The sequence below is a fragment of the Muscardinus avellanarius genome (assembly GCF_963383645.1).
Source record: "Muscardinus avellanarius genome assembly, chromosome: 8".
In the NCBI taxonomy this organism is placed as follows: domain Eukaryota; kingdom Metazoa; phylum Chordata; class Mammalia; order Rodentia; family Gliridae; genus Muscardinus; species Muscardinus avellanarius.
Genome location: NC_137794.1, coordinates 5492569 through 5564657, shown reverse-complemented (window position 1 = coordinate 5564657; position 72089 = coordinate 5492569). Strand labels below are relative to the sequence as shown.

General features: G+C 43.6%; 2 protein-coding genes across 2 annotated transcripts; one reads left to right on the top strand and one right to left on the bottom strand.

The window, feature by feature from the left end:
- Positions 1 to 43187: 43187 nt before the first annotated feature.
- ENPP5 (ectonucleotide pyrophosphatase/phosphodiesterase family member 5) lies at positions 43188 to 48490 on the top strand (the record flags this gene model as incomplete). The annotated part of the gene is made up of 3 exons (XM_080700502.1): positions 43188 to 43965; positions 45401 to 45577; positions 48066 to 48490. The coding sequence occupies exons 1-3, from the start codon at positions 43299 to 43301 to the stop codon at positions 48488 to 48490; spliced, it is 1269 nt and encodes a 422-aa protein (XP_080556628.1). The 5' UTR covers positions 43188 to 43298.
- An 8273-nt stretch (positions 48491 to 56763) lies between these two features.
- Positions 56764 to 60669, bottom strand: ENPP4 (ectonucleotide pyrophosphatase/phosphodiesterase 4; the record flags this gene model as incomplete). Its single annotated transcript, XM_080700411.1, has 3 exons — positions 56764 to 57128; positions 59122 to 59292; positions 59844 to 60669. The coding sequence occupies 3 exons, from the start codon at positions 60667 to 60669 to the stop codon at positions 56764 to 56766; spliced, it is 1362 nt and encodes a 453-aa protein (XP_080556537.1).
- Positions 60670 to 72089: the final 11420 nt, after the last annotated feature.

Below are 72089 nucleotides of genomic sequence, written 5' to 3'. Positions count from 1 at the left end.
CAACCCCAACCCCCAAAAGAAACACACATTATCTGACCCTGGGTTTTCAGTTGTGAAGAAAGTGACGATTGTCCCTGTTGTTTCTGGGAGTATGTAGTAGGCAAAGAAATAATACCAGATTCTGAGCATTGAGTACGGTGAAGAAAATCAAGAGTGCCCTGTTAGAGTGGAGAATCTAAGTGGAGGAGCATGATTAGCAGGGCCTAACAGAAGAGAGCCGGCCACAGAAGCGCTGGAGAAGACCATCAGGGTGGCCGGGATGAAGGGCATGGGTTTAGAAAAGTGGTCATGTTGGAGAACTTTCAGTACAATGAGGGGTTTCCGCAGAAGTGTGTGCTGGGGGGGTCTCATTACTCGATTAATCTTAAGAATCCTCACATGGCTGGAACAAGCTTCCTTCTCAAAGCCAGAGTAAGAAATCCCAGATACTCCCTAGAGTGGAGCTTAGCTCCTCCTGCCCACATCGACCTTCAGATGCTGTTCCACCTACCAAGAGAAGTCTCAGTCTCCAGTGTCAATATACAGCATCTTATTGCGGTCCTAGAAAAAGGTCCCCCCCTCCCCTTCTCAAGTCATTTAGAAGGCTTTGGTAAAGGAAAGGGGTGGGGAGCAGGTGATAGAAGATGAGAAGTCCATAATTCAGGAAAACATTCATTTAGCTGCTGGTACAGAGCGTCCCTGCCAAAAGCCACCATGCAGAGCACCGCTGAACACTTGGCAGACGCCCCTGGAGTTGATGCAATCTGAGAAAGGGGAAAATTTCAAGCAAAAATTTCTGTCAGATGCATTCATCTGCTCCTTTCAAAGATAGCCAGGGGTCATGTTACTGGAATTGACGTAGGAGCTTTTTATGTCTCTAGAAGGAGTGAAAACCCAAGGTTAAGTGTGTGTGTGTGTGTGTGTGTGTGTGTGTGTGTGTGTGCCCACCAGCATAGGCTGAAATGTTTGAAAGACTTTATGCTAAAAATGTTATACATAATGCCGGGTGTGGTGGCACATGCTTGTAATCCCCGCACATGGGAGGCAGAGATAGGAGGATTGCACTGGTTAAAAGCCAGCCTTGCTGGCTTAAGAGACCCTGTTTCCAAATCTAATATATATGATGTCTGGGAGTGTAGCCCAGAGGTAGAAGGGTTTCCAGGAACCCCAATAGCACCAAAAAATAATGTTATACATAATCCCTTTGGCCATTTTGCTTTATATTCTATTCTCCTCCAACAATTGAGTTAGAAAGCTTTAAGAGGTGGGCAGGACTATGGGGCTTCCTGGACTAGTTGCAATCATTGGTAAAAACCATTATTTCCAAACAGTCTTGGAATTTGCCCAAGAACTAGTTCGTCTTTTTGTGCTCTCTTATTGGTACATTGCAACTTGACATCATGGTGAGGTTCAACGTGACACAGACGCGCATGCGCACAGCTCCTGGTGAGCCTCCCTGTGCACCCCACCCCACACGCTAGCCAAATCGGTGACAGAGACGCGCATGCGCACAGCTCCTGGTGAGCCTCCCTCTGCACCCCACCCCGCACGCCAGCCAAATCGGTAGCAGCACATTTCTATTTTGCCAAAGCATTGCTTGAATGACTTCTATCCTCAACCCTACTTTTCCTCCTCTCCAACTCCTTTTCCCATCCACTATCCTTCCCCCTTCCACGATTCTAACTGGTCTCTCTCTACATTTATTCAAAATTTCTTATGCTACCTGCTTTTCTCTCTAGTTTTCACATATAAAAGAAAACACACAACTCTTTTTTAATTTTTTTACTTATTTTTGTTTATTTATTTATTTATTTTGGTGCTACTGGGGGTGGAACCCAAGGGCTTTCTACCTCTGGGCTATACTCCCAGACCTATTTTATATTTTATTTGGAAACAGGGTCTAAGTTGCTGAAAGCCTCACTAGGTAGCTGAGGCTGGCTTCGAACCTGCGTGATCCTCCTGTCTCGGCCTCCCAAGGGCGGAGATTACAAGCGTGCGCCCCCGTACATATATACAACTCTTGATTTTTCCGAGCCTGGCTATAAAATTAGAGTACTATATGTACCACACGCAGACCAGTGTTTATATAAGCACAGTCTACCACAGCCAAATAATGAAACGCAAACAATAGATGTAAGCCTAAAATAGGGCTGGGGTGTAGCTTGGAGATAGAATTCCCTGCGCTCTATCCCGAGTGAAAGATCATTTGTCTGTAGCTGTGCAGATTTGTGTCTGTATCTCCTGCGTCTATGAATGTTTTTATGCCAATGCCATCTCGTTTTTATTAATTTATTTCTGCAGCATAATTTTAATCACGTATTTTAACTTCTCCAGCACGGTTCTTACTGCTCAGAATTCCTTTGGTTATTCTGGGCCTTTGTCCTTCCATATGAATGGACTGATTTTTAGATCTTTACGTCTTTTTTTTCTGTTTTTATCTCTGTTATTTTTTTTTCTAATTGGGGTTTGGATCCTTCCTTCCTTCCTTCCTTTTTTCTTTCCTCTTTTCCTCTCTTTCATCCTATGGTACTGGGGATTAAACTTGGGGCTCACACAAGCTAGGCAAACACTGAGCTATACCATGAGCTTTTTAATTTTATTTTGAGACAGTTGCCCAAGTTGATCTCAAACTTGTGATTTTCCTGCTTCAGCCTCTTGAGTAGCTAAGATGACAGGCTTGTTCATGCCTTTCTGAATCCTTGAGATGTATTGCTGGGTTGCTTATTTGAAATATTTTATATTTTTTGACATAAATCCTTATTGCCAAAAACTTTTCTCTTTATTCTGCTTTTCTTGTATCCCACAAGATTAGCATGTTGTGTTTCCGTTTTGTTTGTTTTGAGAAAGTTTTTATTTTTTTCCTTTTGATTTGATGATTGACTGCTTGTTCAAAATGTGTTACTCAGTCTCCATGTATTTATATAATTTCTAAAATCTTTTGTGTTGTTTCAAAGTAAAGAATAAAAAATAAGGCAGGGGGTGTACCTCAGAGGTCAAATGCCCCTGAGGCTGTCTGGGACACCCAGGCAAGCAGGGAAGATTCTAGAACCCCCTTGTGGTTCTCAGGCCAATTTGGAAAGATCAGGATGGAAGAATTCTAAGAACATGGGGACCCACACCACCTTTCCTGCTACTGGACACAGGTTGCCTGACATTCCCTACAGGGACCTTCTCCTTTTGCCTGCCCGCCTCTCTCCCTGCCATACAGTTTTGGAGATGAAATTTAAGCCTCTTTGTGCTGCAGTAGGGAGGCTTGGCCAAGACGAGAGCCCATCACTAAACTTGCTTCAGTTGGCTTCGTCCCACTAGAGGTTCTCAGTGATGATTCAGAGGGTCCCGTGAGCCTCCCTGACAATTCTACCAGTCCACACAGAAATCTCTGCCTTTTACCTAGCGGGCATCTCTTCTGTTTGATTTGGGACTGCATTCTCTTACTGGTCCTTCGGGAAGCACATATGATCTTTGCAATGATTCTTTTATATGTCTTAGGACCCGTGGCTACGTAATGGCTTCCTACACTGACCATGGCCCTCGGCCAACATATGGCAAGTGCTTTGAGAACGAGGACGGTGCCTCATCCTTCTTAGCTTAACTGAGAGCACCTGACCCTGCGCTGAGCACTGGGGTGATCCAGAAGCCTTTGATGAGGGTGAATAAATTAAGTGATCTGGAATAGTAGCATGTATATATCTTAAAGCTGCAAAGAGAACTTTGTACAACCTTGGCAGTGTATAAATGTATTAATACCATTTTCATTGCATGCATAGGGAGGGAGGGAGGAAGGCGTGGCGTGTGGAGATTGGAAGAACACCAAGAGCTGTGTGTACGTATGTTTGTATTATATGAAGCCTCACTGTGCACTAATAAATTATATATATATATAAATTATAAATTGCAATGCACTAATAAAAATATAAACAAAGTAACTTTCTACAAGAGTGCATGAAAACCATATACCTTTTATTTAGTAAAAATAAAAGAATATCTGGTTTACTGACCTCACGACTTCCTCAATCTCAGAGTCTGAGTCTCAGAGAGAAGGCCTTCATTCATTCATTCATTCATTCACTCATTTATTCACTCAACAAACATTTGAGGACTTCCTCTATGCCCCATACTGTAAGTCTTGATAAAAGGGATAACCAGAGTTCTTGTCCTAACTGAGCTCACTTTTTGTAGACATTTAGGAGCTGGAAAGCGTTATGCGCTTAAGTCCCCCCCCCAAAAAAAATCCGTATGTTGAAGCCATAACCACCATTGCGAGGGTATTTGGAGAGAAAGCCCTTAGGTGGTGATTAGTGTTAAATGAGGTTATAGCTGGGCGTGGTGGGCACGCTTGTAATCCCCGCGCTTGGGAGGCGGAGACAGGAGGATCGCGCAGGTTCGAAGCCAGCCTCGCTGGCTTAAGAGACCCTGTTTCCAAATAAAAATATTAAAAAAATAGGTCTGGGAGTGTAGCCCAGAGGTAGAAAGGTTTCCAGGAACCCCAGAACCACCAAAAAAGGAAAAATGAGGTCCTAATGTGGGACCCTAGCCTTATAGAAGAGGACAAGACACCAGAGACCCCTCCCCCTCCACTTGAACTCAGAGGAAAGAGCGGGGGGAAAAGAGGTCGCTCCAGAATCCAACACTGACGATAGCTGATCCACCCCTCCCAGGCTCCAGACCGTGAAAGAACACATTCCTACTGTTACCCTGGCCATGGGGCTTTGCTAAGGAAGCCCAAGCAGACCAACGCAGAAAGCAAAAAATGGCTGGTGTAAGAAGACAGGAGAGGAGACAGGAACTAGCTTAGAGAACAAGGGTGCCTAATGGTCTTAGCCGCCAATTGAAATTATTTTATTTATTTATTTATTTATTTATATTTTTTGCAATAATGGGGATGAAACCCAGGGGCATTCTACCTCCGAGCTACACCCCCTGCCCTATATTGTATTCTTTATTTTGAAACGGGTTCTCACTGAGAACAGCTAAGGCTGTCCCTGAACCGCGATCCTCCTGTCTCAGCCTCTCAAATGCCGGAATTCAAGCGCGCGCCACCACGCCTGGCGCTAATGGAATTATTTTCACTTATCCCACAAGATCAGTTTTCCTGCATTTCAGAGTCGGACAATCGATAACTTCCCTTGACATGCGACCAAGTTACTTGACTTTCTCAGCAAACATTTGAGGACTTACCGTCTAAAGACCTGGGCCATGTTTAGGGCCAAACAAGACTCTGGTTATGTTCAGGGTCCATCTTCCCCCAGCTCGGCCACTTCTCCCACAGCAAGCCTCGGCCTAGATCACATACCAGATGCTGATGCTGACTGAGCATCTGGTCTAAATATAGCCGCATCCTCCCGGGTACTCTCACATCTCCAGCGAGCCAAATGATTTGAACCCCAGTTCTGGTTTTAACTGGCTAGTCGGGTCATTTATTTCCATACATAAGCAGTCTTCCAAAGGCAGATGCCCTCTGGAAATCAAGCGAGCACATATCCTAGCTTTTGCCGCAGGGTCAGGCTCTGTTCCCTCGGCTCACTCTGGGCGTTAGTGTCTGTTATCTATTGCCACTTAATAACACAAAAGTAATGATGTAAACCACACACACACACTTATTATTTCCCCGTTGGTAGGTCTGGAATCCAGGTCAGCAGAGCCACTCTACTTCAGGGTTTCTTACAGGCTACACCAAGTTGTTGACTGGGGCTGGGGTCTTATCTGAAAGCCCGACTGGAGAAGGACCTGCTTCTGAGCTCATCTGGGTCATTATCTGTTCCTCAAGAGCGACTGGACTAAGTAAGGGCCTCCGTTCCCGCTGGCAGTTGGCCGGTGTGCGCATGATACTCGGTGCGCATGGGCCTCTTCTTGCCGCGTGGAATTCTCCAACATGTCTACTTCCTTCCAGGGCACGAAAGCCAAAGAAATAGGGCTGGGGATGTAGCTCAGTTGTAGATGCTTAGCATGATCAAGGCTCTGGGTTTATTCTCCAGCGCTGCAAAAAGAAAGAAAGAAGAAAGGAAAGAAAGAGAAAGAGAGAGAGAAGGAAGAAAAGAAAGAAAAAGAGAAGAAAGAGAAAGAAAGGAAGGAAGAAAGAAAGGAAGGCAGAAAGAGAGAGAGATCAGCAATCAGCAACAGGTTCGAGGCCAGCTTCAACAACTTAGTGAGACTTTGTTTGAAAATAAAAATTGAAATAGGGCTGGGGGTGTAGCTCAGAAGTAGAATACTCCCGGGTTTAATCCCTAGTACAAGAAAGAAAAGAAAGGAAAAAAAAGAAGGAAGGAAGAAGAGAGGGAAAGAGAGAGTCTGCTAAGAAGACAAGGGTTAGATTAGGTATAATTCAATCACAGAATGACATTCCATCATCTCTGCTGTTATTCTGTTAATCAGGAGCAAGTCTCTAGGTGCAGACCACTGAGGGGGATGTGGTCTTGAGCTGACTACACAGGGCACACGCATCCTGAGGGCCATCTCAGAAGCTCCCTCCCCAGTGTCCCTGCGCAGCAAAGCAGCCACTCTGACCTGTAAGCCTTCTCTATCTTTCTTCTGAGTTCCAGGAAGAACTCTTGTCTTGGGATTTTTGATCTCTTATCAGCCATGCTACTCCATGACATCTCTCTGCACCCCGGACACCTACTCCCATCAGCCACTCGGATGACTGACAGGTAGCACCCACTGAACCCACCCAAAATAGGACTTACATAACGTCTGACAGATGCTGCTCACTTCTCCCCTGCTATCTTAAGTTCTCAAGTCAGAATAGGAGGTTACCCCTGGAGCCTCCTTCTGCCTCAGGCTTCCTTCATGGAATAAAAACACCCAGCAAATGGGTCACAAAAAGTACGGTAAGAGAAGCCACATGGCCCTAGGGGTAGTGATTTGGTCGGTGCTGATGGAGATGGGGCCAAACCTCAAGGGAATTCCCGTGTGACTTGGGTAAAGTAATTGACTTCAGGTCCAGTTTTCCCAATTGAGAGAGAAGGGATAACGACAAAAGCCATCCGTACCCCCATAGAGTGGCTTCTGCAAAACACTTAGCATATCTTACATCCTGCAAGCCACAACGTATATCAGCGAAGACACGATTCCATACCACATTGTAATTGTAATCATTTGCTCGCCAACGAGACAGACGGGCTCTTCTCTCTTACAATCTCTACCATAGAGACTAAGAGGCCAGAGCTACGCTTTCCCAGCTCCTCTTGCAGCCCGGGATGCCCAGGAGGGGCAGTTCTTGGAAAGCTTTTGTTTGTCTGATAAGAACTTCCTTCCTTGGACAAAGTTTCAGTGCCTGCAATGCCTGCAGCCACCTGTGCCCACCAGGCAGCATGCATTTGGTTGAACACAACACAGCCAGGGTGGTGCGGTGGAGAGAGGCTGTGTCTGCGATAGCATTATCAAACCGCGAACCAACGTCCACGTTCAGCTACCCCTAGGCTTCTTGTCCTTTAAGAAAGAGAAACCTCACCGGGCGTGGTAGCGCACGCTTGTAATCCCCGCACTTGGGAGGCTGAGACAGGAGGATCACACAGGTTCAAAGCCAGCCTCAGCTGGCTTAAGAGACCCTGTTTCCAAATAAAAAATATAAAATAGGTCTGGGAGTGTAGCCTGGAGGTAAAAGGACCCTGGGTTCCATCCCCAGTACCACAGAAAGAAGGAAAGAAGAAAGAAAGAAAGAAAGAAAGAAAGAAAGAAAGAAAGAAAGAAAGAAAGAAAGAAAAGAAAAGAAAAGAAGCCTCACCAGGTGTGGTGGCACATCCTTGTAATCCCTCTGCTTGGGAGGCTGAGACAGGAGGATCACACAGGTTCGAAGCCAGCCTCAGCTACTTAGTAAGGCTCTCAGCAGCTTAGTGAGACCCTGTTTCCAAGTAAAATATATTTTTTAAAAGGTCTGGGAGTATAGCCCAGAGGTAGAAAGCCTCTGGGTTCCACCACTAGTACCACAAAAAAAAGGAAGAAAGAAGAAAGAAAGAAAGAAAGAAAGAAAGAAAGAAAGAAAGAAAGACCTCTACATATTTAAGCTCCCATTTATCAGGTGTTCTGTGTTTTGTAGCTGCAAACACTCCTGACAGATACAGGGTTGGAAAGCCTAGAAGCCACATTTCTGGCTTTAGGCCAGAGATTTGGGCCAACGACACAACCTCTATTAACCTAAGATCTAAAATTCTTTTTCCGCCAGGCATGGTGGCGCACGCTTGTAATCCCCGCGCTTGGGAGGCTGAGACAGGAGGATTGCACAGGTTCGAAGCCAGCCTCAGCTACTTAGTGAGGCTCTCAGCATCTTAGTGAGACCCTTTTTCCAAGTAAAGTATAAAATAGGTTTGGGAATATAGCCTGGAGGTAGAAGAGCCCCTGGGTTCCACCCCCAGTACCACAAAAATAAAAATAAATAAATAAATAAATATTCTTTTTCTATGCTGGATAACTTCTTTATAGATGCTGTAAATGCAAGAAAATTATGTGACCTTTCTTTATCTGTTCTTCTTAATTACATTTACTGTAGGACTTTATTCCTGATAGTGAAAAGAATTCTTCACATTTAAGGCTTCAGTAGAATGCCAAAGAATCAACAGGAGACGTGGGGGAACGTGAGCACTAAAGAGGCAGAATGAGTCGGGCGTGGTGGCGCACGCTTGTAACCCCAGTACTTGGGAGGCTGGGACAGGAGGATCTCGGGTTCATGGCTAGCCTCAGCTACTTAGTGAGGCTCTCTACAGCTGTTTCAAAATAAAGAATAAAAACAGGGCTGTGTGTGTAGCTTGGAGGTAGAATACCCCTGGGTTACATTCCAGAAGGAGGAGGAGGAGAAGGAGGAGAAGAAGGAGGAGGAGAAAGAGAAGGAGGAGGAGGAGGAGGAGGAGGGGAGGAGGAGGAGGAAGAGGAGGAGGAGGAGAGGAGGAGGAGGGGAGGAGGAGGAGGAGGAGGAGGAGGAGAGGAGGAGGAGGAGGAGGAAGAGGAGGAGGAGGAGGAGGAGGAGGAGGAGAAGGGGAGGAGGAGGAGGAGGAAGAGGAGGAGGAAGAGGAGGAGGAGGAGGAGGAGGGGAGGAGGAGGAGGAGGGGAGGAGGAGGAGGAGGGGAGGAGGAGGAGGAGGGGAGGAGGAGGAGGGGAGGAGGAGGAGGGGAGGAGGAGGAGGAACAAAAACAACAACAACAACCACCAATCTCTAAGAGAGACAAATAAAAGACAAGGAGAAAGAAACAACGGTATAACCACAGAGGACATCATCCCTCACTTCCAAAAGTCTTTCTAGGATTGAAATTAAACTTTGCTCATAGGAGTAAATTTATTTTGTGACTTTTTCCCCACATCCTGTCTTTTCCTAGAAATTCTCAGGAGCGATATTTCAGGATAATATTTATCATATAAATACATATATGTTCAGTATAATATATATGTTATGTGCATACATACATCAGACAGGCAAGATACAAAGTAGACACCTGCCCATGTGATGTAAATTAAGGATCCAGTACGGACTCAATCTGCTGCAGAGAATTTGGTTTACAGACCTTCCTAGACCTGCCAGTGTCTGATACACCTGGCTGGGAACCCTGTCTTCAGAATTACTGAAAGGCAAGTTATAATACCACAGGGTGACTTTCCAATTGCCATGGCCACTATTAGTACCCGTGGCTTTTGAACACTCCAAGGTGGCCAGCGCCATGGGTTGGAACTATGTGTTGTCTCTCTTGGGCTAAATGTATTCTCAAAAGTGATTTCACTTGTTTCTTTTCATTCAGATATGGCTACTAGAAAATGCTTTAAAGTATTCAAAGTGGTTCTCCCTGGTTTTTTTTTTTTTTTGCTGTTTTTGTTTTGCTTGATTTTGATTTGATTTTAATTAGGTATCGTCCTAGAGTATCATCAATGGCACAGGAGTCCAACTCATTTACCAGAATGACAGAACAGACCTCTCAGCAGACCAAACATGTTTCCAACAGGAAGGACAGAAAGGTCAGAAAGGATGGGTCTAAGCAAGAGAGACAGTTGGTTCCAAAATCACCTTTAGGCTCCAGTAGGACCCAGCTGGAGCCCATTCCATCCTCCTGCTTGGGTTGTTTCTCTTCTGCTCTTTGTCTACACCCCAATGACCTCTGGAATTTTTGCTCTGCCTGAGCTGGTATTTTACTTGGCTGTTTCTTTCAGTCCCTTCCATGTCTCCTGGTGCGTGTGAAAAAGGATTTTAATGCCCTGGTTCCGGCGCTATGGAGTTGTAATTTCAAGTTGAATGAACGGAAGCGGAGAGATAGATGTTTTTCTGCACGGCAGAGATCTAGGCAGTTGGCTCAGGCGCAGGACCACTGAACTTCTCTGAAATGAGCTCTATCACCCATCTTCTGCTTCGAGCCCTCAAAGCTACATGTCCCTGTGATATTCTGTCATTTTCCATTAAAAGTCTAGAATTCTTTAGCTTTTTGGAAAATGCTGGCATTGCTGGAGAAACTCATTAAATGAACGAGTCTGCAGTGCTTAAATAAACAATCCGATTAATAGCCCCATAGGAGAGTTACAATTCCATAAATAACAGATTTTAAACACCATTAGCCTCTCATTGTGGGTCAGCAAAAGCTAATGTTTTTGGGCAACGAGCCATTACATTACCTGGTGGTCTCCGTGTGGATTCTTTTAAATTTAGTCATGTCTGAGAGAGGAAAAAGGCATTTTCCAAATGGTAAGACTTTGTGTTGTAGGAAGTTCTGCAAGCCAAACCCCAAACCTTTCACGTTCTTTAATGAAGCAAAAGGAAGACAGTATCAACTTGGAGATGAAGCTCCTAGTTAGATTGGAAGGCTGTCCCACGTCCACAAATGCCCTGGATTTGGAATTGCAGCAGAAACTGAGCAATTCCAGGGCCTGCAGGTCTCCAGCTAGCTCAGTCAATTTGAAAGAATCAAATAGTCACACACACACTAAACTCTCACAAACCAGAAAGCCTCCCCCAAATCCATGAGTCAGTGGCCACCGGAAAGGCCATCTACATCATATAGATGACTCTCTATGAACTGGAAACCTGGCTTTTTTTTCTTTGCAGTGGGGTATTGGTATGTTGTCCAGGCTGGAGCAGAATTCCTGGACTCAGTGATCTTTCTGCCTCAACCTTCCGAGTAGCTGAGCCTACAGATGTGCACCAGCACATGTGGCTCCAGCCACTGGGATGCAGAAAAGTTATCCACAGAAAACTGAAGCTGAGAGCGGCAGCAAGACTGCCCTGTGTGCTTTTAGGAATTATGCCACTCTCCTTATTGGGAGGCTTATGTCCACACCTCTCTTGCATGTGGACAGCATCCTGGAAGACAGAGCAGAGAGCTAGAAGATGGAGGGTCATGGCTGAAAAATGCTAAGGAAGCTCACCCCCTCAGGAAGTAAGGTGCCCTTCATGAGTGCTTGCTTGGGAAGGTCAGCCAAGCCACCATGAGGTAAGAACTCATCCCTGGAAAGGGGCACATCTCCTTGACTTTCTGTCCATCTACTTTCTCCCAGAAAAGCAAGGAGTTCATTCACTCACATTGTAACAAAGAGTGTGATGCCTTGGTATCTGGGAAATGTTGAACTACTGTAGAGTGCAGTCAACTCTTTTTTTTTTTTTTTACTAAGGATCAAACCCAGGGACATTCTACCTCTGAACTATATACTCCCAGCCCTTTTAAATTTGTTTAATGGGTTTCACCAAGTTGCTGAGGCACCTTGAACCAGTGATCTTCCTGTCTCAGCATCCCAACACTAGGATTACAGGCATGCGCCATGACGCCTGGCTCACAGTCAACTCCTGAATTTGTCCAGTACCTGCACTCAACTTTGGCACTTGACTGGTGCAGTATGCTTCAGTTCCATCTTTCTTTCTTCCTTCCTTCTTTCCTTCCTTCCTTCCTTCCCTCCCTCCCTCCTTTTTTCTTTCTTTCCTTCTTTCTTTCCTTCTTTCTTTCTTTCTTTCTTTCTTTTTTTCCTTCCTTCTTTCTTTCTCTTTCTTTTTTGTGGTACTACGGATGGAACCCAGGGGCATTCTACCTCCAAGCTACACCCCCAGCCTTATTTTTTATTCTTTATTTTGAAACAGGGTCTCACTGAGTTGCAAAGGGCCTCACTAAGTAGCTGAGGTTGTCTGAGAACCGCTATCCTCCTGTCTCAGCCTCCCAACTGCTGGGATGACAAGCATGTGCCACCACGCCTGGCTCAGTTCCATCACATTTTCTACTGTCTATAAATTTAACACTTTCCTGACCCTACTGGTTGCTTTTCTCAGAACTATCACACCATACTTTTTTTTTCCCCCTGCTGGTAGAGCTTTATAGAAGCTAAAATTGCCAGGTATTATTTACTAAGCAACCTTAAAACTAGAATTTAATTAATAGGATCTGTGGGAAAGCTACAGTCAGGTTTTCTGGGAGTTTTTTTCTTTAAAATGAAACATTTAAAGCTGGGCGTGGTGGCACACGCTTGTAATCCCCGCGCTTGGAAGGCTGAGACATGTTCGAAGCCAGCCTCAGCTACCTAGTGAGGCTCTCAGCAACTTAGTGAGATCCTGTTTCCAAATAAAATATAAAATAGATCTGTGAGTATAGCCTGGAGGTAGGAAAGCCCCTGGGTTCCACCCCCAGTACCACAAAAAAAAGCATTAAAAGGTAATATTTAAAAAGATATGTCTCCTTTTACATTTTCTATTAGTTTCCAGTGAGTTCTATAACAAATTATCACATACCTGATAGCCTAAAACAACAGAAACTTATTCTCTCACTGTTCTGGAGGACAGAGGTCCAAGGTCACTCTCTATGGTAGAATTTTTTTCCTTGACTTTCCCAGCTCTGGCAGCTGTCAGCATCCTTTAGTTTGAGTCTTATCACCTCCAATTTCTGTCCTTCTGGTCCCACCTTCAACTTTCTATAATCAAATCTCCCTTGGCTTCTGTATAAGGACACTCATTATTACATTCAGAACTCCCCCCTGCGTATCCAAGATGATCTCCCCATCTTTAATCCTCACTTCAGTCACAGCTATGAGTCCTTTTTCTGCCATGTAAAGTAACATTCACAGCTTCTGGGAATTAGGATGCAGATGTCTTTGGGGTACCGTTATTCAGCATATCATACTCCCTGTAGAAGTAGACGAAAGGTGAGCTGTATGGAGCTGTGGCAGCCAACAGAGAGCTGCAAGAGTGTAAGCCTGGGGGTGACAGAAGAGAAAGAGGGATGCTGCTGGATCCTGGATGGTTCGTGAGGCTCCTAAAATAATTAAATCTCGAATCACCTTCCCTGGGCTTATTTTTTAATTGTTTAGGGTCCCTTGAGTGTGGTATTATTTACATCTTAATACTTTGTAAGGAATACCACGATTGATTTTTTTTAACCTGATAAGGAAAACACCATAACCTAACAACAGATAGTTCACTCTTGCCTCTGTCCTTATAAAAAGTTTTTCTGATTCACAAAGTTTAATTTTTAATTATTTTCCCCTTTGTATCACTCTAGAATTGATTTCTACATATGTGCGATTATCATAATAAATTACAGGATTCTCTAGGAGACCAGGAATGTCTTTCATACAAGACACTGCTAGTTCAAAGGGGATAATAAGAAAGTGCCAGCTACTTGATCACTCTGATTATTAAAATCCCTAAGTAAAATATATTCATTGTCTCTGCATCTTTCAAATGCAAATCACGATGTCGTTTTCTACAAGAATAACTATACTGAGCTTACAATCTCACACAGAATATAATTGCTAATTCTCACCCATGCTGCCTCCCACCAGTTTCTGTAAGATGATCCAGGATCGAGCTCAAAAGATGTATGGAAAATGAATTTAGTAAAAGGAAAATAAAAATTAAATAAGATGTCAGTTGAGTTGGTCACCTTACCCCTAAATTACAGTCTAGATAATATAAAAAGGTAGTGAAGATGACTATCGAAAGAACAGAGGAAATCTGAGGACAGGAAAATAAATAGGAAGGTGGTCACAGACCCTTGGAGACCCGCGTCTTTAATATGAGAACCATGGCCATGGAAACCATGACCACCCACTTTGGTGAAAATCACTATTTTCCATCTGCAATAATTGACTGTAACTAAACACCCAACAGTCGCCAACATTTCGTAACTAAGGCTGGTTTTGCCATATAAAATCACCACAGAAATGTCCGTTGCCCAAGAGTGCCCAATTGCCATCCAAGACAGAGGAGAATAATATAATCCTTCAGGATGAGGTTGCAGAGGATGGCAGGAGACAAAGAAAAGGTTGTATATCACATCCATTCCATCGTAAGCCCTGCCTGTTGAAAATGCTGGCTGTACACACAAATGTGCCCGTAGTTATATATTATACGTCATATGTAATTATATACAACTAAATATGTATACCCCAAGATATATTAATTGATAAAGAGCAATCAGAAGAACAGTATATAAATATAAACACCACGGTGTTTAAAAGGCACTCGGGAATATTTCATCATGGCTGTCCAAGAATGTTGGGAAATGTTTGAATTCTAACAGAGTTTGACAACCTAATCTCAATTGCCAGTATTCTTTTCCCCCTCACATTTTTCCACCATGAAGTTTTAAAAGCTAGTAGTATCTGCTAGCACATAATTAATGACTAACAAAAACACCAGACAGGATGGAAATTAACTTTCAAACACATCTGAAGAATTTATGGCCAGAACTCCTGACGGCCCCAGTAAGCTCCCAGTGATGAAATAAACACTTCATCAGTCAATATGCTTATATAATTGTCCCAGAAAATGAGCACCAGAAAAAAAGGCTCTAACAAATCATGAATAGGATTGCTTGTGTCAGTTTTTGAAAATATACTTTTCTGAACAAAGAAATGGAGAGAGATTCCTTTGCTTTTCTCCATTTATGGAGAAGCAGTTCTTTTATTAAGATAATAAGCTGCTTACCTGGTAACCCGATCTTTAACCAAATAATAGTTTGCCTACCAAGACTCATTGCATGACCCAGGCTTTCTTGAACCCACCAATCCCAAATCTATGATGTCATAAACTCTGCCCATTCTCAATCACTTCTGTGCCTTGAAAGACCCATCTTAGGCTACTGAGTCCCAAACGTCAAAACCACTCACCTATGGACCAACTCCCGGGCCGCTCTGAGAAGTATATTCTCCTTCACCAAGTGGGTCTGTAACCCTGGCTTATCTTGGCTTGATAAAATGTTTTCTGGTAGTCTTTTTGGAAGTCAACACCTCTCTAGTTTATGAGATCTGTTTCCTTAAACAAGATTCATCCAGCCCCACACTCTGGCCTGGACCATGAGGAGACCCCATAGCAGGGGAGAGCTCGCAAATGGTGCCTTGCTCTCGTGAGGCCCCTTCCCACTTGCCCTCCAAGAGGAGGCCTTTCCACTGTGCAGACAGCAGTTGCCTGGAAGTGAGGGCTGCCCACCGAGCAGCCATTCCAAGAGTCTTTGTATCTCGTATCCTGGTACCTGGATTTTTTTTCCATCATCTCAAAACTGCATCTAGCCAGGTGTGGTGGCGCACGCTTGTAATCCCAGCATTCAGGAGGCGGAGACAGGAAGATCACAGACAGGAGGATCACGGTTTGCGGCCAGCCTCAGCTACTCAGTAAGGACCTTTTGCAACACAGTGAGACTCTGTTTCAAAATAAAGAAAAAGAATAGGACTGGGGGTGTCACTTGGAGGTAGAATGGCCTTGGGTTCCGTCGCCCATACTGCAAAAGAAAAAGAAACTGCATCTAAGACCTCAATTCTGAGAGTAACTGGGAGAGGCACTCCTAAATTCCAAATCAAGGTTCTAGAAATGTGCCTAGTCGTATTTAACTGTAAGACATCAAAACTAGGCCTGTACCTTCTATCCTATCACTCACCAGGATCCTATAAAAGAAGAAACTGTCCAACTGGAAGTGAGGGCAGAGAGTGCCATCTGGTAGAGGGCTGCTGGTCTAATAAGGGCATCTTTAGCCTTTTCTCCTCTGTCCCTCTCTGATCTTTTATAATTTGTGTATATTGAAAGCCATAACTGGAAATGCATTTTATATTTAGACTCAATGCACAAATACCTGTAAGTTGTGCGTTTGTGAGGTAGGGGGTGCACAGGGGTGAGTGTGAACTGCAACAAAGATGTGTGTGTGTGTGTGTGTGTGTGTGTGTGTGTTCCTGAGGATGGAACCCAGGCACATTCTACCTCTGAGCTACACCCCAGCCCTATTTTTTACTCTTTATTTTGAAACAGCGTCTCACTAAGTTGCAAAGGGGCTCACTAAGTAGCTGAGGCTGGCTGTGAACCGCGCTCCTCTGGTGTCAGCCTCCCAAATGCTGGGATTACAAGCGTGCACCACCACATCTGACTGAAACAAAAATTTTATAAAAATAATACCTCTCCTTGCAACACTGATGTACTCTGATATTTTCTTTCCTTTTGTGGTACTGGGGATGGATCTCAGGGGCATTCTACCTTCAGCTATACCCCCAGCCCTATTTTTTTATTCTTTATTTTGTAAAAGGGTCTCATTAAGTTGTGGAGGGCCTCACTAAGTAGCTGAGGCTGGCTGAGAACTATGATCCACCTGTCTCAGCCTCCCAGGTACTGGGATTACAAGCGTGTGCTACCATGACCGGCTTGCTCTGTTATTTTCTATTCTGATCCATCGTATTTTTTCATTTCTTTTAAAACACAGTTGACAAACCACTAAATAAATTTAACAAACAATGAACCAGAACTTCCAGGTTGAAAAACACTCTCAGAGAGAGGCCTATGGAAATTGGGGCATCTAATGAATTGGCAGTCACCATCTTAGTCTAGGTGGACTGTTTAGAATCTCAGCTCTGGCTCTGGAATCCCAGTCCAGAAAAACTACAGGACCCAAGTAAATCAGGTGAAACTGATTTCAGGACTGGCTATTGGGCCACATCCCACAGAATAAAGACAACTAGTAAAACCCAGGTTCAATCCTTTGGATGGCTGGCTTCCAGATAGTGCTGAGGGAGACGAGGGCCAGCGAAGCTCTTCCTGGCAGAGCCAGTTTGTCCTGTGAACGATATTCACAGTGCGCCCCTCTTTCCTTGACCCTCTTGATGAGTCTAAAACCCAGGAGGTGCAGATACACAGCACAGTAATTTGTTCAAGTCTCCCGGTAACAGGAGAGGAAAGAGCTCTGTCAGTTCCCACTTGAGGACAGTGCAGAGAACGGGAAGAGAGTGACGCGGTTCCAGAGTGGCTGCCGGGCTGGCTAGACACCGTGTGCCAGACTGCCCTGCGTGTGCACATGTGCGTGAAAGCCAACACCATCAGGAAGAAGGACCATTCTGCATAGCTCCTGGGAAACCACAATGGAGGGGATTTTTTTTAAAGATTCTAGAAATCATAATAGCCCAAGTTGAGCAATGCTGTGAGTATAATATGACTTCTGTTGTAAAAAAAAAAAAAAAAAAAAAAAAAAAAAAAAACTTGCCGGGCATGGTGGCGCACGCTTGTAATCCCCGCGCTTGGGAGGCTGAGACAGGAGGATCGCGCAGGTTCGAAGCCAGACTCAGCTACTTAGTGAGGATCTCAGCAACTTAGTGAGACCCTGTTTCCAAATAAAATGTAAAATAGGTCTGGGAGTATAGCCCGGAGGTAGAAAGCCTCTGGGTTCCACCCCCAGTACCACACAAAAAAAAGAAAAAAAAAACCCCACTTTTCTATTGCACATATGAATTCAGAAGAACAACTTTCACAATTCCAGCATGGATAGAGTTCATTGCTCACGTCTTCAGACTCTTAGAGCCTATCTCCCAGCCTGCTCTAACTCGCTCCACCCCAGACTGTCAGAGTCAGACATGAGCAGCCACGACAAGACCTCCTTTTATATAGCCAAATAGATCTCTAGTTCTTGCCAAATGATGTGAGCCAGAGAGCAGAGACAGGATCAAAGGAATGTGGTGACTGTCCTCAGGTATGACGGAAACGCTTGCCCACAGAAGTGACAACGCAGAATCAGGCTCACGGTGGAGAAAGAGGACCCACAGAGCACGGGGCTAATGCACCCCGAGGGCATACTCTGCACCACACGGTCCACGCCATCACAGCAAGGATGGCCGTATCACATGGTATAATGGTGGAAGCACTGTGTGTGTGTGTGTGTGTGTGTGTGTGTGTGTGTGTGTGTGTGAGAGAGAGAGAGAGAGAGAGAGAGAGAGAGAGAGAGAGAGAATATGAACTCCATCAATCCTTTCCAGGGTAAATGTATGTCCCAAAGACCTAGACACCTCTCATTAGGCCCCACCTACCCTGGGGACCAAGTTTCCAACACAAGAACCCTTGGGGGACATGCTTGAGTCAGTCATCATCAGTGACGTGCACTACAGAAGCACGGGGAAGGGAACTTGACCCTCCTTGGCAGAGGATGACCAGGAAAGGTTTCCTGGGCACAGAGTACTGTACTAAGGAGCCGTGGCTTCCAGCAGGGGCCAGTTTTTGCCCTTCCCCAGGGGCCATTTGTCAATCTCTGCAGACATTGTGGTTGGCACAGCTGGAGAGTGGATGTTACTGACATCTAGTGGGGAGAGGCCAGGGCTACTGTCAACAGGCTGTGATACCCAAGAGGGTCCTCCTACAAAGAACTGACCTGCTCCACAGGTGAACAGGGCCAAGGCTGAGAAACCCCGCTTTAGCGCAGGGATCCTTGGTAGACAGAATGCCAGGATTTTAGCCCTGGCTTTCTTGCCTACAGCTTTGTGACCTTAGGCAAGTTCCTGAATTTTTCTATGCCTCCCTTGAGCTCATTTTTAAATGAAGAAAATAAGAAAACACACTAAATGAATGAATGCTGATAAACACCTAGAACATTATAAGCATAACACTGCACTTACATAAATGCCAATGTCCAAATCCTAAGTGATATTTTTCCCTAAAAGCAGGAGTAATGGCCTGTTTAAATCAGCTTCTTTCTACACCCGAGGCATAGTTCCCAGGAAGATCTATCTCGATTCCATAGAGTTATAGTAGTTACATTCTTTGGGCTATATGGCTTTAGCTCAGTCTCACCTGGCTTTCTTGGGATCAATCAATTAGTCCAGTGTGCTTTAAAATTTACATGTAAGAAGTGTAAAATTGAAGCATAGTCTGCTCTGGGATGCTGCTCGGGACCAGGAGGATGGGCAGGCAAGGGGGCGGGCAAGAGGCAGGGGTCACTGAGAAGAACCAGAGGGCTGGCATTCTCTTGTGCAAATTCTGCTTTTATTATTCTTTTGATATCTCCTTCCTATTCAAAAATTATATCTTTTTTTTTTTTTTTTTTGGTGTGGTACTAGGGATGGAACCCAGGGGCATTCTACCTCTGAGCTATACCCCCAGCCCTATTTTTTATTCTTTATTTTGCAACAGGGTTCCACTAAGTTGCAGAGGACCTCAAAACATATATATTTAACATCCCCCAAGATAATCCTCTGCCTTTTTTTCAAGAGCTATTATGATAAAGCCTTATAGCTTCCTACTGCTATAATGTATTTAAAAGTAATAATCTATGCTTGAATAGCTTCTGAAGTCCCTACCTCTTCTCTAGTAAAAAGGCTACTTCAATCTGCTACATCTGATGTTGCCTTTTTAAAGGTTCAAATGCAAGACTTGGATTTCTCCCCCCGCCCCCCCTGAACTGAGCCCACCAGATCACTGGTGTTTTTACACCAACATGCAAGCCATTTGCTGAAAAGAAAAACTAAAATTGCCACTTTCTATGACCAGTCAATTTAGAATGCACAGTTGTTCTAAGCAGGGTGATTTTATTTGCCTTGGGATATTTCTCCTCCACTCTCTTTTTCCACGTTTCTTGTGATAATCACAGTCTACTTTTCAGGGTGTTGGCATTCAAACATTTTATTCGTGCTCCTTTCAGGATATTTGGAACTTAGATAAGAATCCGGGAAGGGACTTGAAACCAGTGTTAATTCAGGGGCACCCTCCCCTTTACCCCTGGAAAGATGGATGTTTGGGGAGGGCTTCTTCCAAACCATCCCACTATCTTAGGCCTCATTTGTTTCAGCCCTTAGACCAGAAAACTCCCAAGAATCAGCGCCATCCTAAAGGGGACCAAAATTTAGAAATTATAGATCGTTCAGAACGGGTTGAGGGGAAGGGTTGGTTCCACAATACATAAAAGACACAACATGGAGTTGAAAACTTGTTCTCTTGAAACAGCTGGATCACAACAATGTTAACAGCAAAAATTCCTTTCCTTTTCTCTTGCAAGAGCTGAGGGGAACCCACTATTTAAAAAAACAATGGATCAAAGGGGAAAATGTGCTTTTTTCCTCTCTTCTTATGAAGCGAGCTATGAAATTAGACTTGACTATTGGGCCAGAAACATTTTGTAGTTCACTTTCACTCAGAGCTGATTTTATGAAAGAAGCTAAAACATCTCATTAGAAAAGATTTCTGCTGGGCAAGGTGGTGCACACCTGCCTGTAATTCCAGTACTTGGGAATCTGAGACAGGAGGATTGAAGGTTGGTTAGTGGCCAGCCTCAGCAATTTAGCAAGGCCCACAGCAACTTAGTGAGACCCTGTTTCAAAATAAAAAATAAAAAATGGGGCTGGGGCTATAGTTCAGATGTAGCGTGCCCCTGGATGTAACCCCCCACTAACAACAACAATTATTGTGCAAATATATTTCATGATTCTGTAAAATGGGATTGTTTAGGTACTATCAGATGAACAAGAATACTTATTTCTAGATCAAAATTCCAAACAAGACAAAAATTACTGCTTTTCTTTTGGGTATTGAGAATTGAACCCAGGGGCATTCTACCTTTGAGCAACACCTCCAGCCTCCAGCCCATTTTTTATTCTTGTTTTGAAACAGGGTCTTAATAGGTTGCTAAGAATCTTGCTATGTTGCTGAGGCTGGCCTTGAACCTTCAGTTCCTCCTGGATCAGCAAACAAGTATCGAGATTACAGATCGCACCACCATAATTGTCTTTTTTTTTTTTTTTTTTTTTGCAGTACTAGGAATGGAATCCAGGGGCACTCTACCTCTGAGCTACACCCCCAGTCCTATATTTTAGTCTTTTTATTTTTTTGAAACAGGGTCTCACTGAGTTGTGAAAGGCCTCCCTAAGTAAGTAGGCAATGCTGTCTGAGATCCCTCTACCCCAGTCTCAGGTCTCAGCCTCCAGAATGCTGGGATTACAAGCCTGCACCACCACGCCCAGCACATAATTGTCTTTTTTTTTCTTTTTGCGTGTCTGGGGATGGAACCCAGGGGCATTTGACCTCCGAGCTACACCCCCTTGACATATTTTTTATTCTTTATTTTGAAACCGGGTCTCACTGAGTTGCAGAGGGCCTCACTAAGTAGCTGAGGCTGTCCGCGTACCGCGATCCTCCAGGTCTCAGCCCCCGGAATGCTGGGATGACAAGCGTGCGCCACCACGCCCGGCTCATAGTTGTCTTTTAAATGTCTTCTCCCACTGCTTCCCCACATCAGACTCAATACGGGATCAACTGGCCTATTTATTTTAATCCAAACATATGTTGTTCTTTTTTAAAATTCATTCAGTTAAGCATGTCAATCTCTCATCCTGGAGACACTCCCAATAGTTCCACTAAAAATAAATAAAACGAGTTGGTAGAAAGCTCTTGTGAATATGTGGCTGCCAGATGTGGCCAAGGATTTATACATAAGCCCTATTTAACTTGATGACAGTTTCATCCTCAAATACTAAAGAGCAGAGAATTCAGAATGTTAAGTAAGTTTAATGTGCTAGGTCTGGTGCTATAAAGGAAGCTTAATCCTTGTCCTCAAATGACACCAAAGTTAAGGATCCAACAAGGTCACTTAACTTTGGATATTTCAGTACTCCTCATTCATTCATTCATCCATCCATCCGTCCATCTTTTCATCCAGTAAAATTTACTGAGCAGCTACTGAGTATGTATGAGTCAACAGGCCCCATCTTGGCACATCCCCCCAAAACTTCAGTGTAAGACCAATAAATAATGTCCACAGGGCATTATGGGAGCACCGGGGAGTCACATGGCCCAGGAGGGATGGCTGGAGGAAAGTGCTCCTAAGGTTGGTCCTTACAAATTTGAAAAAAACAAAAACAAAAACAAAAACGAGGCAGAGAGTCAACGGGGGAGTGTCTAGATAAGATTCCTCACCGAGGCTATTTCATCTCTAACTGTAACTATCATTGCTTTCTAAAAACAATACACTTATCCAAGAATAAGCAGAATGACATAGAAGAGACTGAAGCTGTATTTCTTGATTTTCTTCACTAGACTGAACAGCTTGATTTCAGTGAGGGTATCTTAATAAACCTTGCTCTCTTTTTTTTTTTTTTTTTTTTTTGCATTTTCAGTCTTTTGCCATAAGTGATAAACCCAAGTAAAATATTCAACAGTGGGATTGTAACATTTCCAAATCACCCACCTCATGGTGTTCTCACATTGAGAACAAGTCATTTCAAGAAAAAAGAGAAACAAATGCAACTGTAAGTAGACATAAAGGGAATGTCATAGCGGTGGCTGTACATGCAAGCTAATGAATTGCTTTTAAGTGTTTCTTACAGGACACGTTGGCATACACCTGTAATCCCAGTACTTCAGAGTCTGAGACAGGAGGATCACAGGTTCCTGGCAAATCTCAGCTACTTAGGCCTTGCACAACTTAGTGAGACCCTGTTTCAAAGTAAAAAATAAAATAGGACAGGGGTGTAGCTCAGAGGTACAATGTCCCTGGGTTCAATCCCCAGTACAATAAAATTTAAAATAAATAAATAAAGACAAAATGGCTGGGAGTATAGCTTGGAGGTTGAATGCCTTTGAGTTAATTCTGCAGTACAAAAAACAATAGCAACAAAAATATTTCTTTGTGCTATTAGTGCTACGGGATATATTGAGGATAGGCAATAGTTTGAAAAGGTATACTAGAGCAAATTTTCTAGGTTCAAATCCCAGCTCTGATATCTCCCAGCTCTGTGAAATGGCTAAACTATTTGACATCCCAGGCCCAGTTTCATCATGCACAAAATGGAGAATGGTGTTTGTACCCACCTCACTGGATCATCATAAGAACTAAGTAAATGAAAACCGATAGTATCAGTGTTTGATACAGACTTCCTACCATGAAATCAATGAACAGCTTCCTCCAGTGCCAAGTCGCACAGCAAGTTATCCCTTCCAGTTTGTGGAATGCTTTCAGGGTAGAGGGGTAGGAGTGGATACCATCACATCCAGGTAGATTCCATCCGGGTGATTCTGGGCATCCAACATGGCCCCATTAGTGAGTGTGCACTGCAGTGGTGTTTTTATTTACAACAGACACTTTTACAATCTGGCTGACCAAGAGCTGCTGATGCAGTAGGGAAGATACAGCCGTAATTCCTATTCTCCACACTGTGTCCAGTTCAGACGGCCACGATCCTTGTTACCGGTTCCTTTCCTTACTCCTTGTCTGACAATGCCCACGGGTTGTCCCTCGACTACTCAAGATGACACCCCTCTTCTTATGTGTGGGGCCCTGCTTCCTCTTTGATTTCATTTCTGCCTCCCTCCAACCACCGCTTCCCTCGCTCCCTCACTCTGGCATCATGAGGATTAAGACAGTAAATGTAACATTCAGCTCCTTGAAAATTTCTCAGGACAATGACAAGGGAATGAATAGAAAATAGGAGAATCCCAAGATAAGGTTAGTCCTGGTTGGTTTTCTGTCTTTTTTTTTTTTTTTTTTTTGGTGATACTGGGGTTCCTGAAAATCCTTCTACCTCTGGGCTACACTCCCAGACCCATTTTTATACTTTTTTATTTGGAAACAGGGTCTCTTAAGCCAACGTAGCTGGCTTCGAACCTGCGTGATCCTCCTGTCTCCGCCTCCCAAGCGCGGGGATTACAAGCGTGCGCCACCACGCCCGGCTAAAACTTTTAAAATTTAAAAAAATAAAATAAGACTGGGGGGGGGGTATAGCTCGGCAGTAAAATACCTTGGGTTTGATCTCCTGTATCACCATTTTTAAAAATGATAAATCTTAGCCAGGCATGGTGGCACACGCTTGTAATCCCAGTACTTGTGAGGCTGAGACAGGAGGATCGTGCAAGTTCAAAGCCAGCCTCAGCTACTTAGTGAGACCCTGTTTCCAAATAAAGTATAAAATAGATCTGAGAGTGAAGCCCCAAGTTAGAAAGTCCCTGGGTTCAATCCCCAGTACCAAAATAAATAAATAAATAAATAAATCTTAAAAGATATTTATCAAGCTATTAGCAATAGTAAGAATAAGAAACCATTTGCCGGGCGTGGTAGTGCACGCTTGTAATCCCTGTGCTTAACTTAGAAATATATAACATACTAGCTGAAAAGAACTACAAAAAAGGTGAGATACACAACTAGACAGATACAGATGAAGAATGAATTAGTGAGTTGAAATCAGATATAGAAAAAAATTGATACCAGAAAAATAGAGAGATAGAAAACAGAAAAGTTAAGCATATTCCGCCGTGCCTCCATTATATGGCAGCAACCTTCTCCCTTAAGACGGGCAGGCCCAGTTATCCCCATTTGACTCCCACTGCCTTCAGCTCCACTGGCATGAGATGGCAGGAGGGAGGCATCAATTCAGATTCAGGACTTACCTGGTCTGCTGCTGGACATATATTCCTTTTGGGACTAGGATGCCACTAAGTCATCTGAGCTTATAAAATAAAAACTAATTCTAGCCGGGCGTGGTGGCGCACGCTTGTAATCCCAGCATTCGGGAGTCTGAGACCGGAGGATCGCGGTTCGCAGACAGTCTCAGCTACTTAGTGAGGCCTTCCGCAACTCAGTGAGACCCGGTTTCAAAATAAAGAATAAAAAATATGGCAGAGGGTGTAGCTCAGAGGTCGAATACCCCTGGGCTCCATCCCTAAATCCGCAAAAAAAAAAAAAAAAAAAAAAAAAACTAATTCTACAAATGGTTTCCTGGGGCATGATGGTCTACAGATGTTCCAATGCTCTTGGTTCTAAGGTCCTGGACCTAGGAACCCTAACTATTGGGGATATAGGACCAAAAATAAGCCCTTGATTCAGTGCACATACTCCAAGATGAAGAGCTAGGCTCTAACTTTCAAGGAGTGTTCTCTGAGAAGGTCACAGAGCACAGCCCTTGGTCCATGGCCCTGTTCACCTAGACCAGCTCCTCCTAGGTGATGGGCTACATAGTGAATCCTGTGGCCACTGCAGTATCTCCTCTGCATCAGAACTGGTTCTTTGTTTGAGGGCTACTCCATTCATAAAGCGGGCTGGAGCATAGATAGTAGAGTGTGCCTCTGAAGCCTTCTATGAAAGTGTTAACTCATAACCTTGTTTAGATAGTTCTAGTAAGGACTGTTTCCTGGTGGTAACGTTCAGCAGAGACTAGAGAAACCTCGGTGAGCTGAATCTTATTCTGCTAGATGCCCGCCTCTGTCTTACCTTCATGACTGCTCATGGGCTCCTGAGGACCGCAGTCACCAAGAAGAAACTTTGACTGACACCTGCAGGTTTAATCATCTTGTCTACCTGGTGGTCTAGTTCCCTCTGTAAAAGAGCCTCGGTGAGCATCACCTCAAGACAGAGCTGCATCGATGGCGCCCACACCCACTGGTCCCACGTCTCTCTTACCCCCACCTTCTGTTCCTCATTCCTTCGATTTGTTTCCATTCAGGGACCTGTCAAATCAGCCGAGTGATTCCCGGCTAAGCCTTTCCCACCCGGGTCCACCCGTTCTTCCATACAAAATAGACAGTCAAGTGCGGGACCAACTTAATGTTGAATCAGACGAAATTTTGTATTGTTTACAATGATTTCATCTTCTTTCATGGGATTTAAGTAGCATTGTATGCCTTTGAAAGAGAGAAGTAGCTAGCTACTCTAGCTGATGGTTTTAAATTGACTGACCCCCGACTGAGGCCGCTGGGGTTTCTCACTCTCAATTCCGCCGTGATTGCCTTGTGCTGATTACCGATGCCTGTATCTCCTCCTAGCAACTACCTATCAAGGTTTTTCAGACCACGGTTCACACATCTTGTTTTTATTTCAACACAGAGGAGCCATCCTCAACACAATGCCATTTCAATTTCAAGGTCCACATCCTCCCCTGGGTGCCCTTCTCTGGATGACCACTGCCATCCTGTCTGCTTGCCTCCCTCTCACACAGTTTCTGTGCTGGCTGTTGCAGGAAAACAATGCTAGACCCCCACCCCCACCCCGACAGCATCTGCTGAAGGAACAAAGTTATTCAACAAGCTGCAAAAACATCAGATAGAGACAGGTGTAGTAGATTACACTCTTGTAATCCCAGTATTTGGGAGGCTGAGACAGGAGGATGGTGGCACAGCCAGCCTCAGCTACTTAGTGAGGCCCTCCGCAACTTAGTGAAACCCTATTTAAAAAATAAAGAAAAAAAAAATAGAGCTGGGGCATAGCTCGGAGGTAGAATGTCACTGGGTTCAACCCCCAGTACCACAAAATAAATAAATAAATAAATAAACCTTTTGTGGATCCAGGACTAGACTTAAGCATCCCTCTATTATTCTATCACTCAGGTTCACACCGTTACGGTTTGGGGTGAAGGCCACCATTTGGGGAAACTGTCACCGAGGACCCTAATTAGGCCCCCAGAAGTTATTTCCCATAACCGCGGGTTCTTGTCCCGACTCAGGACAGATGTACACTAGTCAGGACTCTTGCTGAAGATTTAAAGGATCTTCTATCTATTAAAAAGATAGAAATACAGAAGACAGGTACAGCCTCATGCTACCCAGGGATAGCACGAGGGGGTGCCCCGAACGAAGTCACCGACCCACAAAACCCGGAACAGCTTTCAGAGACACAACATCCTCCATCTTGTTCTACGGAATTCTGTGACATAGGTAAGGTCCCCTTAATTTCCCAGCCTAACTGGTGGTTTAAGCCCAGGTTTCTCCAAAGGTCGATTCCCTCCTCCCATCCTCTTAACTGGATATCAGTTATTATGTAAACCTGTCCTTAGAATCTGAAGGCTCTAGCTCTGACTCCCTATAAACTTGCTAATTACTTTTAGCTAGGGTAATTTGCATTTTATCAGCTGCCCGATTCCTGGCAGCAACCAAGTCCTGACTTGCCCTTCCCCCTTACAACTCTGAGCTTCTTCTGTGACCCCATTTTTGAAATGTATTGATTAATAAGCAGAGCTTTCTCAAATCTTCCTAGGCCATTCCCAATCCTGGTGCAACACCACCCGGGACCTCCAGGCCTAGGAGGAGAGCCAGAATCGCGAACTCCAACAGGAAGTCTGTGAACTGGTCAGTCAACCCATGGTCTCCGTTTCAACAAAGTCACAGTCATGTCAATCTGAAGATAAGTCTCTTCCCAGAATGTCACTCCAGGGCCTTTCTGAGATGCGCTGACAGTCTGGTTCTGCCACGTCCTACTTGAGTGATAGTTACTCAGTCTCTCTTGCGAGTCTCTTTCCTGAGCTGGCATAGGAAAAGATCCATTTGCACTTTACTGGGTTGTGGTGAGAACTGGTGCACAGGCATGCCTGTGGGTTGGCACAGGGCCTGGTCTCTGGCTGCCATTAAGCAGTGAGCATTGTTATTATTATAATTCCATGAATGCTATTTATCCTGTTGCACTTTGCCGCCCATGCAGGCCATCCCTGCAGCTCCGTAGATGTTCCCTGTCCACCTCTCCCGGCCATGTTCCTCCGACTCCTGCCTACAGCTGCATAGTAGCTTTGCTTTGTTACTTCTTGCAGTGAGGTTATAGTACTCGGGCTGGCAAGTTTTAAAATGCCCCTCCAGCTGGGCCTGGTGGCACACGCTGGTAATCCCAGCATCTGGGAGGCTAAGACAGGAGGATTGCATTTCGAGGACAGCCTCACTACTTAGTGAGGCCCTTTGCAACTCAGTGAAACCCTGCTTCAAAATAAAGAATAAAATATAACACTGGGAGTGTAGCTTGGAGGTAGAATGATCCTGGGTTCCATCCCCAGCACCGCAAAAAGAAAGAAGAAAGAAAGAAAGAAAAGAAAGAAAGGAAGAAAGAAAGAAAGAAAGAAAGAAAGAAAGAAAGAAAGAAAGGAAGGAAGGAAGGAAGGAAGGAAAGTAAGCAGGGCTGGAGGTAGAGCTTGGAGGTGGCATGCCCCTGGGTTCCATCCCCAGTACTGCAAAGTAAAATAAAATAAAATACCCCTCCAATTTTTCTCTTTGAATGCCATGCCATCCTTTTTGCTATTGGCTTGGTGATTTTTAAAAAATTGCAAACGAACTTCCAGCATATGACCTTTTCCAGCAAAACCCCTGACATAAGACACCCACCCCCCTTACAGGACTAGAAAACCAGCATCCATTCATACTGACTTGCCTGTGTGTTCTCACCAATTGAAGGAGCGTTTCCTGTCCCCAAATTGGGATGGCACAGAAAGCACATAACCTGACAACAGGCGCCACACTGCGCAGATGGACGGCCTAGGAATGGGTTGGCCTCTCTTGCTAGCAACAACAACAAAAAATGCATTCCACCTCTCAGTGTGCACTAAACTTTTACATTTCAGAACAGGTTTCATAAGAATGAGCTAGCCTGGCAGTTCCTGCCAGTGGGTTCAAGAGGCAATTTTGATTTCATGTCAATTAAACATTGATACTAATTAAAATTTCAAGGGGTTGGACTATTAAAAAACCTGGCACCAAGGGTGATTCAAAAGTTATCTTCAAGCCGGGCATGGTGGCGCACGCTTGTGATCCCAGCATTTGGGAGGCTCAGACAGGAGGATGGAGGTTCACGGACAGCCTCGGCTACTGCCTAGTGAGGCCCTTTGCAATTCAGTGAGACCCCATTTCAACATAAAGAATAAAAACAATATAGGGCTGGAGGTATAGCACAGAGGTAGAATGCCCCTGGGCTCCATCCCCAGTACTGAAAAAAACAAAGTTATCTTCAGGGCTCAAATCAGGACATACTTACTCTCCCAACCCCCTGTTCCTGGAAATCTTCAGCTGACTCTGCTGCCCCAGGAACTGGCTACAAGTTCCTTGACCAGTTTCCAAGACCCTCCAGGACGAAAGTAACTTGAACGATGGTAAAGCTCTCAAGGATTTTATATTTCCTATGAATCTCTAGATCCAGAGCTACTGACAATTGAACAAAGGACAAACCTGGAGTGCTGTGCGAGCCGTATGCTCTGTTGCTATGACTCCAGGCCTCCCAGTAGCGGCCAGTGCTTAATGAGGCCAAAGAACAGAACTAGCCTGGAGCGACCATGGGAGGGCCCTGGCCCTGGGCTGGCTCCTCCGGCGTTCTTTTTCTGTTTTCACTTTCCTTCCCAAAGGACCTTTAAGTAACCACGGAAGTGAATCAGACAGACTCAGGCAGGGCTCAAAGAGGCGGATGTGGTGTGGCTCCGGGGAGAAGGCCTTAAGGCTGAGGTGCATTTTGTGTGTGTGTGTGTGTTGGGGGGGGGGATGTTCTGGGGATGGAACCCAGGGGCATTCGACCTCCAAGCTACACCCCCTGCCCTGTTTTTTAGTCTTTGTTTTTTTTTTTTTTTTTTTTTTTTTTTTTGACATTTTCTTTTTTTTTAAAATTAGTATATATATATTTTTTATTGGTGCACTGTAATCATACATCATAGTGGGATACAAACTTTTGTAGACAAACATGCACACATCGCCCAGTCAGCCCCCACCCGATCCCCACCCCATTCTCTCCCTATCCCTCCCTCCCATGCTTGGCTTAGTGATTGACATCTAGTATTATAGCAATTTATCAAAAATTAAAAATGATAATCTCACATAACAGTTTCATTTGTCTGATACCAAGCTTTTGATGACTTAAAGATAACATTTCAATATTTCTTTTTGCTTTCTTTCTTACCAGAGAAGCTTTTTTTTTTTCTATTTTTTAGGTGGAACTATCATATATTTATATATTTATTTTTCAGGAAAAAAAATTTATCCTAATATGGAATATGGACTCTAGGTACCCACAACAATCTTGAAAAAGAACAAAGCTAGAAGATATATATTTTCTGATTTCAAACCATATAAAGCTACAATAATTGAAACAGTGTAGTACTATTCTAAAGGCAGATATATAAACCATTGGTGTTAAATAAAAGCCTAGAGCTAAATTCTTCCCTATATTGCCAAGTTATTTTTGACAAGGTTTCCACGAACATTTGGTGGTAGAAATAATAATCTTTTGACTAAATATTGTTGAAAAATAATAATTACATGGAAAAGAATAAAATTGGACCCTTACCTAATCCCATATACAAATATTAACTCAAAATAGATAAAAGACCTAAATATAAATCTTAAGACTATAAACTTTTAGGAGAAAATCTGGGTCATAAAACCTCACAACATTGAAATTGGCAGTGATTTTTTGGTTATGATTTCAATGGCACAGGCAACAGAAGAGTATACAAACTCCCTAAAAAATAAAAAAAAATATTGTATATCCAAAGACAATGTAAACAGAGTTAAAAGTTACTAATAGAATGGGATAAAATATTTCCAAATGCTATATCTGAAGGTATATTAATATTCCAACTAGGAATCCTAAAAATTAACAACAATAAAGGCAAACAGTACAATTTAGAGATAGGTAAAAGACTAACATAAATAATGAATTTCCACAGGTAACCAATCTTAGTTGTCTGTTGGACGGAAAATCTTGTTTCTCTAGTTCTGATGTGTGTTACCTATTTCTTCTTTGTAGTTAATCTCTTTGAGTATTTTCTCTAGCGCTGGTTTTGAAGACATAAATTAGTTCAGTTTCTGTTTGTCATGGAAGTTTCTTATTTTTCCATCTAATTTGATAGAAAGTTTTGCTGGGTAGGAAATTTTTGGCTGGAAGTTGTTTTCTTTCAGAATTGGGAATATGTTACTCCAAGCCCTTCTGGCTCTCATAACTTGATTTGGGAAGTCTGGAGTGATTCTAATTGGTTTGCCTCTGAATGTCACTTGGCCCTTTGCTTTTGTTGCCTTTAAGATTCTCTGCTTGGCTTCCACATTGGTCATTTTGACAATTATGTGGCGTGGGGATCCTCTTCTCCGATCCTGTCTAAAGGGAGTTCTATAAGTTTCCTGGACCTGTGTATCAACCTCTTGCTCTATGTCTGGAAAATTTTCTGCTATTACTTCCTTGAAGAGATTGTTGATCCCTTTGGTATCACTTTCTTTTCCCTCCTCTATTCCAATTATTCTTACGTTAGCTCTCTTAAAATGGGCCCATATTTCTTCAATATCAGATTCCTGCTGTCGGATATTTTTTTCTAGATTAGAAACTATGCGTTCATTTTTGGAATGATCATCTTCTAAGAGCGAGATTCTGTTCTCCATGTGTTCTAATCGGTTGTTTGTGCTTTGAATTGAGGCCTTTACTTCATTAATTGCATCCTTTATCTCTTTTTGGCTCTCTCTGAGTTCTTTTCGAAGCACCTCTATTATTTCTACAGTTATTTTCCTGATTTGCTCTTCTAGAAATCTCTGATTTTCTGTTTTATCGGGTTCTGATGTTGTGGGGTTGTGGGCATTCATTGCTCCAGTATTATTCCTCTTTCCCATGATTTCCGATGTTTGTGCCTTCTCTGGGTTCTTCCCTTGGGTCACTATGACTTCACTTAAGGTGCTCTGGATATCGAGTCAGTAGTATCTCAGACCCCACTACTCCTTTACTGGGTTGTATCACAGAGTCTCCGACCCAGAGAGTCGATAGAGGCTGCTTTAGACTGTGGGGGGTGCCAGGTTGCACGTTCTCCTATAGTGTGATATCTCTGCCACCGCCACTCCCACACTGGGTCAAGTCCCAGTGAGTACAGTGCTGGGATTTCTCCTCTGTGGCCCGCAATTTGACTCACTGTTCTTGAGTACGCAGATGTAGCTGTCCTGGTCTCGCTGGATTCGCTGCTGCCGCCGCCGGTGGCAATATGGCGCCGCTGCTATGCCCTCGGCTGTGGGGCTGGCGTTTTTCTTCTTGGTGATTTCCACTCTGAATCCCTGCAGCGTGTGCTGAGCTCGGCCACTGGGAGCTTAAGATGCTCTCTGCGCTGAGAAATCCCGCCTGGCTGTTCCGCAGCGGCTCACCTCAGCTTGCTGTGGCTGTCCCGTGAATTCGCCGGTGCCGCTGGCAGTATGGTGCTGCTGCCGCGTCCTCGGGCGTGAGGATCTCCTCTGTGGCTCTGTTCTCAGTCGGCTCTTTCTCTGGAGCCTGGTGATTTTTTTTGTTTGTTTGTTTCTCTGGTGATGTTGTTTTCTGGCTTTGAAAGGCGCTGATTTTGTGGTAATGGAGATTTGTTGTTAGCGGGGCTCTTAAGCCCTACTTCTCTCGGTCGCCATCTTCCCGGAAGTCCTCTTAGTCTTTGTTTTGAAACCGGGTCTCACTGATTTGCAGAGGCCCTCACTAAGTAGCTGAGGCTGTCCGCGAACCATGATCCTCTGGTCTCAGCCTCCCGAATGCTGGGATGACAAATCTGCGCCACCACGCCCAGCTCTGAGGTGCATTTTTAATTGTGAAACTTCAGCCATTCGAGAATGTTCCTCTGCCCTTGGTAAGCCAAGAAAGCCTTAGAGGCACGAGGCCCTTGCTACCCGCTTCCCCTATTCCTAAGGCTCAGTGTGTTTAGGGAACAAAACAGTTTCAAAGGATGTTTCTATTTACATTTTCAATGCAAATAAATAGAGTGGGGAAAACGTGCTTTGTGATCTGGGAGAAGGACGGTATTTTTAGGTTCCCTCCTAGCACCCACAGTAAATTTGAAGAATAACAAAACCCGTGAGGAACCAATACTTTCAAAGTAAAGGGGAGCCCGGCTGTGACGAGTACACCCGCAATCCCAGTTTTGGGGAGGCTGAGACGGGAGGATTGCAGGTTTGAGGGTAGTCTTGCAACCTAGTGAGACGCTTAGCAACTTTACAAGACCCTGGTTTTAAAATAAAAAATAATAAAGCTGAGGGTGTATCTCAGAGGTAGAATCCCTTGATTCAATCACCAGTACTGCAAATAATAATAGTAATAATAATAATAATAATAATAATAACTTTTTAAATTAAAAAGGGGTTAAACTATGTTCAGGCATGTAACATGTTTTACACATTATATAAGATGTGTAACATGTTTTACAAGAACTGAAAATGTGGTATGGATTTAATGTTTTTACCGCCTACCACGAATACAGGAGCAGCTTTGTTTTTGGCTTCCGAGGAAACATCATCCAGAACCTGCCTCTGCTCGTATGAGTATACACTTGACTGATTTTGTCACTCAACAAATAATATCACATTCTAGCTTAGACAACTATTGCACTTTATGAAGCATGAAGACCTGAAAACCAGCACAGCAGGACCCCAAGTTGCTCCTGCGCCCCCAGGGCCCTGCGTCTTGAAGGCCACACTAACACGCCCCTGAACAGAAAACAGGCTCCGTGGGTCAGATGCCACCAGGTCCGACTGTCATCGCCCTGTGTTCACCTCCGCAGGCGATCTCCACACATTCACAGAGAAAGTACTTCGTGTTGCTGCTGTTTATTAAGTGTGATTTCCATAGAATAAGACACTTTCAAGTGTGTAGTTTAATGAATGACAAACTTAGATAGTCGTGTAACTACAACCATAAACAAAATTCCATCCCATAAAAAGTCCCCTGCGCCCCCTTTGGAGCCCATCTCCTCCCCTAAACTCTAGGTCCTGCCAACCACTAAGTTGCTTCCTCTTCCTGTCATCTTATTTATGGAGATTAAAGGTTTCACTTTATAAGGTGAGAAAACCCAAAACCCAGCACAACAGGGGCCTCAAGTTGCTTTTGTAGCAAGATTTATCAGTGAAAATACGTGGTCTGGCTACCTTCACCCAGCAAAATCCTTTTACCAGCCATCCCAGTTGTATGTATCAGCACCCCACTCCGTTTCATTGCTGACTAGGATTCCATTTATGGGTCCATCGCAGTTTATCAGTTCACTAGTTGAGAGCCATTTGGATTGTTTCTAACTCTAGGTGATTATGAATAAAGTCAGTATAGAGCCGGGCGTGGTGGCGCACGCTTGTAATCCCCGCGCTTGGGAGGCTGAGACAGGAGGATCACACACAGGTTCAAAGCCTCAGCTACTTAGTGAGGCTCTCAACAACTTAGTGAGACCCTGTTTCCAAATAAAGTATAAAATAGGTCTGGGAGTATAGCCCGGAGGTATAAAGCCTCTGGGTTCCACTCCCAGTACCATCAAAATAAATAAATAAATAATAAATAAATAAAGTCACTATAAAAATGTTATTAGAAGCCGGGTGTGGTGGCGTATACTTGTAATCCCAGTATAATTTGGGAGGCTGAGACAGGAATATCACAGTTCAAGCACAACCTCAGCTACTTAGGCCCTTTGTGAATCAGTAAGACCCTATTTCAAAATAAAGAATAAAAAAATAGGGGTGGGGGTGTAGCTCGAAGGTAGAATGCCCCAGGGGACCATACCCAGGACCGCAAAAATTACTATTATTAGTTATTATAACTATTATAATTAATAATATTATTATTTCCTTCCTTTCCCTGCATACTGAGGAGTGTGATTCCTGGATTGTTTAAGTGTATTTTAACGTATAAGAAACTTCCAAGGAGCTTTGACGAGTGGACGTACCATCCCCACCGGCATATGTGATCCTTCCTGTTGCTTTGACCTGGTCAGTCAGCACTCGATGCTGTCAGGTTCCTTGATTTGAGCCATTTTAACAATTTATGAACGTTTGAGCTAGGCTGGGCCATCAAGTGAAGCTCTCTGCTAGCTACATGTGCTGGGCTGAATCCTGTCCTTTCAAAATTCACATTTGCCAGGAGCCTCAGAACGTGACCTTATTTGGAGTTAGGCCTTTTGCACACACAAAGAAGTTCAGATGACAGGATGCTGGACTCAAGTGGGCCTGATCTCTAATGCCTGGTACCTTACGAGAAGACAAGACAGGGCAACACCAATGAGAGCACTGTGTGCCGCTGAAGGCAGACACTGAGCTGTGCTGTCTGAAGCCCAGACAGGGAACGGATCTTCTTTGGAGCCTCCGCAGGAAGCACGGCCCTGACCACATCTTGGTGTGTCTGACTTTTCCTATCCAAAGCTGTGAAAGAAGAAATTACTGTCCACAGGTCAATCAGTTTGCGGTCATTTGCTATGCTCATCCTAGATAGACCATTAAGTTCTGTACATCGTGGATAGAATGCAACAATACAAAGAAGTTTGTAGTTATATTTGACTTGTATAAAGCTCTCTGAGGACAAAAGCCTAGTAACTATTTGTGTGAAATTAGTTCTAGCCAGACGTGGTTGGCGCATGCTTGTAATCCCTGCATTCGGGAGGCTGAGACCAGAGGATAGCGGTTCGCAGACAGCCTCAGCTACTTAGTGAGGCTCTTTGCAACTCAGTGAGACCCAGTTTCAAAATAAAGAATAAAAAATAGGGCTTTGGGTATAGCTCAGAGGTCGAATGCCCCTGGGTTCCATCCCCAGACCCACAAAAAGAAAATTAGTTCTAGTAAGTACAAATATGTCATCAGAAGCCTAAATTACTACTATGCATACAGGTCTTGGGCCAGGCCTTTGAATAGTCTGTAATTCAGTGACTTACTCATTGGGTTGAACCTTATCCAGCCTTATTATATACCACAACATACGATCAGCTCAGAACCAGAATCCCAGGGGCTCCTACCTAAGGCTACTGAGTAAATGAGACACACATTTTGCTGAATGCTCTATGAGAGATTAAGAGATGGACTTTCTTGAAGTTATCTGTGGCACAAGTGTACTGGAACACAACTTTAAAGTTTTTTTTTTTTTTTAGTTTTTCTCCTGTTTCATTTTGTTTTATTGGTGCACTGTAATTGTAAGTCATGATGAGGCTCAGGGCGTTAGAGGCACACATGCTCTCAGCGAGCCCTGCATCCTCCTCCAACTCCCATGACACCCCATCCCCATCACACCTCCTCGTGCTAGACACTGTGATCACCACTGATAAATTTGTGTCTGTCCATTGATGTGTTTCCTTCCCCCCTCCTACCTCCCTCTGTCAGGTTCCCCTCCCTCACTCCACTAAGGGTTCTCCCCTTGGTCCAGAGTCCCTCCTGTATCCCAAATTCTCCCTAGCTCCCACCTATGAGGGAAACACATCTGACCTTTCACTTTTTGCGACTTAATTATCTCACTTAGCATAACATTCCCCAGTTCCAGCCATCTCCTTGCAAATACCACACTCGTGTTCTTCTTTATGGCTGAGTAGAATTCCATTGTGTGTGATTGTGTGTGTGTGTGTGCATGTGTGTGTGTGTGTGTGTGTGTGTGTGTGTGTGTATACATATCATCATCATTATCATCATTTTGGAAACCATTTACCTGTTGACGGACACCTGCGTTGGTTCCATAGTTTGGCAATTATGAATTGTGCTGCAGTAAACGTAGATATGCATTACTATGGGTGTCTGGTTTCAGTCCTTTTGGGTAGATTGCCAGGAGAGGTATAGCTGGGTCATATAGTAGGCTTTTATTGTTTTTTCTCTTCCTATAATGGAGTCTAGTTCTAAAAATGAGATGTGTGGTAGAGCCAGCACTGGTTATTTCATAAGGAATGAATCTTATTCCAGTTTTATCACAAAGCCCTTTTAGCCTTTGAATAAGGTAAGTCAGCCTTCAAATCACTATTATACTTCCCTGGCATCTATAAAAGGCAGACAGACCTTTCCACCACACTCTGACCCAAAACCAGGAGGGGAAAATGTGCATTCTTTTATTATTATTCTATTATTCAGAAACGCACCACTAGCTTAATTATCATTCTACTAAATCGGTAATCTAAAATAAAAGTGTGACTGGGCGTGGTGGAGCACGCTTGTGATCCTAGCATTGAAGGCTGAGACAGGAGGATCTGGGTTCGCGGACAGCCTCAGCTACTTAGTGAGGCCCTTTGCAACTCACTGAGATCCCGTTTCAAAATAAAGAATAACAAATGGGGCTGGGGGTAGCTCGGTGGTAGAATGCCCCTGGATTCCATCCCCAGTACTGCAAAAAAAAAAAAAATAAATAAATAAAACAAAATAAAATAAAGATGTAGTCACAGCCAGTAAGAGGGTATGCTAGCGCTGCTATAACTTGCACCTAGACAGAAATCAAGACTGTGGACCAGGTGCAGATGTGTGCGCAGGAATCCCATCATCGGACATTTCAAATCATTCATCTGTAGTACTTGTTTCTTTATACTTTTATTGAATGAAGTACAGTCTCACATCACAATGTGATAGTGACGGTGACTTACATGCACACAGCACTTGGTGGGCTTCCCCGCTCCCTCTCCATCCCCCTGTTCCCCATCCAGGGTACCCAGATTGACACTGGTGTACCTACACGTGTGCAATGTCAATGGACGTGATTCCTTCATTGGCCCTGCCTCTCCCTCCTCCTTTCCCCTCAACCACCGCCTCCCTGGCTCTACTGGAGTTTCTCTTCCATTATGGAGAGTCTCTCCAGTATCCCCACTACTCCCTCGCTTCTGCGAATGAGAGAAAACATATGACCCTTCACTGTCTGTGACCGGCTAGTCTCCCCTAGCATAATGTTCCCCATGTCCATCCATTTTCCTACAAATGACGTAATTTTGTCCTTCGTTATTGCTGAGTAGAATTCTATTGTTAGTATAGCCCATCATTCTGTGACACGTTCCTCTGTTGATGGACACCTAGATTGGCTCCATAATTTGGCCATTGTGAACTGTGCTACTATGAACATGGACGTGCACATATTACTATAATTCTCTGATCTCAGTCGCTTTGGAAAGATACCCAGGGAATTGAAGCTCTTATACACTGTTGGTCGGGTTGCAAATGAGTGCAGCTGCTATGGAGATCACTGTGGAGATCCTTCAGGAAATTGGGAATGGATCCACTATATGATTCAGCAATACCACTCCTATGTACTATTTAAACTTGATCTATATTGCAAACCCACCAGTTGATTTCCAGTTGTTAAATGAAAATCTAGGAGGTGACTGATACTCCACTGAACCCCTTAGGATTCTCTGTCATGAACAGTTAACAGCTAGCTGCACCGTGCCAATTTTGCAGGGGTAGCTGTACAATTATGACTTCCATCAAAGATTGCAGAGCGAGAGAGATTGACAGCTAAACAGAGTCCTACACTATTTGGTGACCCATAAAAAAGGCCTGTCTTCACAACTCCTGCTCTCTGATAAGCATAAGTTGTTCTTGAGTGTTTTGAGAGAACACAGAATCGTCCTATTTAGGGAGACAAGGACTTATAAGATTGGACCATCTTGTCCCAAGATTAAACAATTTCAAAGGCCAGGGCTTTGGGAACTTAGAACAAGCTGTGCGATTTCGTTGTCTTTGGGTCTGGCTCACTATAGAAACCAGCCTCTCCCCCATCCGCATCCCACGTGTTGAAAACCCTAAACTCAAGTTAACTACAAAGAAAAGGCTGTGTGGCACCGTGCCCAAATGCCCTTTGGAATGGTTAGACCCGATTAGCAGGCAGCCATGGCTGGAGCTGGGAGTGCTCCTCCAGTAGAAGGTACCTCGCTACAATCAAAATGTTTGCTTCATTTAATTCAATACCAGCTGCAGTATCCAGGAACTTCACAGACCCAGCGCAGCAGACAAGGGGCGCCATACCTTCTCCCGCCAATTAGAGGTTGAAACTTCAGTTGTGACACTCAAGCATCTGCGAGTGCCCATTTCGGAAAGAATTAGAATTCTCTCTCTTTGGGTCGGAATAAGGACTGGGGAGTTGGGTAGATGGACAAATCCTTTCAGCAAAGCTTAAGGTCACTGTTATGACTCCTGGTAAACACGGTTGGGATCATGTTGGTAAATTGTGCACCTGCCCACACTCTCTCGGGCTGAACAGTTTCATTGATTATCAAAGAAAAAAAATAATAATAAAAATTAAAAAATAAAGAAGAAAACCCTTCACTCCAGCCCAGGAAAAGAAGAAACAGGGCCACTAGTAAACCAGAAATGTAGACGACTTCCTAAAAGAGAAATCAGGCCTGTAACACTGGCTGGTAAATCCCTTCCGAAAAACATGGACCAACTAAAGAAGAAGAATATAAAAAGAAAAATTCATCCCGGGGCATTCGGGTGCTCCTCAGAGCAAAGGCTGCGGTGTGTTGTCATCGCGCGACGTGATGAAGAGGTAACGATACCCTTGACACAGAGACAGGGAGGAGACTAAAATCGGGTTTTAACTGCAGCAGTGAGCACTTTACGGTTTCTCAGCATGACTGACCACCCAGAACGGGCACACGGCGGGACGGCTCTGCCTGTGCCGGGCAGCAGCACGCCCTCGGGGGCTCGGGCCTCCCCGCCCCGTCGGGCCCACGCCGGGGTCCGGGCTGGGCAGAGCTGCGCCCCCGCGGGCTCCCTCTCCCTCCATCCTCCAAACCCAGGCAGCGCCCGCCTCCGCCCCCGCTGATTGACAGGCGGCGCAGCCACTGCGAGGCGCCTGGCTTCGGCTCCGCCGCCGCGGCAGCCAATGGGAGCGGGGGGCGGGGCCGGCGGCGCGGGTCAGGTGCTCGGCGCCGAGGCTGCGTGCAGGTGAGGCGCTGCGGGATCGGGGTGCCCTGGCTGCCGCCGCCCCGCTCTGCCTCGGCCTGCCGGCGGGCGCTGGCTCCAGCCCTCGCTCCCACCGCCCCAAGCCGGCGCGTGTTGGCCCGATCTCCGCGAGGGTGAGTCGGGGTGGGCGGCGGGCCTCCCGGGAGCCCGCTCCGGTGGGCCCCCACAGCCATCCCGCATCCCGAGAGCCCGCGGTGGGCCCGAGGCCTGGGGGCCGGGGCTGCGTCGCTCTGCGCCCCTCCTCGGGCTAAGATGGCATCCAGGTGATGCAGAGGCGGCGGCGAGCATCCCCTCCGCTAGACGTCCACCTGCGCCCTCCTTACCGCATCCCATGACTGGAGCCCCTTCCCTCCGGAGTGCCAGGGCACACCCTGACAGCGGCTCCGAGAAAACCCAGACCCAGATCTAGCGATCCCGGGGCTTCGTGCAGCTTTAGTGCATGGACATCAGCGATGGCGCTCGTCCCCACCCCCACCTCGCTGGCGGTCCTAAGTCATCGCGGTGGGGAGGCGGCTGCTGATGCTTCTTGCCAGGCGCACTGCTAGGCTTTAGACAGCGCTTCGCCTTCGCTTTCTGGTTGCTCCGGAGAGCAGCTGTCTCCTGTTTACAGTACTCACTTCATTAATAAGCTAAACTGGCTGAAAAGCCCTGCTTTTTATTAATTATACCACGAGCCTTTCTGGTGTTAGAAAGGCGGGAGGGAAAATTGTGGGAGAGACAAGAAAGGGAAGAACCATCATTCGCAGCCAGATAAACTAGTAAATGTAGTAGCAGTTCCTATCGCAAAGATTTTAGGTTGCTTCCAAAATTAGGGGGCGGGGGGAAGTGCCATTTAAGAGTTTATTTTGTTTTGTTGGTGGTGGTACTGAGGATTGAACCCAGGTACATTCTACCTCTGAGCTACATCCCCCAGATCTATTTTATTATTTTTATTTTGAAACACCAAGTTGCAGAGGGTCTCCCTAAGTTGCTGAGGCTCGCTGCAGACTCATGGAGTGTGCCCTCCATGCCCGGCTTAAGAAATAATTTTAAATTTAATTTTTGAACAGTTGACTTGAGACCCGTACCTAAACCAATTTTAGTTAAGTAATAGCTAGTTACGGTAAAACCCACAGTTAAAAAAACAAGGCGGAATCATTGTCCTAAGCTAATACACATAGTTTACCCAGTTTGTCCTAGGCTAACACATAGTTTACCCAGTTTGTACTTCTGAAAGCAAGGCAAGTATGCCAAGCAGATTTTATTGACCTCTTGCTGTAGTATATTAAGGCAAGTCACGATCTGCTTTTGAGGTTTAAAAATTTCCTCACGACATTCAAACTGGGAAAACGTCAAAAGTTAAATTCAAGAGATTTCTTTGTACAAAGCATGTTTAGAAAAAGTTTCTCATGGGCTTAAAATTACCTTCCCACAAGATAGAGAGGAAAAGAGATCTTTGTTTGATATGCAAACCTGATAATACACAAAAAGGGGGGTGTATTCATTTCGAGTCACCCCCCCCATGCCATTTTGGCATGGGGCTGTATTTCTATTTTCTGTATTTCTGTCTTTCTAATAAACTTCTTTAAATCTTCAAAAAAAATAATACACAAAAAAGCCCCAAAATATAAATATGAATAATTTATCCACAGTGCCTCTTTTGAGTTTTCTTGACTAGAATAAAAGCATTTTAGAAATATATGCAGATTAAGCTGGGCCTGGTAGTGTTTGCTTTTAATTCCTGTACTCAGGAGGCTGAAACAGGAGGATCTCAGGTTTCTGGTCAACCTCAGAAACTAAGTAAGGCTCTCTTGCAACTTGGTGACCCCATTTCAAAATAAAAAAATAAAATAGGGCTGAGGGTGTAACTCAGAGGTAGAATGTCTGGAGTTCGAGCCCCAGAACCAGAAGAAAAGAAAGAAATAGAGAAAGGAATAAAAGTTGATTAAAAACAACAATTTTGTTCCAAAGAAATTTAATTCTGGGAAGTCCTTGTTCTATACCCGTTCCTGATAAGATTAAGTATTCACTAATTGTAACATTAGGAAGTTAAGCATCAAATTCCAGAATTCTGTTTCTATTTATACTTCATTTAGAATCTAATTGTTTAAGCCGGGCGTGGTGGTGCACGCTTGTCATCCCCGCGCTTGGGAGGCGGAGACAGGAGGATCGCGCAGGTTCGAAGCCAGCCGCGCTGGCCTAAGAGACCCTGTTTCCAAATAAAATATAAAATAGGTCTGGGAGTGTAGCCCGGAGGTAGAAGGTTTGCCAGGAACCCCAGTACCACCTAAATAAATAAATAAATATAATCTATTGTTTAGTATGCAAAAGGCTATGATTTGATTATTAATAAATGAATATGGGTTACAGTTCTCAAGTTTGTTTGAAAGTCACAAATTTTATTTCACTTCAAGAAACTAGGTTCCTCTACTTTCCTCTCTTGTTTGTTTGCTAATTTATTTATTTATTTATTTATTGGTGGTACTGGGGATGGAACCCTTCTACCTCTGGGCTGCACTCCCAGACCTATTTTATATTTTATTAGGAAACAGGCTCTCTTAAGCCAGGGAGGCTGGTTTCAAACCTGCACGATCCTCTTGTCTCAGCTTCCCAAGCGGGGGGATTACAAGCGTGTACCACCACGCCCAGCACTTTCTTCTCTTTAATATTACCTTTTACCATGATGGACCACACATAGGGGTTGGCTATGAAAATAAAAGTGTGTGTGGTAGCCGGGTGTGGTGGCGCACACTTGTAATCCCAGCAGTCCAGAGGCTGAGACCAGAGGATCACGGTTCTCAGACAGCCTCAGCTACTTAGTAAGGCTCTTTACAACTCAGTGAGACCCTGTTTTAAAATAAAGAATAAAAAATGGGGTGAGAGGTGTAGCTCAGAGGTCAAATGCCCATGAGTTCCATCTTTAGACCCACAAAAAAGAAAGAAAGAAGATAGAAGTGTGTGTGTCTGTCATTTTTTAAAGCACCATTATTGTATTTGCTAATAATATTTATTTGTTGCTAAATTCCTTTAGTCATTCTGGCCATAATAGAAGATGATGTTCATAAGTACCTGACTATACAAAGGTTTTTGGTCAGAAGTCTGGAGTCAACTTCAACACATTTGTGAAAAGTTGTATGTAGAGCCACGTGTGGTGGCGCACGCTTGTAATCCCAGCATTCGGGAGGCTGAGACAGGAGGATCTCAGTTCGTGGACAGCCTCAGCTACTTAGTGAGGCTCTCTGCAACCTAATGAGACCCCGTTTTAAAGTAAAGAATAAAAACCAGGGCTGGGGGTGTAGCTCGGAGGCAAAAGGCCCCTGGGTTCCATTCCCAGTACTGAAAAAGAAAAAAAAAGTTATATGTAAATTATATTTTAAGATCCTTTTGGGAGGGGACTCATTTAAATAACTCCTCTGAGAAAATTCTTGAAAGGAAAAAAACATGTAAGATGCAACCAAACTTCTTTATTATACACATAGGCCCAGGTCTTTTGCTTAAAACAGAACTCTATAACGTAATTCTTCTAGGCTGTGGGCTGTAATAAAGCCCTCACATCATTTTGGAGGGAAGTGTGCAAAAACCACATTGTTGCCATTAACATCCATGTGTTTATTTTCCAGATTCTCTTCTGCTGAACTAACCTAGGACTTTGAAAATGACCCCCCACGCTCTCTTGCTGTCCTGCGCCCTGGCCCTATTCACCCTTTCCACGACATTATCCCTCCAGCCAGACCAGCAAAAGGTTCTACTAGTTTCATTTGACGGATTCCGCTGGGATTACTTGTATAAATTTCCAACACCCCATTTCCATTATATCATGAAATACGGTGTCCATGTGAAGCAACTGACGAATATTTTTATTACCAAGACCTACCCTAACCATTATACGCTGGTCACTGGGCTCTTTGCAGAGAATCATGGGATAGTGGCCAATGACATGTTTGATCCTACTCTGAACACATCTTTCTCCTTGGATAACATGACGATTTATGATTCCAAGTTTTGGGAAGAAGCAACACCGATATGGATCACAAATCAGAGGGCAGGACACGCTAGTGGTGCGGCCATGTGGCCAGGAACAGATGTAAAGATACATAAGAGCCTTCCTACCCATTACATGCCTTACAACGAGTCGGTCTCATTTGAGGATAGAGTTGCCAAAATCATTGAATGGTTTACATCGAAAGAGCCCATAAATCTGGGTCTTCTCTATTGGGAAGACCCTGATGTCATGAGCCACCACGTGGGACCCGACAGCCCGCTGATGGAGGATGTCCTCGAAGATGTCGACCACAAGTTAGGATATCTCATACAGATGCTGAAAAAGGCAAAGTTGTGGAACGCTGTGAATGTGATCATCACAAGTGATCATGGCATGACCCAGTGTTCTGAGGAAAGGATAATAGAACTCGACCAGTATCTGGATAAAGACCACTACACCCTGATTGACCAATCTCCGGTAGCTGCCATCTTGCCCAAGGAAGGTAAGTCTTCCCTGAGCGCTGCCTCAGCCTAGATCGACATTTGCCCCATGTGTAAGTGAACAGGGATGTTTTCCCTTCTGTATTTTTATAGTATGCTTGCCTGTGTTGGCCACAGGCAAGTTTAAGTCTTAGACTCAGAAAAGACAGCATTTGATTTCTTTCCCTTTGTCCTAGAATATCGAAATTTTATGTTTTTTGTGCATCCATTTGCAGTGGTAAGTTTTAGCTGTTTTGGAATGGCAGAAGCTGATAGAAGTTATAACCTTCCTTCACAAACTGAGATCAGAAAAAAGAGAGGCATAAAAAAATTTGAATATGAGTACAGGAAGCCTTAAAGGCATCTACGACCCGTAATTAGAAGTGCTTAATAGGGAACCAGTGGAGTATAAAAGGAGAAAGAGCTTTTGTCAATCTGAGATTTGTTTTTCTTATTTGCAAGTAGGGAAAGTAATGAGGATGCCTTGAACTTTTTATAAACCTCTGCTGGAGTCCACATGCCAAACCTGTCACCTCAACCTGGGCTCCATTTTAAGATAAGCAAAGGCTTAACACCCCAAGGTCCCAAAATTAGTGGCACAATATAAAAATTGGCCCCCTTTTGTAATTATTTGATCACCACATAGAGTTAGGTATCAAAAGAGAGCAGATTCTGAAAAGCTGCAAGATCTCACAAATGAGGATTCTACCCCTCATGAGAATTCAGAGAATCTTCTAGAAAGGTAAGTGGTAAAGTATGCCTGTGAGCCTACACACGGTTTTCAACGACAGCCATGCATTATTGTTTAAGGAAGTCAATTAACCCATCGACTTCTCTTATGCAATTAGAATGGTGTTCTCATGTTGAGGTACGAGAGGTAGGGATAAAGCCCTAAGAAAGGGATTTGAAAAGCAAGAAAAGGATTGAAGACAGTGCCCAGACATGGCGCGTTTGCGGTTCCGAGGAATGCTTCCGCAAGGCCCCTGGGTACGGGGGACCTTTGCTTTCACAAGCTGCTGTTTTCAGCCATCTTCTCCCAACCCCTACCTTGTACTTATTCTGTCTGAAGACTCTGTCTCTGTGCTCATGATAGCTACCAGAACTACTCTTTGTTTTTCTCTTTGGGTATCGCAATACCTGAGACATCTTACTTAGTGTTACTGGTTGTGTGTGTGTGTGTGTGTGTGTGTGTGTGTGTGTGTGTGTGTGTCTTTAAATTGGAGTATAGAGAATTCTGGTTCTTTGAAATGCCTGCCCCCTCTTCGTTCCATAAGGTGAATGTACTGAGGACAGAAGGGTGACTAGTTATGTCTGTTTCCCCCTCCACTTCCTTTTCTGTCTGGGGTCGACTTCTAAGGTCTGCATTTCCTTGTGTTCCTCAGGGAGTGTGTTGCCCAGGATTGGTTGGTTGTGGTACTGAGAGCCTTGTTGCGAGTCCCTCTCTTCCTTTCTCTTTAGGTAAATTTGATGAAGTCTACGAAGCACTGGATAATGCTCATCCTAATCTTACTGTTTACAAAAAGGAGGAGATTCCAGAGAGATGGCATTACAAACACAACGATCGCATTCAACCAGTCCTAGCGGTGGCTGATGAAGGGTGGTATATTTTACAGAATAAGTCAGATGACTTTCTGTGTGAGTATGTTATAGTATTTCTTCCCATTCTGCACCGTTTCTTGCTAACATGGAGGCTGTGGATAATACAGCAGTTTACTTGCTGAGGTCTTTACTCTGTTACTGACGTGTTGAAGGAACCACATTGTATTAGTATTTATCTAGAAGTGCTTTTTTAGACATTGGTCCTTGATATTTACATAAGAAATGTACAGGGCTGTGGGTGTAGCTCAGTGGTAGAGTGCTTGCCTAGCATGTCGAGGTGCTGGGTTCCAACCCCAGCACCACCAAAACAGAACAAAACAGAACAAAAAAAAAATGTACAAAAAATGAGGTAGACGTAGGTTCCTGTCCTATCATATTTATCGACTAAAAGAATAGCAATTGCATGACGATGCCATTTGTAGTGTATTTGTGACTCACAGTAGCACATGTGTACAGGTACATGATTTCTGGATCCTAAAATATTGTACATTCAGAAAATGAACTGTGAACTGATATTTAACCATACCAGGGAGACTGTTTAAAGAAGGCTTTTAAAGACCACTTCCTTGCCATGAGAATGATTCCCACCTTTCTGTGTTCTTTTCCTGTGTTGTGCAGGGAGCATTTATGTTAGAATCCTGCTCAAAAGAGGACTGCTATCTTTACAGTTTACATAAATTTAAGGGGACCCCCTAGAGTTTTGGTGTTGTGAGCTATAATGACACGATAGATTTGTCACCATTATTTTTGATAGAAAACCTCAATAATACTCATTTCTATTTATTACACTAATTTATTCAACAAATAATTAGATATTGGCTACTGTAGTAATTTTCTGTCCGACCCTAAAGTACCAACGCAGTGTTTTTCAAATTCTTTTCCTTGGCTAGCAGTGTCTAAAGTCTTTGGGAAAGTGTTAGAAATGCACATTCCTGGGCTCAACCCAGACCTACTGAAATATAAACTGTGAGGGTAGGGCTTAGCAATCTGGGTTTCTACAGGCTCCCCAGGAGATCATATACATTGCAGTTTAAGAACCACTGCCCTTAGGTAGCTATTATTAAATATTGTTTATGGACTGGGTGCAGTGGTCCATGCTTGTTATTCCAGATACTTGGGAGGCTAAGGTTGGAGGATCATGATTTCAAGGCCAGCTCCCATCTCAAAAAAATAAAAGGAATAATAACAATTATTATCGGCTACTGAGTCAAGCATTTCTGGTAGAGGCTCACCATGTGAAGCAAAGTCCCTATTCATGAAAAAGGTCTTATGTAAATCATAATGATTTAATTTTAAATATGATTTTCAAATAAGTGTGATAGATAAATATCCTTGCCTTCGTGACTGAGTGTATAGATCTCAACTTCTCATAGAAATGAACACAATAACCATCCAATCAAATACAAATTATATAATGGCAAATTTCTCAATATTATTATCAAGTAGTTAGGTAGATTAGCATAGTACCCTCTTAGATAATTACTACTGATTCATAAATCCGGCAGTGTTTTTACTTGAATAAATTCATAAGGATCATGGCAGTTAGAATAATTTCTTTAGATGGATTTGCCAAGGCAGACTTCAACTTACTTTGAAATGAGTAGCAGTCAGATCATAACTTTCAGAGAAAATGACTTAGGATGAGAAAATGATTTGGGATCTCCTTTTTCTGTACCTGTATTTCTACTGCGCATTTCCCAGTAGCACGTACGAGACCTTGACTCACCGTTACCCTCTCCACCTTTGAAATACAGCCAGTCCTTTGTCTTAGACTGCCGTCTTAGCGCAGTGCCTCCTTTGTCTTGCGCCTGATAGTATGCGAGGCCTACACACCTTTACAATGCAGCTTGGAGTGTGTAGTTTTTTCCTCCTTCAATTTTTGTAGCCCTTGCTTATCTCTATCAGAGGACCTCCTTGAGTTTTTATATGTAGCTACACTAAAGCCCACCATGTTAAGCTGAATCCTGATCTGAGCCCCCAAAGTCAAAATGTTTTGGTCATTCTACCTACAAGTCCTGACCTTGGTTTTTTTGAGTAGTGAGTTGTAGCTGTAATGAAAGGTTTTGTTTTGTTTTGTCTATTTTTCTTTATATATTGTTTTTCCTCTTTTCCTGGGAATTATAAGTTTACCATTTTCACAAGGAAGAGCACCTTTATTTATTAAATAATAAATAATAAATAAATTAAATAATTGGACATAGTAGGCACCAATAAATATTTGCTGAATATTAGTCTCCAGCCACAAAAACAAAACAGTTCGGTCTCATTTTTCCAGTGTGGCTCGGTTTTGCCCTCTGCCTTCCTCCTCTCCCGCTGAAGGTAGAGGGAAAGAGTTGTGAATCATTTGACCTTTCGTTTCCTGGCGTGAATTGTGGGGTTGACAGCGACGGCCATCGCGAGCTTTTAAATTTTAAAGTCAAATCAGATAAAATTTGCTTTGAAGTTCAGATCTTGACCATACGACAATTATTTCCATCGAATGCCATCTGGTTGGCTAACTTACTCCTGCGTTTTCTCTTCACAGTAGGCAACCATGGTTATGATAATGCACTAGCAGAAATGCATCCAATATTTTTAGCCCACGGTCCAGCCTTCAGAAAGAATTTCACAAAAGAAGCCATGAACTCCACAGATCTGTACCCCCTGCTGTGCCACCTCCTCAATCTCACCGCCCTGCCACACAATGGATCATTCAGCAATGTCCAGGACCTGCTCAATTCAGCAACTCCAAAAGCAAGTCCTTATACACAGAGTTCCATATTCCACCCCAATAGGGACCAGCTAGAATATGAGCAGGAGGAGGCATACCCTTATTTCATAGGAATCTCTCTCGGCAGCATCATAGTGATCGTATTTTTTGTCATTTTCCTTAAACATTTAATTCCCAGTCAGGTACCTGCCTTACAGTACATGCAGACTGAAATCGCTCAACCGTTACTACAAGCTTAATGCTTGTTTAAGATGGAATTGCACGTCCAAGTGGAGGTTGCACAATACTGTCAGTGTTTAAGAGTTTCATATTCTGGGCAACCAGTTTCAGACACCTGCGGAGGTCATCAAGCAGTTAACACACACACACACACACACACACACACACACACACACACACACACACCAAAATACTTAACACCTGTAAAAAACGAATGATGTGAGAATATTTCTCCATCTTTCTCTTTAGCTTAAGGGTAGATAAGCTCCTGCTTTGACTTGGCACCTACAATGTACAGATTTAGCAACTTTGCACTACAGTACCTTACACGTTGCACTTTAAATAACTCTCCTAGTGGGTACTTTGCTTTGAAATGCACTTTACCAACAGTTAAGTCTTATAACTTGGTTGAAAATGACAACATTTTCACCCATGTCACAAAATAAGTGTATTTTGTGCTCAAACTGAAGGAAATTTCTAATAATTCTCATATAAGGTAGAAATCTGTCCACTTAAATTGGGAGAACCAGAAGAAAGTGAAAATGTCAAAATTCAAACGTGACCAACTGCATACCTAGTTTGGGAGAGATGCATTCCCAACAGCAGGTTGCATCCGTGGGCATTTCCTGTTATGTTTCTTTCCAAAGGACATAGGTCTTCTTTATTTTTTTTTTCCAAGCAGATTCAAATACTGACATTCATTCTAAACATACCGCTTCTGACATAAAATAATTAACTCTTGCTAGTTCCGATTAGACACAGTACTCTTATTTTTGTAACAGTGAAGACACCATGAACATAGCGTTCTGTGCAGTCCAGCTGTAGCCTGAGGAGCAGAGATCAGGCACCCTCTCTGCAGTGTTTTCTCTTGTCTGTAATTATTTGCTTCTATGAAAACGAAATCACTATTAATCACATTAAAAATCAAATGCGAGAAAACAGCGTCTGTTTGATTTCCTTTCTGGTAGCTCATGGCATAGAGACCACAAGCATCTTTTAGATGAGAGTTGTTGAAGATCCAGCGTGATAAAAGCCAAACCACACAAGGTTTATACCTCAGGGTGGTACGGTTCACCATAGACCACTCAGTCCGTGAGGCCGGGAAAAAATCGGGCAGGACCACATCTGGACCGTCCACACTGCACCCAGCAGGGTGGCGAAGGGCGCCCAGGCGAAGGCTAGTGGATTGGCTCAGGGAGACAGCAGCATTGAAACACGGAGATGTTACCAGAACTCTTCAGATACCCACCTGTCAGGTGCTCACTGGAATTAAAGATTCTCACCCGCACTTTCACCTACGCGGCTTGTCTCCTCAGCAACCTAAAGTTGTGTTCTACGTCATTTGGTCATCAAGAAGTTGGCAGGGATGCTCCATAGAACAGAAGGCCTTTTGTTTTCTGGTGGTGCTGAGGATGGAACCCAAGAACCTTCTACTTCTGGGCTACACCCCTGGACTTATTTTTATTTTTTATTTGGAAACAGGACCTCCCTAAGTTGCTGGAGCTGGCTTAGAACCTGTGATCCTCCTGTCTCAGCCTCCTGCGAACTGGAGTTACAAGCGTGTGCCACCATGACCCTCAGCTTGACAGATGGTTTCTCCTTTCCCTCCCTCCCTCCCTTCCTTTGAGATTCTCTGTCTCGCCTGCCTGCCTGCCTGCCTGCCTGCCTGCCTTCCTTCCTTCCTTCCTTCCTCCCTCCCTCCCTCCCTCCCTCCCTCCCTTCCTTTTCTCTCTCCTTCCCTCCTTCCTTCCTTCCTTCCTTCCTTCCTTCCTCCCTCCCTTCCTTTTCTCTCTCCTTCCCTCCTTCCTTCCTTCCTCCCTCCCTCCCTCCCTCCCTCTCTCTCTCTCTCTTTCTGTGGTGCTGAGGGTAGAACCCAGGGGCTTTTCTACCTCCGGGCTATACTCCCTATTTTATACTTTATTTAGAAACAGGGTCTCACTAAGTTGCTGAGAGCCTCACACAGTAGCTAAGGCTGGCTTAGAACCTGTGCGATCCTCCTGTCTCAGCCTCCCAAGCACTGGGATTACAAGCGTGCGCCACCATGCCTGGCTGAATCATTTTTAAATAACAAAGCATGTTAGCACCTAATGTTTTTTTTTTTTTTAAATTAAAAGCCTCAATAGAACAGACTGAAATAATAACTGAAAATGGCTATAAAGGAAAAAAGCTGAGAAATGAGATGGTCGTAACCAGCTCCTGTGAAGTCTGGATTCCATGTTAGGTGACCCAAGATGCCATCCAATGTGTGGGTGCTGTGTTTGGTTTGCACTGGAGCTCGGAATTTATTTGCACTATTGAGGTATCAGTATAGGAACCTGGAGATAAGATTTGCCCATTTTAAAGCATTAGCATCCAAATGCTGTCTCTATATTTAAGTTTTGCACCAGCTAGGCATGGTTGCACACTCCTATGATCCCAGTGTTTGGGAGGCTGAGAGACAGGAGGACCCCAGGTTTGAGGCTAGTCTCAGCAACTTAGACTCTGTTTCAAAAGAAGAAAGCAGTTCTTGGGTTGGATCTCCAGGACCACAATAAATAACTGATAAATTGTCCTAATTTCATTTTAGAAGATGTGATGCCTTTAGAAGGAAGTGGATTCCCTAACATCAAGGACATTCTTGAAGTTCTGATATGAAGATATGACTACTGGATGGTTTCTCTTTTCACAGATTCCTACTGTCCTATGAAATGTCAGCAGGAGAATCTACTAATGGGAAAACTAAATTTTACACTTCTTTGGGAACAACTTGTCACTCAACTTATCACTTAACTCTGTGATAGCCTGCCTGCCTTTCTTTCTCTCTTTCTTTCTTTCTTTCTTTCTTTCTTTCTTTCTTTCTTTCTTTCTTTCTTTCTTCTTTCTTTCTTTTTCTTTTCTTTTCTTTTCTTTTCTTTTCTTTTTCTTTCTGCAGTACTGAGGATGGAACCAGGGGCATTCTACCTCTGAGCTACACCCCCAGCCCTATATTTTATTTTTTGTTTTGAAACAGGGTCTCACTGAGATGCAAAGGGCCTCACTATGTAGCTGAGGCTGTCCTCGAACCGCGAGCCTTAGGTCTCAGCCTCCCGAATGCTGGGATTACAAGAGTGCGCCACCATGCCTGGCTCTTGTTTTTTTTTTTTTTCTTTCTTTTCTTTTTTTTTTTTTTGGTGGTACTGGGGATGGAACCCTTCTACCTCCAGACTACACTCCCAGACCTATTTTATATTTTATTTGGAAACAGGGTCTCACTGAGATGCAAAGGGCTTCACTACGTAGCTGAAGCTGTCCTCGAACCGTGATCCTTAGGTCTCAGCCTCCCGAATGCTGGGATTACAAGTGTGTGCCACCCGGCTTAGTCTTTTTGTTTTTGAAAGAAGGTCTCACTGAGTTGCGAAGGGCCTTGCTAAGTAGCTGAGGCTGCCTGTGGACCGCGACCCTCCGGTCTCAGCCTCCCAAATGCTGTAGTCTCTTTTTCTTACAGGAACCTATTTTTTCCAGGAAAAATCTAATGAAAGACTGGGCTCTTCTAATTGTTAAATATTTCCAGCCAATCACTAAGGGAAAAACTTAATCATGGGACTAGGGAGGATCGAAGGGGCCATTCAGTCCCCTGGTTTAACAAGGGCTCTGGCAAGGCTGTGAATTGGCCTGCTTAACTTGAGGGCCAGGACCACAGGACCTGTGGCCCTGCCAATAATCCCAGTACTGGGGAGGCTAAGAAAGGAGGATCACAGGTTCAAGGCCAATTTCAGTGACTTAGCCAGGTTCTCAGCGACTTAGTGAGACCCTGTTTCAAAATAAAAAAATAAAGGGCTGAGGGTGTAGCTTGGTAGAATGCCCCTGGGTTTAGTCTCCAGCACCCAAGAGAAAGGAGAAGATACATAGAGGGAGATAGCAGGAGGCAGCTTGGCTTCCTGTGGACAGCTGGCCTTTGCCCTTCAGGCAATTTTGACTATGGAACATGTGTCAGAGGACGAGTAGCTTCAACCCTACCAACCAACTACATCCATGCATTACACGTGTGTATAGATAGCACCTTGACCCAGCTGGATCATCTGGATTCTAACACACACTCCCGAGCAGTGGTTGCATGCGTTGGTATGCTTGGGGGTGAGGCTGTGATGATATCCAAGCACAGGCACCAGGGATGCTAAAGGTGAAGGGCAACACTGACACCCACACTCTGTGAGATACGGCGCCTAGAAAATGAATCTGGAGCCACTGATCTTAGTAGCGAGAGTTAAGCCCTGAGAAGACATCATTAATATGTTGGTTTAACCTTATTCCACTTTTCAAAGAATTCTTTTCCAGAGCAAAGAAAGTATCTTTTAGTTATTTTATTCTCTAACGGTTCCTAGCAGTATTTGTTGAAGGTAAAAATAGAAAATGCATTAATCACTGCTCTACTAGAGAACTTTGTTGAACATAAGTCATTAAACGCCTGCAGCTACGAAACAAAATTTAAATACTACAGATCCCTTCCTGTTTTGTGATCAGCTCTTAAAACCCTACTGAAAATCAATAAATTATTGATCTGAAGGCGCTACAATCTTTCCAATGATGTGTTAGACTGCATATTTTATATACTTTTAAAAGTTAGATTTAAGAGTTATACCTTTAATTCCATTAATGATCTATAATGAATGGCTAGGAAGGTTTTTGCAGAATCACCAAAGTCATGAAAATATCACAGTACGTATAGTCTGCAAGAAAGAAGACATTTAAAGTCCATCAATGACATTCCATTTTACATTTAACAATCACAATAAGAATGTTTTGGTAGATTTAATTCACATAAATTTATAATCATATGCAAAGTCATTACATACAAAGTCAAACTATATAGTCAAAATATATATAACTTAAGGCACTACATACAAACTTCTTTAAAGCACATTCATTTTATTTACACATTATTTTAAGAACTGATAATAAATACTTTACTGCTAATCTTTGTCTTACATTTGTAACCTTCCATATTAACAATGAAGTTAAAACCTTTCAAACAAAGGAAACCACGTCTTCCTTCCCTAGGGGAGATCCTTCTTAACCTGGACCAGAAGGAAGCCAAACAATGCAAAGGCATTTTATTCTTTTAATAGTCCAAGAATTCATACATAAATTCTTCTTTTTTTTTTTTGCAGTACTGGGTATTGAACCCAGGTCATTTGACCTCCGAGCTACATCCACAGTCCTATTTTTTTGCTGCTATTGTTGCAAAGGGCCTCACTAAGTAGCTGAGGCTGGCTGCAAACCTGTGATCCTCCTGTCTCCGCCTCCCAAGTACTGGGATTACAAGTGTGCACCACCACGCCTGGCTATAAATTATTAAGTCTAACAAAACAATAATATTTTTATTCTACTCTCGTTTAGCAGAAAAACTTGTACATAAGTAACACAACTGTCTCTATAAGTAAGTGTATTTATTCTGAATTTGCCCACTAAATTAGCCAAAAATACTTAATGCAGTTTTCCTATTACTTTCGAGTCCTATTGTCTAAACAGTTACATATTCTTGGAGCCAAATACTTTCTACTACCCAGAAAACAGGGCAGCATCTCAGTTAATCATTTAACAAGACACACCGAAACTTCAGTGTAGAAGGCTAGTTAGCTTTACAAGACTTCTGCGGCATACTACAGGAGCCATTGGCTTTGACAGTCACCACTTTTAAACATACGAGTGAGCTAACACAAAGTCCAATACACTGATCATGTACATTTCTCTTTGATTAAAGAAATACTCTTCTTCATCTCCTCAACATATGTTATTTACCAAGTTCCCTACTTTGAGAATGAAATTAAAGACAACATAAGTATGTGAGTCTGGTCAAATTAAAACAGTGGTAGGGCTTCCCTCCTATTTCATGCCTATAAAATCCACTCAGGCTGGACGCCACACACAGGTGTCTAAAACTCGGCCCCGGCAGGCAAGCCAGGGCAATCACTGGAACTCACCTACTGCAAAGACCGAGCTCTACTCCACCAACACCAAGCACTCTGCGTCTATGTTAGACTTTCCACTGATTTCCCACTGCTTTAAAAAAGCTTCAAATTCTTTATTTTTTAATAAAAATGCAACTATAAGGGAACTTTTCTATTATTTGATTTAGATAAACTATTAGCATAACCATTTTGTATGAGGGGAAAAAGTTAAAAACTGTATCACAAAAAGCAAAATCACTCCTATGCTGTTCTTAATACATTAAATTTATGGCCCGCAGCACGGATTATTTATGTAGGGTGTGTAAATATTTCTCGAAAGTCCCAAATACAAGAGGCACCAAATATCAGGCCCAGGAAATTATAAAATGACCCGATAGAATGTACTGTAAGCTTGATGACAGGCGGTGGTGTAGTTACTATCACAGGCAGCACTGAGCTGGGCTGCATACTTCCTGCACATTACACTCCACATTGGCGCTTACGTCTCAGGTCTTGAATAGTTTTCCAATGGACCCAATCTGGGCTGCCACAGCTCAGTTTCTTCACATTAATTTTGATTAACTGGAAACTACCTAGCAAAAGTGGGATGAGAGGTCCTGCAAATCCTCGGCTGTGAACAAGCACATTAAAAGATATGAGCAAGCCGGCCGTGGTGGTGCCCTCTTGTCATCCCAGCATTCGGGAGGCCGAGACAGGAGGATTGCAGTTTGCAGGCAGCCTCAGCTGCTTAGTGAGGCCCTTTGCAACTCGGTGAGACCCTGTTTCAATATAAAGAATAAAAAATAGGGCTGGGGGTGGAGTTCGGAGGTAGAATGTCCGTGTTCCGCTCCCCAGTACCAAGAAAGAGAAAAAAAGATATGAGCAAAGTGATTATTTCTCAATCCAAAAAAAAAAAAAACTGGAGAAAAAAAACCAAGCAGCACTAAAGCTACTCTGTCACTTAATGTGTGAAAGATCAAAAGATACTAAATTCCAGTAATTTTAAAACATTTTTTACAGTACCGGGATTGAACTCAGGCTCTCGTGCATCCCAGGCAAGCACTCTACCACTGAGCTACATTCCGGGCACTTTTTAAAATTCTACTTTGAGAGAGTCTCACTAAATTGCCCAGACTCAAACGTTCAGTCCTCCTGCCTCATCCTTCTGAGCAGCTGGTATTACAGGCATGCACCAAGTGCCTGTCTCTAAATTCCATTCTAAATGTCCTAACTCCCCTACGGTCTAAGAAGTAAAGTATAAAGTCCCAATGGTAAATATAAAAATCTCTCTGCATCATTCTGACCCAATCAAAATCAGATTTCTATTCAGATAATAAATTTTTCTGTAATATTTGAATATTTCAGATTCTTATAAATAAATAACGTGAGAAAATTAATAATGGTAACAAAAACTAATGAGTTTTTTAAAAGTACAATTTTAACTTGTGAGTCAAGAGCTAGTTAACAAATAGGAAGTGCAGAAATCACTTTTCCTGAGAGTTGTGTTCTGAAAGAGTATAGAACCCTGGCCACAGTCCAGTCCCCTCCAGCCTCCTTTCATAATAACAGCTGCACACCTACACACACACACACACACACACACACACACACGCACACACGCACACATACACACACACACCCCTCAATAACTTAATAATGCATTAAACATAAAGGGGGAGAAAAGAATTTTTCTCTATTTTCTTCTGAATCTTATTAGCAATAATTTAGCAATAATCTTCAAAAGATACAACTCTGTAGACTTCAACAGTTTATGGGTCTTAAAGACACAATGGTGACAGCTCAGGCTTGGTATCACATGGTCTTAGTTGGGTTTTGTTCCTTAGAATGTTTTTTTCCATAGGCTGAAATTTTTCTGCCAGACTAATTTTATTAACCGACACAGAATTTCCTATCTCTAAAGTTTACTTGGAATACAAACTAGTAAAAGGTATGTATAAAAATATAGGAGAATTTTCCTCCCTGACACACAAAATTCACAAATTTCATAAAGATTTCTGCAGTTTCATTTACAAATATATAAATTTATTAGAAAAGACATTCCTACTAAATTTTGGTAGGGTTTCATTTAAAGATGCATCCTCTTCATTGCAAAAAAAAAAAAAAAAAAAGGCAGCGGGGAACTATTCTCAAAAGCCGCATCTAGGCCGAGAGGGAGATGCCGCTGATGGTGTACTAGCCATCTCGCGGTGGGCGGAGTCATCTGTATTAGCTAATGCACCAAAACACAAGGAGAACACAACATCATCTTTGCATGCCTGGTCTAAGCTGTCTATCAAAGCATGTTTTTCATGGTTAGAACACTATTCCTCAGATGTGTCCTTAGTTCTGAGACTATGAAATGACGCTTGGTATAACCCCGGCACATGCTACCCAATCAAGGGATCGTCGTCATCATCTTGTAGCTGAAGTCGAGAGAATGGCCGGCGGACCGAGAGTCTGTTCTGCGTGAAGATCAAGAGACATGTTAGGGTGGTGAGCACCAAGAGCGCGCCGATGACAATCCCAATGGCTTCTGGGAGATTGATGCACCACTGGTCCACTAACAAGCACTTGGTGTGACCCAGCGTCCCGTTGTTGGGGCTGGGGCTCAATCCCAGGATGTGGCACATCATTGGATAGATATCCACGATGTTGATGGTGCTCTGCTTGTAGCCCTTGTGAAATGCAGGACCATGGGCAGCTAGAAACGGATGCATGCTTGCCAAAGAATTATCATAGCCGTGGTCACCTACTGAAAAAGAAAGAAATGTCGTTAGTAAATATGGTCAGCTTTCTTATGACAAAATAACTTGCTTGTAGTGAAAATGCCCTACCTGGCAGTCTAATTTCCATCTTAAGACTCTGGTTGCAAGGCGTGGTGGCGCACACCTGTAATCCCAGTACTCGGGAGGCTGAGACAAAAGGATCACAGTTTGTGGCCAGCCTCAGCAACTTAGTGCGACCCTGTCTCAAAATAAAAAATGAAATAGGGCTGAGGGAATAGCCTAGAGAGGTAGAAGGCCCCGGGCTCAATCCCTGGTAGCGCACACACACGCTAACTGAACTAGATGGGACCAGAAATAAAACTGTATTTTCTTCAGCCATATCCCCCATTCCCACCTCTCGCTTTTCTCTCTCATACACCCCTTTTCCCAAAGGGTCCTGGCTTCAGACACTACTTCTCAACCCGATGTACTTCTCTCACAGCCCAGGCCCCATTTATTTCACCTGTCAATCTCCAGTGCTGTCTGTAAACACTTGCTGCAAGTAGCGCTAGTGACAGAGTGATCCAGCCGTGTGGCCGTGTGACTGACAAGAGCAGAGATGCACCCAATTCAACGCCCTGCAGTAAGAGCAGGGCCGCCATGCGCTCTTGGCTTACCCACAGTCAATAAATCCCACAGGTGGTACCGTCCTGGCCTGGAGCGGAGGGAGATGACTCCATCTCCTACCTCCCAGGAGAGAGACTCCGGGAGAACACGGATGCTCCCTAATGCGACTCCAGTGCCAGCCTCCCAGGTTTTAGCTTCAGCCACGCTGCCTTTCAATACGCAGCCACTGCATGGAACACGTTCTCACTTTCATGTTAGGTGCAGGAGGCTGAATGATTCGTTCATCGATGCTTGTTACAATACTAATTATATACTTGAAATATTTTGTAAAAATGGCTAGTATGACCAATGGGACAAAAATCAGAATATAGACAGGGATAGCCCTTATGATCTCAACAATATTAACACTTGCATGTATGTGTAATAGAAAAAAGTTAGAAGAAAACTCCCACAGTTAATATCTGTCTATATCTCCATATTAAGGAATTTTCTTCTCTTTTCTGTATTTTCCAAGTTTACAAAAATGAGTATATAAAATTACATGAATACACATGCTCCACTGACCAAGTCTGTCTTACCCTCACCGGATGCTTCTGGATTTCTAGATGTCAGGAATTTTTAAACCACAGCCTGTGACCAAATATGCCAATATCCACCAATTTTTACAAATCAATTTGCATCGGCACACACCACTGTGATTTACTTACATACTGTCTACAGCTGCTTTCACGTTATAAAAGCTACTGAGCTTGGAAGTGAGCTGGTCCATGAAGACTTAAAATACTTATCTGATCCTTTACAGAGAAAATTTGCTGACCTCTGCTATCGACCACAAAATCAGATTTAAAAAACAAAAAAGCTTTAAAATTGAATTTAAATACGGACAAGCTTCGGGAAGGCAAGACCTGTAACGTTTTTTGTTTTAGGAGAGATTCTGCTCCATCTGTTTACTGGGTGGACTGTTAGTTTACTTTCTGGTTCTCACCCAGGGTTCTAAATAGCTACGGCATCCAAGGGAATGAGTGAATCGACTCAAGGTTACGCAAACTTCCTTAACACACAATGAAAGGCATCTGAAGTAGCGAATCCCCCTCCCCTCTGCTTCTTTATTTCCCTTTTAATTTCTACAAATCAAGAGATGCTAATCATGAAAATTACTGACAGGAACTGCAGTTTTGGTACAAAGTAAGACTACAGATTTACCCTTAAGGTCGCCTGTTTTTCTAACTTACAGGTGCGACTGTAGTTACTGTAAGCTGCTATCAAATGAAAACCTGAGGATCACCTCGCTGGAAATGGAACTGATAATGCTGTGTGAACATCTCTTAATCAAAGGGCCCTCTCAACAGAACAGCGTCACGATGTGTGACGTAGCCCTAGGATACACGAGAAATCCCTTCGATAAATACTTACATTTTAATGATGACTTATTTAGTACAATTGTCCAGCCTTCCTCAGCAACCAAAATAACAGGCTGGACCCGGTCGTTATGTTGGTAATGAAATCTGTTAGGAATGTCTTCCTTGAGATAAACATTCATGTGAGGGCTACAGTTTTTCAGTTTGTCATAAGCCTCTGTTATATCTATAAAAAGGAAACAGCAAGGGGAAAAAGACACGGTTGCCTGATAAGAAAAAAAATATATCTAACAAGAATAATTGAAAATAAATCCTGCACAATGCCATCTATTAAATCACTTCTATACAGAGGATAATCATGCGACAGTGCGTGGGTAGTTGCCTCCCTCAAATACCTTTTCAAGCATCTATGTATTTCTTTTTTTCATTTTGTAGTAATCCTGGTGGGCTTTTTATACAAAGGGGACAATTTCCATTAAGCTTCCTAAATATAAATGAATTATGTATTACTACTTAACTACTAATTCTCCAATTAGTAGATGTATCTTACACTAAAACCAAAGAAGTTTAAGGCTGGAAATATGCTTTTCCTCACAATGTGATGAGAAGAGAATATATCAGAATAATAATAACTTTGAATCTAGCCCATAAGCCAATTGCCCAAAACTTGTACGACCAGAGAAAAAAACCATAATCCTATTCTTCCTAGGATAGGTCCTCCCTCCTCAATCAATCGCCCCAATGGAGTAACAGTCTGTCCAATGAAAGTCCACTTACTTATTTTGGGCAGTACTGCGGCAACGGGGCTCACATCTATAAGGCTGTAGTTTGAACGATCGATGCAGAGATCCAAGTTTATCAGTCTGTTCTCAGAACACTGCGTCATCCCATGATCACTGGTAATGATCACATTAAGATCTTCCCACAATCCTAACATCTTCAGTTTCTGGACCAGGTCACCGATACGGTCATCGACTTCTTTCAACACTCTCCGCATGCTTTCTTTATCCTCCGGTCCATACCTGTGGCCACTTGCATCTGGCTCTTCCCAATAGAGAGTTGCGAAGGTGACTGGTGGGGTGGAATTGCTGAGCCATGTGGTAATGTTATTCAGTCGCTCCTCAAAGGACACTGAGGAGCTGTAATTCATAAAATAGGAAGGTGTGGTGTTCCGAATGGGCACATCTGTACCAGGCCACATGGCAGCAGCGCTTGATCTGTTTTCCTGAAGCTGATTGGTCACCCAAATAGGTACTGCCTCGTTCCACCAAAAAGGGTCCTTGTCATTAGAGTCAGAGAAATGTTTCTTTGTGACTGTGTCATACATGGAATTGGCCACAATGCCATGGCTTTCCTCATACAACCCTGTCACAATGCTGTAGTGGTTTGGAAAGGTTTTTGTGATAAAAACATTTTTCACATGTTCTACCAAGACGCCTTCCTTGATAAAATTCTGGAGATGAGGAAACTCGTAGTTCTGCAGATAATCAGCTCTAAAGCCATCAAAGGACACCAGTAGTAATCTGGGTGGCAAAGTAGATGAGGAGTTCCCTCTACAGTCGGCTAGAAGTCCAGAAAACAGAAGTATTACCAATAACTTCATTATGAACACATTGAAGGCCAGCAATCGGGGTTCCTAAAACATAGAAACACAATTTGTAAGCAGTAATACTATTCGACTTGGAATGTTTCGGAAGTTCAGCCAATAGGAAAAGAAAACCAAGATTTATGAACCTTTTCTATGCCAGCTGTAGCTATAGCAACCTAAGAAATAGGTGATGTCATTAAAAGATAAACTAATAAAGCCAACATTGGAAAAAATAAAAATTGACTTTACTTGTCCAGTTTCCTGGTGATATATGTCCTGCTGCATCCTTCATGCTGTGAAGAGAAAATGGGTCATTCTTTACCCTTCACAGATACGCTTGTTTGGTTGCCTGGCTTGTCTGCAGTAGAAGAAATCATCCTAAAGGCTTAATAACAGATGAAGAAACAAAACTGGTTCTTCTGTGTAAAATACAAATAACAACAAACTTGTAGAGGCTCCGCAGAGGCAATTTTTGTTTAGTTTACTGAACAGTATCCTATAGTTCCTTTAACCCACAGAAATAATTGGTAGAAATTCCATCATACTGTCTCATCACCAGCTCTTGTTGAAGAATTCTAACATAAAAAGGGGCCTAAGAATAAATGTTATTTGAGAAAAAAAAAGTCTTAGCTCAATCTGTACCCGCCCTAATATTTACATGAAGTTGACTAACCCAAAAATGTTTTTGTGAAAAAAGAAAGCCTCCAAGGACCTGGATGCCACCGTAACTTCTGAAGAGACTCCAACGATGCGGAAATCAATTTCATCACCACATCCTCTTAATCTTCTATCATACTGTCCAAGGCATAACGATTTTTTATTCTTTTTAAACACAATACATTGATCACAGAATCCCTGTAACCTAATAAAGACCCTTGCCTTCAGTCTCTTTCTTCTTTGAGCTCTAAGAAAACAGACCAAGTGATTTAGGGAGAGCGATCTGCTTTCGGTGGACAGGACCCCTCTCCCACTGTGACAGTGGAGAGGAGAGAAGGCCAAGTCACAGGACAGTATTCTCCGGGTTCTTGGACTTAGGGTCATTTACCAAAAGAAAAAAAAAAGGAGGTGTAAAAGGTTGAGAGGTTTGGGGAACACAGAGAAGGTAAGACGTGGTCAGAAGGTGACTGGGCAAAAGGGGGAAGAGACAGGCAACGTGAAAGCTGGATTTTAGTAAGCGGCACCGTTCTTCCTCTCAACTCTATGGCCTCGCACAGGCATGAACAAGAGAGGTAGCTGGTCCCCCGGCTGGAGATCCTGCCAGCAACTGAGGAGGACTACGCTGAAAACCTACAGACTGGCTGGAATTCAAGCTGCAGCATTAGGCTAACATTAGTAGATCTGAGAGGAGAGAGCGTTTAGAATAGGTTCTCATGAAGTCAAAGAACCGGTTTTTATTGTTGTTGTTGCTGTTTCTGTGGTGCCAGGGGCTGAACCAGAGGCTTTCTTCCTCAAAGCTACAACTCCAGCCCTATTTGATTTTTTAAACAGGGTCTCACTAAGTCACTGGGGCTGTATTCAAGCCTGTGATCCTCCTGTCTCAGCCTCCCAAATACTGGGATGATGGGCATGAGCCACCACCCAGCTGCAGAGAGCCGAGGCTGTGAGGTGTGTTCTGAAGTCCCTGAAATGAGTAAGAGCCTGAGTTGGCTACAGGGGTATGCACCTTGGGCAGCAGCAAGCTCACTCCTATGACACAAATCCACACGCCATTTATCATGTATCAGTTAGACCGCAATTACTTGAAGGCAGAGACTATTGCAAAGACACCACCAATTTGACTTCTATTCTGGTAGGTATTCAAATGCTTATGCGGTGACGCTGAGACCATCTGAAAGGCACTGACTTAAAACTCAGGAGGTCAAAGACAAAATTGTACTTCTGAGTATCTTTGGGTCTGAAAATTTCAGCTATCTGCGTGGGATATGCGGGCAGCTATTGTTGGTACCATCAGGGAAACCAAAAAGAATGCAGAAAAACAAAAGCAAACCACCCCTCCCTCCACAGGACAGAGTAACCATCCTAATGTGCGTAAGAGACAGGCATGCTCCGCAAGCCCCGGACCTCATCAATTGCATTCCCTGGGAACCTTTTTACTCGGCGTGGCGTTGCGTGTCTCCTAGCATAATTCCTTGCACAGCTCCTCCTCCACAGGAGACTATCTGCAGTCAGAAAACAGCAGTGTCTGGGATGGGCCCTAGGTTTCAGCAATTTCAGAACCTGTGTCAAAGGTAGAGTGCCTCCATCAGAGTTTGGACTGTGGAAATTCCCGTTTCTCTGGAGCATAGGTACTTCCTCCCTCCCCAATAGGTGCCCAGTAATAGATTAGATAAGAACTATCAAAGAGGTAACAGTATCTTTTCAAGGGGAGGAGATTACTTATAAATCTCCTTTTAAAAGCGTTGTCTACTGCCTGGCTCTTTTCCTCATTTGCAACCGACCCATCCCATGACACTAACTATTCTGCCCGGCCGTCTTGTGTGTGTCAGAATGAAGCATTCGCTACATTCCTCCAGCTCTCTCCCTCCCACAATTCCTCACTCCTTCCCGCAGCTCCAGTCTAGTCGCCCTGCCTTCTATCATGTGACACAGCAGAGCGGATGCAGCACTGCAGGTGCAGTCTCCCGGGTCTACAGCAGGAGGCGCCCTCTCTCTCCCGAGTCCACTCCGCAGTCCTCTCTGAAGGCCCCAATGCCTGCCCAAGCGCTCTTGTCTCAATCCACCTTCCTGCCCCGATCGCCTTCCCCCTTTCCACCCAACATCTGCCGCCAGCTTGCATTTCCTGAGCGCAGCTCTGACCATGGCATTTCCCCAAGATGAAAACAAATGTTCAAAGGAGCCCCCTCCTGGTACAAAACGTGGAGCACCTCGGCCTGGCATTCAACCCCTGCAAACAGCCAAGTCTACACTGCTTACAAATTGCCTTGAACCAGGCACAGAAGTAATTGCCAACCTGAATTTTCATTCACCGTACCCCACTGTCCCGATCTGAGATGTATTGCAATGGCATGTATAAGATAATCGTGTATGTTGAGAACTTACAGGTGACCTATAACAACTCCTGGGAAATAGTGTTTCTAGAAGAGCCTAAAGTTACTTCTTACACAGGACGACTTGCTCAGACACCCGTGGAGGCTATTTTAAAAAATTATCTAACAAATACCCAATATGACTAAGTCCACAAGGTAAAAATACATGCAAATACCATGGATACATACTTTTCTGTATGTATAGGATATATACTTTTCAAATATTTTTTACTCAAAATGGGGGCATCAATGATCACAATAATGAATCAGGCTTTCATCTTGGAAAGAGACAGCCAGGCTTTATACTTGGATGTCTCTGTAACGCCGTCTTAGGCCTCATACACCATCAAGTCGGCTTCTTTAGAACAAGTCCTGAAAGGAATCACTACTGATGGCGTATCATAGTGTTCCAAAGTCTAAACCTTGTCCAGTAGAGAAGAGGGGTGCCAAAGCCGACTCAATTCAAAAAACAGAGACGACACAAAAGGATGGATTTAGAGACACAGTATTCTACCACACACAAAAATTAACTCAACATGGATCACAGACCTAAATTAAAAGCTAAGGCCATAAAACTCCTAAGACAAAAATATAAGAGCAAATCTTTATAACCTGGAATGAGGCAAAACCTTATTACATATCATGCCAAAAGAGTAAGTAACAAAAAAAACAAAACAAAAAAAGAAACAGATAAACTGGATTTCATCAAAATGTAAATATTTTGTGCTTCAAAGGATACCATCAAGGAAGTAAAACGACCCCATGGAACTGGAAGCAAATATTTGTGGAGCCTATCTGACGAGGGATCTGTACCTACGACACATACAGAACGACTACAATTCGGTAACAGAAAGTCATATAATCCAGTTAAAAATGAGCAAAGGATTTTAAAAAGATATTTCTCCAAAGAAGATACAGATGACAGATAAATATATAAAAGGATATTCTACAGCATTGCTCCTTAAGGAAAGGCAAATTAAAAAACCACACTAAGAGACCACATCTGCTAGGACGGGTACATAAGCAAGACAAATGCTAAGTGTTGGAGAGGACATAGAGAAATCAAGAATTTCATAATCTGCTAGGGGGAATGGAAAATGGTACAGCCATTTTGAAAAAAAAAACACATTCAGGCAATTCTTCAGAAGGTTAAATATAGACCTATCAAAAGACACAGCAATTCTAGTGCTGGCTATATGCCCAGAGACATGAAAATACAGATCCATACAAAATTTATACACAAATGCTCACAGCAGGATTATTATCAGAATCAAAACAACTCAAATGGCCACCAAGTAAACAAATAAATAAAATGTGGTATACCCACATAATGAGACATTTGGCGATAAAAAGAAATAAAGTACTGTTACATGCTACAGCTTGGATAAACCTTGAAACATTATGCTAAGTGAAAAAGACAGTCACAGAAAGTCATTTATTATATGATTCCATTAGCTAAAATGCCAAGAGTAAGCAAACTTATAGAGACAGAGAGCATATCGGTAGGTTCCTAGGGCTGCTGTTGAGGAAAAATGGGAAATAAATGTCTGTGGGTGTGAGGTTTATCTTGGGGGAGGCAACGAAATGTTTTAAATAGTGGTGATGGAGGCCAGGCGTGGTGGCGCACGCTTGTAATCCCCGCGCTTGGGAGGCAGAGACAGGAGGATCGCGCAGGTTCGAAGCCAGCCACGCTGGCTTAAGAGACCCTGTTTCCAAATAAAAAGTATAAAATAGGTCTGGGGGCATAGCCCGGAGGTAGAAGGGCTTCTAGGAACCCCAGTACCACCACAAAAAAAAAAAAATAGTGGTGATGGTTGTACAACTCCATAAAGCTATACACTTTAAAATGAGTGAATGGTATGCGACTCATACCTTGATAAAAGTTCATTTTATAAAAAACAGGAGGAAGTGAAACTGTATTCTTAAATGCCCACCACCACAGAACAGGAAACATCTTTGTCATCTCTTTTTACCACAAAAATTATGTGAACTGTGTTTAAATGTGAAAAATGTTTTATATCGTTTCCAGCACCAAAACCTGCGTTTCCCTACTCCCACAAAATTCAAATCAAAACCTTTCTTCCCCAAATCCTGACTAAAAAGGACGCCCCAGGAACCCAGGCTGAATCCTAGGGTTCAGTAACCTCTGAGCACATTTCCCTGGGTCTGAGTGTCCCAGTCTTTATATTGGAGCTTAGCAGCACAGAAAGAATGGAAAGGCTATAGAGTAAAGTGAGAAGGATCCCGGCAGGCACGTTCGTGCTCAGTGGGAGGGCTATCTTGGTCAGATCTATTTTCCTCTCAGCTTCAGATTCCCTGTGTATGAAATGGGGATGCATTATTAAGTTTACGGAAACCGTCAAATTAGTTTCCCACCAGCCATTCTAGTTACAAAGCTGTTAGAAAAATCTGTACTACACCAGCAGAACAATATCATCATCATTTAGTCTAATCTCTTTCTGCATATGGTGAAGCTGCGGTCCAGTGACTGGTCGACTCAAAAAGCAGCTAGCTTCGCTGTCCTCAAACTTCATGTCCTCAACAAGTGTACACGACTAGTCACAGCAAGTTCGCAAATCTACTCTACTCTGATCTAATCTCCAAACTATTAGTGGAACTTTACCTGCCAGATCATCTTTCATCAGCCTGGATCTATCTATGTTCATCATATTCTGCTCCATTCTAGCAGTGAATGTTAAACCAGAGTGAAGATCTCAAGTAGGTTCTTTTTGGTTTGGTTTGGTTTTGTGGAGGGTCTGAGGATGCAGCCCAAGGGCATTCAACCTCCGAGCTACACCCCCTGCCCTGATTTTTATTCTTTATTTTGAAACAGGGTCTCACTAAGTTGCAAAGGGCCTAAGTAGCTGAGGCAATCCTCCCGGTCTCAGCCTCCCAAATGCTGGGATTACAAGAGTGCGCCACCACGCCCGGCTAGGAATTTTTTTTTTTTTTTTTTAGAAATAAAGTATTCCAAGAATTAAATTGTTATAAAATGTTGGCAGAAACTTTGTTGGCAGAAATTCTGTAATTCTTTCTCTCTCTCTCTCTCTCTCTCTCTCTCTCTCTCTCTCTCTCTCTCTCTCTCACACACACACACACACACACACACACACACACACACACAGATATCAAAGAGAAGAAAAAAAGCAGATCTATTTGGACCACATCCACATATCCCAACAGCTGTTGGAAGACACCCATGCAGTCTCCAATTCAGAACACACTTCTGGGAAGATTTCCTAGCCTACACAGAAGCATGCCAGTCAACTCTCAACCCTTATCCTTAAGCCCCTGTGAGGCTGGGAAAGTAAATGGTGAAAGATGTTTTTCCCCATCAGCAGACCATCTTCTCTGTCATACAAACTCCTATGCAGCTTTAAAATAGCACTGCTGTCTGTGCACATACATAATTTAGGTGGTTAACTGTAGATTATCATCAGTTAATTTCTTAACAGGTTAAAGAAAAAATGTAACTTCCCCCCCCAAAAAAAAATCTTTCTCAGTCTTAAAATGTCTAGGATTCAAAAGCATTCTCTACTTTTCTAGCACACAAAAAATTTTTAGCATCTTCAAAACAGTTTACACTTAATCTTTCTATGTAGTATAATATCCCTCTCTGTGGTCTCTCTCTTTTTCTCTTTCTCTCTCTCTCTCTCTCCCTCTTTCTCTTTCTCTCCCTCTTTCTCTCTCTCTCTTTGTCTGTCTGTCTCTCTCTTTCTCTCTCTGGACTCTCCCTTCTGCTTTCACAAAAACTTCTTCCAAATTATATTTTATAACTAATTAAAAAGTTAGAAAAAAAGAGGATGAGGGAAAAGGATAATGGGGGTGGTGTGGTCTTAGTCTCTGGGAAGAAAAGGAAGAAAACTATAATAAAGAAGCCAGCAGTTAATTTCCCATAGTATTTGCAAAGTCTTTAGTCCTGGGTCTTCCAGATCGCCTGATGGTCAAGCAGAAGTCTTCTGGAGTGAGACCCGGTATAAACCTGAATGGGCTTGTCGCTGGCTGCACAATCCCGAACAGGTCCCTGCCTTTCTCGGAGCCCGACTTTCCTCTATTATTTCCTGGGGTTGTTTGTGATAAGAAAAGGAAGTGTCTGTAAAATATGTCACAGTATCCTGCCCATAAAAAGTATTTCAATGGTATCTTTTATTGACTTTTTGTGTGTGTGTGTGTGTGTGTGTGTTTGTTTCCTAGAAAATCGGTTTAAATTTAATCATATAATTAACCCAAACTAGCCAGGCATGGTGGCCCACGCCTGTAACCCCAGTATGGGAAGGCTGAGACAGGAGGATCACGGGTTCGAGGACAGCCTCTGCAAGTGGTGAGACTCTCATCAACCCTGCAAGACCCTGTTTCCAAATTAAAAAAAAAAAAAAAAATTAAGGCTGGGGGGGGGGCGTGTAGCAAGGAGTGAGACTCATCAACTTAGCAAGACCCTGTTTCTAAATTAAAAAAAAACATAGGGCTGGGGGAGAAGTGTAGCAAGGAGACTCTCATCAGCTTAATGAGACCCTGTTTCCAAGTGGTTAGACTTTCATCAACCCTGCGAGACTCGGTTTCTAAATGAAAATAAAAACAAATTAGGGCTGGGGGTGTATAGCAAATAGTGAGACTCTCTCTCATCAACTTTGCGAGACCCTGTTTCTAAAATAAAAATAAAATAGGGACGGAGTGTGTGGCCAGGAGTTAAAAGCGCCTCTGGGCACCGCCACTCATAATAAAGATGGTAATTACAATGGTGATGATCAACCTATAGTAGGAGCCGGTGTCCAGGCCCCGCACATCCTCGTCGGGATGGCATTCCCGCCCAGCCTCGCCCTCCGCCGCGGTCCAGCCAACTTCCCGGTCCACCTGCCGGTCCCCCTCTCCGCCCGCGCCCCCTCGGCCTCCGAGTCCCTTCCGACGGCCCCGCCAGCGGCCCGCCCGGGAAGCCCAAGGGGCGCGAAGTTCAGGCTCACCCGCCGCCGCCGCTCCTGCTGCGCGGAACCCGGCGCTAGCGGAACCCGGCTCTCGCGGGCACCGCCGGGCGGGGGGACCCCGGCTCGCGCGACCCCGGCTCGCCCCAGGCGCCTGCGCAGTCGCGCCCGCCCGCCCGCCCGGGTCACGGCCCGAGCTCCCCGCGAAGGGCGCTGCTGGGGGCGCTCCGCGTCTGCGCAGAAGCCGGGGGTGCGACTGCGGAACCCGCCGAGCGCCGGCGGCGGAGTCCGAGACCTTTGCTGGGATTGGATGCCGGAGCCAGCGTTCGATGTAACTCCCTTTCCGATTGGTTAGATTCGAGTATCACCTGGAGAACAGGTGCCTCGGTCGGGTGCCGTCGGACCTAGGTGGAACTGTTAGTTTCTCTCTGTCAACACGTCCTTTTGCAGTCATCTCAGGTCTGGGTGCCCTTCAGAGGACCTGGAATCCAGTGAGCCCTAAAAAGTCCTTTGGCAACTGCAAAGCCCACTGCCCGCCACTCCCAGACCCCCCTAGTTAAGGGGCGCCGGGCAGTTTAGGTGGCCACTGCACCAGGGTTCTGCACAAACCTCCAGGTGTTTCAGGGTTAATACCTAAATTTCTTAAACAGGCCAGTTTTATCCAGTTTGATAAGGAAGTCCCAGCATGATAAATCTACTTTCAGCTTTAGAAGGAAAGTAATTTTGAAACAACCAGTCCCCTTTTGGTTCTGTTTTTGTTTTCTTTGGTTCTTTTCTGTCTATAAAACCACCTTCTGCTCAGCTCACCGGAGCATCCATCTTGTCAACACGATATCGCTGGGTTCTAGCACCCCAAAAAAGTCCAATTAAGATCTTCAAATTAAATTTGTTGTGATTTTTGTTTTGTTGAGAAATGAACACTTCTTTCTGCAGAAATGTATGTGGGCTTGTGCTTCCGCCTTAACGGGAAGAGCAAACAGTTGAATCATGGAACTTTACACTTAACAGCAGAAAGTGAAATTATATAAAAAAGGTTGCCCAGGCATGCTTCGTAGAGAAAGGAGAGGTTTATTTCCTTTTCTTTTTGTATCTGCAATGCCAAACACAGAACCTGGTAGGAAAGTACTCACTTGATCATTATTGAGTTCAGTGAGATCTTGTATTTTTATTTTTTTATTTTTTGTGCTACTGGGGGTTCCCAGTACCCAGGGGCTATTCTACCTCCGGGCTATACCCCCAGACCTACTTTTATGTTTTATTTGGAAACAGAGTCTCACTAAGTTGCTGAGAGCCTCGCTAAGTAGTTGGGGCTGGCTTCCAACCTATGTGATCCTCCTGTCTCAGCCTCCCAAGCTTGTGCCACCACGCCCAGCTTAGTGGGACCTTTAAAATTGTTTCAGATTTATGGTTCCCTTTGGCTCTTCTGCTAAAATACAAACTCCAGGAGAATACATGCATTCTTGTTCACTAATCTTATCTCCAGCAGATACTCACAATACTGCAGTTCAATGAGTTAAGAATATTAATCAATGCAATATCATCTGGTGTTGAGGACCTCATAGCTGTAAACCCAGGTCCTGGATCTCACCACAGTAGACCTTAGTTATCTGACTGAGAGTACAGCCATTACCAAGGATCTGGAAGCAGCTGTGGAGCAATCAAGTCTGGATATATTCAGTTGGTTATTAGTTTGTGCCTTGATAGATTCAGTTTCAAGACTTAAGGCTAGCCTGGGCATCTTAGATACAGAGCTGAAGAGATGAGAGAAACCCCCAAATTCACCTTAGAATCTGCCAGGTTGAACTTGAATACTCAAATTTGAATTCTACCACTCATTAGCTGAACAATCGTGGGAAATTGTCTCAACCTATTTGAAAGAGATTAGTAAACATTTTGTTACTGGCAAAGAGATTAGTAAATGTTTCACTGCTGGCCTTAAAGATGGCCATTGAAGCCATGAGCCAAGGAATGCAGACGGCCTCTAAAAGTTGGCAGCGTCAAGGAATCGGTTCTTCCAGAAGGGAAGCAGCTCTGGTGACCCATTCCAGGCTTCTGACTTCCAGATCTGCAAGTAAGAAATTTGTGTTGTAGCCAGGCGTGGTGGCACACTCTTGTAATCCCCGCGCTTGGGAGGTGGAGACAGGAGGATCGCACTGGTTCGGAGCCAGCCTCGCTGGCTTAAGAGACCCTGTTTCCACATAAAAAAGTTAAAAAAATAGGTCTGGGAGTCTAGCCCATGGGAGTTTATCCCGAAGGTAGAAGGGCTTCCAGGAACCCCAGTACCACCAAAAAAAAAAAAAAAAAAAAGAAAGAAAGAAAAAAAGAAAGAAAGAAATTTGTGTTGCATGAGCCATTAAGTGTGTGGTCATTTGTTGCACAATCATAGGAAGCTTCTACACCACCTAACCTATGAGAATTAAACTCTGGTTTATCCTAGATCTGTTTCCCACTCTTGCAGCTGAAATGAGCCTCTACAAAATTTAACCTCTTCCTCGTTTAGCCCTCTCTTACAGCATTTGCTTTCTTGATAGTATAATATGACTGCATGATTACTTTTCCTATTACCTTTTTAGGTATAAGGGATAGAAACTCAAAATTAGTTTCAGTAAAAAGAGAATTCGTTGAGTCATGGCCATTGAACAGCACAGGGATGGAGCTTTGGGGGGACTTGGGTCTGAGTGCTCAGTGTAGTCGGGTGTTGGGGCTCACCTCTTGTTTTCTTCTGCACTGGCTCCACTTTCTGGTAGACTTTCACAATGACACGGGTGACCATCAGCAGCTCCAGGCTTCCAGGCCACCTACTTTGTAATTTTGCTGAAACTGCCTTTTTCCAATTGTTTCAACAAAAGTTTCAGGATTTAATCTCTTTGGCTTATGTTGGGGCATCACCCATCACAGAACCAATCCCTGTGGTCAATGGAGTGAACTTGCCTTTAATAGGCCAGGCTTGGGACAGAGTTAGGGTGACAGAGCCACTCTAAGTGGTCTGTTACTTTTCTGGTTTTATATTTAAAAAATCCTACATCGAAAGAATGTTCTCAATCCAGGGCAAACCAGGACAGCTGGCACTCGGGGAGTCCACTGGAGGAGCCGTGTAGTTACCATGGCCAGCCCCACTTGACTGTAGACTAAGAGTGAAGGCAGGTGGTTTCTCAGAGAAACAAGGCAGGCAAAGCAACAAAGTTGTGGCTTCTCTATTTGACTTTCTAGAAAAGAAGCCCCCTGAGGGCACGGACTGAAGTTTACTTGTTCTTGTATTGAAAAATTGAGTACGTTGCCTTCCACCTAGAGATGCCTCAGAAAGAATTTGTGTTGGTTTTTTTTCATAACTTTATAAATATTTGAAAGAATTCCTTATAAATATTTGAAAAAAATTCCTTAGGATCCCTTATAACTATTTTAAAGAATTCCCTATACTAAATAGTTCATGGTGGATTATACAGTGTGTGTGTGTGTGTGTGTGTGTGTGTGTGTGTGTGTGTGTGTGTGTTAC